The sequence below is a fragment of the Rutidosis leptorrhynchoides genome, chromosome 10 (genome assembly GCF_046630445.1).
Source record: "Rutidosis leptorrhynchoides isolate AG116_Rl617_1_P2 chromosome 10, CSIRO_AGI_Rlap_v1, whole genome shotgun sequence".
NCBI classification, from domain to species: Eukaryota; Viridiplantae; Streptophyta; class Magnoliopsida; order Asterales; family Asteraceae; genus Rutidosis; species Rutidosis leptorrhynchoides.
Genome location: NC_092342.1, coordinates 258,391,073 through 258,463,161, shown reverse-complemented (window position 1 = coordinate 258,463,161; position 72,089 = coordinate 258,391,073). Strand labels below are relative to the sequence as shown.

Genomic DNA, 72,089 nt, shown 5'->3' with positions numbered 1-72,089 from the left:
TGATATAAATTTCGAAGTACTAAAGCATTCGGTACTTTGGATGGGGCTTGTTGGGCCCGATAGATCTATCTTTAGGATTCGCGTCAATTAGGGTGTCTGTTCCCTAATTCTTAGATTACCAGACTTAATCAAAAGGGGCATATTCGATTTCGATAATTCAACCATAGAATATAGTTTCACGTACTTGTGTCTATTTTGCAAATCATTTATAAAACCTGCATGTATTCTCATTCCAAAAATATTAGATTTTAAAAGTGGGACTATAACTCACTTTCACAGATTTTTACTTCGTCGGGAAGTAAGACTTGGCCACTGGTTGATTCACGAACCTATAACAATATATACATATATATCAAAGTATGTTCAAAATATATTTACAACACTTTTAATATATTTTGATGTTTTAAGTTTATTAAGTCAGCTGTCCTCGTTAGTAACCTACAACTAGTTGTCCACAGTTAGATGTACAGAAATAAATCGATAAATATTATCTTGAATCAATCCATGACCCAGTGTATACGTATCTCAGTATTGATCACAACTCAAACTATATATATTTTGGAATCAACCTCAACCCTGTATAGCTAACTCCAACATTCACATATAGAGTGTCTATGGTTGTTCCGAAATATATATAGATGTGTCGACATGATAGGTCGAAACATTGTATACGTGTCTATGGTATCTCAAGATTACATAATATACAATACAAGTTGATTAAGTTATGGTTGGAATAGATTTGTTACCAATTTTCACGTAGCTAAAATGAGAAAAATTATCCAATCTTGTTTTACCCATAACTTCTTCATTTTAAATCCGTTTTGAGTGAATCAAATTGCTATGGTTTCATATTGAACTCTATTTTATGAATCTAAACAGAAAAAGTATAGGTTTATAGTCGGAAAAATAAGTTACAAGTCGTTTTTGTAAAGGTAGTCATTTAAGTCGAAAGAACGACGTCTAGATGACCATTTTAGAAAACATACTTCCACTTTGAGTTTAACCATAATTTTTGGATATAGTTTCATGTTCATAATAAAAATAATTTTCTCAGAATAACAACTTTTAAATCAAAGTTTATCATAGTTTTTAATTAACTAACCCAAAACAGCCCGCGGTGTTACTACGACGGCGTAAATCCGGTTTTACGGTGTTTTTCGTGTTTCCAGGTTTTAAATCATTAAGTTAGCATATCATATAGATATAGAACATGTGTTTAGTTGATTTTAAAAGTCAAGTTAGAAGGATTAACTTTTGTTTGCGAACAAGTTTAGAATTAACTAAACTATGTTCTAGTGATTACGAGTTTAAACCTTCGAATAAGATAGTTTTATATATATGAATCGAATGATGTTATGAACATCATTACTACCTCAAGTTTAGTAGGTAAACCTACTGGAAGTGACAAGAAATGATCTAGCTTCAAAGGATCTTGGATGGCTTGAAAGTTCTTGAAGTAGGATCATGACACAAAAACAAGTTCAAGTAAGATTTTTACTCGAATTAAGATAGTTTATAGTTATAGAAATTGAATCAAAGTTTGAATATGAATATTACCTTGAATAAGAAAGATAACCTACTGTATATAACAAAGGTTTCTTGATCGTAGATGATTACTTGGAATGGATTAGAAAGCTTGGAAGTAAATTAGTAAACTTGAAGGGATTTTTGAAGTGTTCTTGAAGTGTTCTTCCTATGATGATTATAGCTTGATTCTTGAAGTGATTTTTGATGAAGAAGATGATTAACTACTGGAAAAGTACGTTCATAATAGTGTGTGTGTGTTGAGAGAGAATTAGAAAGAGAATTGGAAGTGAAATGGAGTGAATGATGAGTGGTAATTTGTGAGTGGTGAGTGGGGTTAAAAGGAGTTCTAGTTAGTTGACTAGCTCATGGTAGAAGTTAAAATTGATTAGTCATACATGATATAATCAAGAGTGGAATTCCATGCTAGTTCCTATTGGTATATACCCATAGTAAGTACGTTTTGAAGCTATGTATAATACGGGTAAGAATACGACTAGAATTCTTGATGAAAGAAAAGAATGAGAAAGTAACTGTAACCATTTTCGTTAAGTATGAGTGTTTTGATATATGTCTTGAAATCTTCCAAAAGTATTTTAATACATCTAAATACACTACATGTATATACATTTTAACTGAGTCGTAAAGTCATCGTTAGTCGTTACATGTAAGTGTTGTTTTGAAACCTTTAAGTTAACGATCTCAATTAATGTTGTTAACCCATTGTTCATTATATCTAATGAGATGTTAAATTATTATATTATTATGATATATTAATGTATCTTAATATGATATATATACATTTAAATGTCGTTACAACGATAATCGTTACATATATGTCTCGTTTCGAAATCCTTAAGTTAGTAGTCTTGTTTATATGTATATAACTCATTGTTAATATACTTATGGAGATACTTACTTATCATACTCTCATGTTAACCATATGTATATCCATATATATATCGTCATGTCATTTTTACAAGTTTTAACGTTCGTGAATCGCCGGTCAACTTGGGTGGTCAATTGTCTATATGAAACATATTTCAATTAATCAAGTCTTAACAAGTTTGATTGCTTAACATGTTGGAAACATTTAATCATGTAAATATCAATCTCAATTAATATATATAAACATGGAAAAGTTCGGGTCACTACAGTACCTACCCGTTAAATAAATTTCGTCCCGAAATTTTAAGCTGTTGAAGGTGTTGACGAATCTTCTGGAAATAGATGCGGGTATTTCTTCTTCATCTGATCTTCACGCTCCCAGGTGAACTTGGGTCCTCTACGAGCATTTAATCGAACCTAAACAATTGGTATCTTGTTTTGCTTAAGTCTTTTAACCTCACGATCCATTATTTCGACGGGTTCTTCGATGAATTGGAGTTTTTCGTTGATTTGGATTTCATCTAACGGAATAGTGAGATCTTCTTTAGCAAAACATTTCTTCAAATTCGAGACGTGGAAAGTGTTATGTACAGCCGCGAGTTGTTGAGGTAACTCAAGTCGGTAAGCTACTGGTCCGACACGATCAATAATCTTGAATGGTCCAATATACCTTGGATTTAATTTTCCTCGTTTACCAAATCGAACAACGCCTTTCCAAGGTGCAACTTTAAGCATGACCATCTCTCCAATTTCAAATTCTATATCTTTTCTTTTAATGTCAGCGTATCTCTTTTGTCGACTTTGGGCGGTTTTCAACCGTTGTTGAATTTGGATGATCTTCTCGGTAGTTTCTTGTATAATATCCGGACCCGTAATCTGTCTATCCCCCACTTCACTCCAACAAATTGGAGACCTGTACTTTCTACCATAAAGTGCTTCAAACGGCGCCATCTCAATGCTTGAATGGTAGCTGTTGTTGTAGGAAAATTCTGCTAATGGTAGATGTAGATCCCAACTGTTTCCGAAATCAATAACACATGCTCGTAGCATGTCTTCAAGCGTTTGTATTGTTCTTTCGCTCTGCCCATCAGTTTGTGGATGATAGGCAGTACTCATATCTAGACGAGTTCCTAATGCTTGCTGTAATGTCTGCCAGAATCTTGAAATAAATCTGTCATCCCTATCAGAGATAATAGAGATTGGTATTCCATGTCTGGAGACGACTTCCTTCAAATACAGTCGTGCTAACTTCTCCATCTTGTCATCTTCTCTTATTGGCAGGAAATGTGCTGATTTGGTGAGACGATCAACTATTACCCAAATAGTATCAAAACCACTTGCAGTCCTTGGCAATTTAGTGATGAAATCCATGGTAATGTTTTTCCATTTCCATTCCGGGATTTTGGGTTGTTGAAGTAGACCTGATGGTTTCTGATGCTCAGCTTTGACCTTAGAACACGTCAAACATTCTCCTACGTATTTAGCAACATCGGCTTTCATACCCGGCCACCAAAAATATTTCCTGAGATCCTTGTACATCTTCCCCGTTCCAGGATGTATTGAGTATCTGGTTTTATGAGCTTCTCTAAGTACCATTTCTCTCATATCTCCAAATTTCGGTACCCAAATCCTTTCAGCCCTATACCGGGTTCCGTCTTCCTGAATATTAAGATGTTTCTCCGATCCTTTGGGTATTTCATCCTTTAAATTTCCCTCTTTTAAAACTCCTTGTTGCGCCTCCTTTATTTGAGTATTAAGGTTATTATGAATCATTATATTCATAGATTTTACTCGAATGGGTTCTCTGTCCTTCCTGCTCAAGGCATCGGCTACCACATTTGCCTTCCCCGGATGGTAACGAATCTCAAAGTCGTAATCATTCAATAATTCAATCCACCTACGCTGCCTCATATTCAGTTGTTTCTGATTAAATATGTGTTGAAGACTTTTGTGGTCGGTATATATAATACTTTTGACCCCATATAAGTAGTGCCTCCAAGTCTTTAATGCGAAAACAACCGCGCCTAATTCCAAATCATGCGTCGTATAATTTTGTTCGTGAATCTTCAATTGTCTAGACGCATAAGCAATCACCTTCGTTCGTTGCATTAATACACAACCGAGACCTTGCTTTGATGCGTCACAATAAATCACAAAATCATCATTCCCTTCAGACAATGACAATATAGGTGCCGTAGTTAGCATTTTCTTCAATAACTGAAACGCTTTCTCTTGTTCATCATTCCATTCAAATTTCTTCCCTTTATGCGTTAATGCAGTCAAGGGTTTTGCTATTCTGGAAAAGTCTTGGATGAACCTTCTGTAGTAACCAGCTAGTCCTAAAAACTGGCGTATGTGTTTCGGAGTTTTCGGGGTTTCCCACTTTTCAACAGTTTCTATCTTTGCCGGATCCACCTTAATACCTTCTTTGTTCACTATGTGACCGAGGAATTGAACTTCTTCCAACCAAAATGCACACTTTGAAAACTTAGCGTACAATTCTTCCTTCCTCAATACTTCTAACACCTTTCTCAAATGTTCACCGTGTTCTTGGTCATTCTTTGAGTAAATAAGTATGTCATCAATGAAAACAATGACAAACTTGTCAAGGTATGGTCCATACACTCTGTTCATAAGGTCCATGAACACAGCTGGTGCATTAGTTAAACCAAACGGCATGACCATAAACTCGTAATGACCGTAACGTGTTCTGAAAGCAGTCTTTGGAATATCATCTTCTTTCACCCGCATTTGATGATACCCGGAACGTAAGTCAATCTTTGAATAAACAGACGAGCCTTGTAGTTGATCAAATAAGTCATCGATTCTCGGTAGTGGGTAGCGGTTCTTGATAGTAAGTTTGTTCAACTCTCGGTAGTCGATACACAACCTGAATGTACCATCTTTCTTCTTGACAAACAAAACAGGAGCTCCCCACGGTGATGTGCTTGGTCGAATGAAACCATGCTCTAAAAGTTCTTGTAATTGGCTTTGCAGTTCTTTCATCTCGCTGGGTGCGAGTCTGTAAGGAGCACGAGCTATTGGTGCAGCTCCTGGTACAAGATCTATTTGAAATTCAACGGATCTATGTGGGGGTAATCCCGGTAATTCTTTCTGAAATACATCAGGAAATTCTTTTGCGACGGGAACATCATTGATGCTCTTTTCTTCAGTTTGTACTTTCTCGACGTGTGCTAGAACAGCATAGCAACCTTTTCTTATTAGTTTTTGTGCCTTCAAATTACTAATAAGATGTAGCTTCGTGTTGCCCTTTTCTCCGTACACCATTAAGGGTTTTCCTTTTTCTCGTATAATGCGAATTGCATTTTTGTAACAAATGATCTCTGCTTTCACTTCTTTCAACCAGTCCATACCGATTATCACATCAAAACTCCCTAACTCTACTGGTATCAAGTCAATCTTAAATGTTTCGCTAAGCAGTTTAATTTCTCGATTCCGACATATATTATCTGCTGAAATTAATTTACCATTTGCTAATTCGAGTAAAAATTTACTATCCAAAGGCGTCAATGGACAACTTAATTTAGCACAAAAATCTCTACTCATATAGCTTCTATCCGCACCCGAATCAAATAAAACGTAAGCAGATTTATTGTCAATAAGAAACGTACCCGTAACAAGCTCCGGGTCTTCCTGTGCCTCTGCCGCATTAATATTGAAAACTCTTCCGCGGCCTTGTCCATTCGTGTTCTCCTGGTTCGGGCAATTTCTAATAATGTGGCCCAGTTTTCCACATTTATAACAAACTATATTGGCATAACTTGCTCCGACATTACTTGCTCCGCCATTACTCGTTCTGACACCATTTGTTCCTTTCGTTCTATTAACCCCTGGTCCGTAAACCTCACACTTCGCCGCGCTATTACCATTTCTTTTACACTTGTTGCAAAATTTGGTGCAGAACCCCGAGTGATACTTTTCACACCTTTGGCATAGCTGCTTCTGATTGTTGTTGTTGTTGCGGTTATTATTGTTGTTGGGATGATTGTTGTAGTTGCTGTTGTTGTTGTTGTTGTTGTTGGGTCATTTGTTGTAGTTGCGATTGATGTTGCGATTGTTGGGATAATTGTTGCGATTATTGTTGTAATTGCTGTTGTTGTTGTATTGGTGATTCTTATCACCGTTTTCCTCCCACTTTCTTTTGACTTGCTTCACATTGGCCTCTTCAGCAGTCTGTTCTTTAATTCTTTCTTCAATCTGGTTCACTAGTTTGTGAGCCATTCTACATGCCTGTTGTATGGAGGCGGGCTCGTGTGAACTTATATCTTCTTGGATTCTTTCCGGTAATCCTTTCACAAACGCGTCGATCTTCTCTTCCTCATCTTCGAATGCTCCCGGACACAATAGGCACAATTCTGTAAATCGTCTTTCGTACGTGGTAATATCAAATCCTTGGGTTCGTAACCCTCTAAGTTCTGTCTTGAGCTTATTGACCTCGGTTCTGGGACGGTACTTCTCGTTCATCAAGTGCTTGAATGCTGACCACGGTAGTGCGTACGCATCATCTTGTCCCACTTGCTCTAGATAGGTATTCCACCATGTTAACGCAGAACCTGTGAAGGTATGCGTAGCGTACTTCACTTTGTCCTCTTCAGTACACTTACTTATGGCAAACACCGATTCGACCTTCTCGGTCCACCGTTTCAATCCGATCGGTCCTTCGGTTCCATCAAATTCCAAAGGTTTGCAGGCAGTGAATTCTTTGTAGGTGCATCCTACACGATTTCCTGTACTGCTAGATCCAAGGTTATTGTTGGTATGTAGCGCAGCCTGTACTGCGGCTATGTTTGAAGCTAGAAAAGTACGGAATTCCTCTTCATTCATATTCACGGTGTGTCGAGTAGTCGGTGCCATTTCCTTCAAAATAGTCAAATGGAACAAGTTAATCATACAGAATATTAAGAGTAGTTAATAGTATTTCGTAGCATAATATGAACTCATTTATAAAAGCTTTTTCTTCATATTAGCGTTTTATAAGTTTAAATTCGGGTAGTATAATACTACAATTCTATATGAAAAACTGATTGTAATAATATTTCACGTTCAAACTTTTATACAATATTTTACAAACTTACAATACCGCTTATTTTACATAAAGCATGAAATATAGCACACAATAACTTTGATACAAGATAGTTGTGAAGATAATTCTAGCTAGTACACAAGTCGTTCAGCAAAGGCAATAAAGACACGTAATTCATACGTCCAGAAACAAGTCATGCATTCTGGTTTTACTAGGACTACTTCCCATCCTTGGTCTTGTGGAACATAACCGTTATGGCCGTTGATAAGACAGCGTGTTGTAATGTCGTCAAAGGGACGAGGGTTACGTAATGACCAACAGTCTCGTAATAACCTAAAAACCTCATTTCTTACCTCAATTACCGACTCCGTCACTTGTGGGAATGTTTCGTTTAATAGTTGTAGCCCGATGTTCTTGTTCTCACTTTGGTGAGAAGCGAACATTACTAACCCGTAAGCATAACATGCTTCTTTATGTTGCATGTTAGCCGCTTTTTCTAAATCACGAAGTCCTATATTCGGATATACTGAGTCAAAATAATTTCTTAACCCGTTGCGTAAAATAGCATTTGGGTTCCCCACAATATATGCGTCAAAGTAAACACATCGTAACTTATGGATTTCCCAATGTGATATCCCCCATCTTTCGAACGAAAGCCTTTTATAAACCAAGGCATTCTTGGAACGTTCTTCGAATGTCTTACAAACTGATCTCGCCTTAAATAGTTGTGCCGAGGAATTCTGACCGACTCTAGACAAGATTTCATCAATCATGTCTCCGGGTAGGTCTCTTAAAATATTGGGTTGTCTAACCATTTTGTGTTTTTATACTGTAAAATAGACAAGAGTTAGATTCATAAAAAAAAATACTTATTAATACAAGCAATTTTTACATATATCATAAAGCATAAGCACACTATATTACATATATTACACCACACGAATACAACTATCTTATTCTGACTCGCTCGTTTCTTCTTGTTCAGTTTTGGTTCGTTTTGCCAAGTTTCTAGGGATATATGATGTTCCCCTAATACGAGCCGTCGTTGTCCACATTGGTTTAGAAAAACCTGGTGGTTTAGAGGTTCCCGGGTCATTGTTACAACTTAAGGACTTCAGGGGTTGACGATACATATAAAGTTCATCGGGGTTGGAATTAGATTTCTCTATTTTTACGCCTTTTCCCTTATTATTTTCTTTTGCCTTTTTAAATTCAGTTAGGGTAATTTCTATAACATCATCGGAATTCTCGTCGAAATCCGATTCATCGGAGAATTGGTAATCCTCCCAATATTTTGCTTCCTTGGCGGAAACACCATTGACCATAATTAACCCTAGTCGGTTGGTTGAGGATTCTCTTTTACTTAATCGTTTTATTATTTCCCCCACCGGTTCTATTTCTTCTTCCGGTTCCGATTCTTCTTTCGGTTCCGATTCTTCTTCCGGTTCCTCTTCGGGAACTTGTGAATCAGTCCACGAATCATTCCAATTTACATTTGACTCTTCATTATTATTAGGTGAGTCAATAGGACTTGTTCTAGAGGTAGACATCTATCACATAATATCAAACACGTTAAGAGATTAATATATCACATAATATTCATATGTTAAAAATATATAGTTTCCAACAAAAATGTTAAGCAATCATTTTTAAAGAAAACACGGTCGAAGTCCAGACTCACTAATGCATCCTAACAAACTCGATAAGACACACTAATGCAATTTTTCTGGTTCTCTAAGACCAACGCTCGGATACCAACTGAAATGTCCCGTTCTTATTGATTAAAAACGTTCCATATTAATTGATTTCGTTGCGAGGTTTTGACCTCTATATGAGACGTTTTTCAAAGACTGCATTCATTTTAAAACAAACCATAACCTTTATTTCATCAATAAAGGTTTAAAAAACTTTACGTAGATTATCAAATAATGATAATCTAAAATATCCTGTTTACACACGACCATTACATAATGGTTTACAATACAAATATGTTACAACAAAATAAGTTTCTTGAATGCAGTTTTTACACAATATCATACAAGCATGGACTCCAAATCTTGTCCTCATTTAAGTCTGCGACAGCGGAAGCTCTTAATAATCACCTGAGAATAAACATGCTTAAAACGTCAACAAAAATGTTGGTGAGTTATAGGTTTAACCTATATATATCAAATCATAATAATAGACCACAAGATTTCATATTTCAATACACATCCCATACATAGAGATAAAAATCATTCATATGGTGAACACCTGGTAACCGACATTAACAAGATGCATATATAAGAATATCCCCATCATTCCGGGACACCCTTCGGATATGATATAAATTTCGAAGTACTAAAACATCCGGTACTTTGGTGGGGTTTGTTAGGCCCAATAGATCTATCTTTAGGATTCGCGTCAATTAGGGTGTCTGTTCCCTAATTATTAGATTACCAGACTTAATAAAAAGGGGCATATTCGATTTCGATAATTCAACCATAGAATGTAGTTTCACGTACTTGTGTCTATTTTGTAAATCATTTATAAAACCTGCATGTATTCTCATCCCAAAATATTAGATTTTAAAAGTGGGACTATAACTCACTTTCACAGATTTTTACTTCATCGGGAAGTAAGACTTGGCCACTGGTTGATTCACGAACCTATAACAATATATACATATATATCAAAGTATGTTTAAAATATATTTACAACACTTTTAATATATTTTGATGTTTTAAGTTTATTAAGTCAGCTGTCCTCGTTAGTAACCTACAACTAGTTGTCCACAGTTAGATGTACAGAAATAAATCGATAAATATTATCTTGAATCAATCCACGACCCAGTGTATACGTATCTCATTATTGATCACAACTCAAACTATATATATTTTGGAATCAACCTCAACCCTGTATAGCTAACTCCAACATTCACATATAGAGTGTCTATGGTTGTTCCGAAATATATATAGATGTGTCGACATGATAGGTCGAAACATTGTATACGTGTATATGGTATCTCAAGATTACATAATATACAATACAAGTTGATTAAGTTATGGTTGGAATAGATTTGTTACCAATTTTCACGTAGCTAAAATGAGAAAAATTATCCAATCTTGTTTTACCCATAACTTCTTCATTTTAAATCCGTTTTGAGTGAATCAAATTGCTATGGTTTCATATTGAACTCTATTTTATGAATCTAAACAGAAAAAGTATAGGTTTATAGTCGGAAAAATAAGTTACAAGTCGTTTTTGTAAAGGTAGTCATTTCAGTCGAAAGAATGACGTCTAGATGACCATTTTAGAAAACATACTTCCACTTTGAGTTTAACCATAATTTTTGGATATAGTTTCATGTTCATAATTAAAATCATTTTCTCAGAATAACAACTTTTAAATCAAAGTTTATCATAGTTTTTAATTAACTAACCCAAAACAGCCCGCGGTGTTACTACGACGGCGTAAATCCGGTTTTACGGTGTTTTTCGTGTTTCCAGGTTTTAAATCATTAAGTTAGCATATCATATAGATATAGAACATGTGTTTAGTTGATTTTAAAAGTCAAGTTAGAAGGATTAACTTTTGTTTGCGAACAAGTTTAGAATTAACTAAACTATGTTCTAGTGATTACGAGTTTAAACCTTCGAATAAGATATTTTTATATATATGAATCGAATGATGTTATGAATATCATTACTACCTCAAGTTTAGTAGGTAAACCTACTGGAAGTGACAATAAATGATCTAGCTTCAAAGGATCTTGGATGGCTTGAAAGTTCTTGAAGTAGGATCATGACACAAAAACAAGTTCAAGTAAGATTTTTACTCGAATTAAGATAGTTTATAGTTATAGAAATTGAATCAAAGTTTGAATATGAATATTACCTTGAATAAGAAAGATAACCTACTGTATATAACAAAGGTTTCTTGATCTTAGATGATTACTTGGAATGGATTAGAAAGCTTGGAAGTAAATTAGTAAACTTGAAGGGATTTTTGAAGTGTTCTTGAAGTGTTCTTCCTATGATGATTATAGCTTGATTCTTGAAGTGATTTTTGATGAAGATGATGATTAACTACTGAAAAAATACGTTCATAATAGTGTGTGTGTGTGTGTTGAGAGAGAATTAGAAAGAGAATTGGAAGTGAAATGGAGTGAATGATGAGTGGTAATTTGTGAGTGGTGAGTGGGGTTAAAAGGAGTTCTAGTTAGTTGACTAGCTCATGGTAGAAGTTAAAATTGATTAGTCATACATGACATAATCAAGAGTGGAATCCCATGCTAGTTCCTATTGGTATATACCCATAGTAAGTACGTTTTGAAGCTGTGTATAATACGGGTAAGAATACGACTAGAATTCTTGATGAAAGAAAAGAATGGGAAAGTAACTGTAACCATTTTCGTTAAGTATGAGCGTTTTGATATATGTCTTCAAGTCTTCCAAAAGTATTTTAATACATCTAAATACACTACATGTATATACATTTTAACTGAGTCGTTAAGTCATCGTTAGTCATTACATGTAAGTGTTGTTTTGAAACCTTTAAGTTAACGATCTCAATTAATGTTGTTAACCCATTGTTTATTATATCTAATGAGATGTTAAATTATTATATTATCATGATATTATGATATATTAATGTATCTTAATATGATATATATACATTTAAATGTCGTTACAACGATAATCGTTACATATATGTCTCGTTTCGAAATCCTTAAGTTAGTAGTCTTGTTTATATGTATATAACTCATTGTTAATATACTTATGGAGATACTTACTTATCATAATCTCATGTTAACCATATGTATATCCATATATATATCGTCATGTCGTTTTTACAAGTTTTAACGTTCGTGAATCGCCGGTCAACTTGGGTGGTCAATTGTCTATATGAAACATATTTCAATTAATCAAGTCTTAACAAGTTTGATTGCTTAACATGTTGGAAACATTTAATCATGTAAATATCAATCTCAATTAATATATATAAACATGGAAAAGTTCGGGTCACTACACTTGAACTAGTTGAGGGGTTCATCTTGTACGATTTAGGGGACTGAATTTTGAAATGAATTAGATTATAGGACCTAGTTTGGTATTCTTCAATACACATTTCACATATGTATATATAATACCAAGATCCATAAGTCACGGAGAAATTTTCGAAAGATGTCAGACAGAATTTACTGTAATAGATATGCAAAGATATGAAATTGTCTATACACTATCTATGCAATGAATGCAGTAAGATGCGTTTAGACTTAAGATGATAAGCATGGTTTCCGACAAGATATGATAAGCAAAACTTTTTTACATGCAACTAAGGTCGAAGTACAGACTCACTAATGCATCCTAACGACTATCAGTTAGACACACTAATGCAGACCTGGTTCGCTAAGACCACCGCTCTGATACCAAATGAAATGCCCCGTCCTAATCCATCTGGACGAATACATTACATTTTGTTACATCGCGAGGTACTTGATCTCTATATGTTACATTTTACAAACATTGCATTCATTTTTAAAAGACAAACTTTCATTTCATCGAAAGTTGACGGCATGCATACCATTTCATAATACATCCAACTATAATTGACTTAATAATAATCTTGATGAACTCGACGACTTGAATGCAATCTTTTGAAATATGTCATGAATGACTCCAAGTAATATCTCTAAAATGAGAAAATGTACAGCGGAAGATTTCTTTCATACCTGAGAATAAACATGCTTTAAAGTGTCAACCAAAAGGTTGGTGAGTTCATAAGTTTATCGTAAACAATAAAATTCATTATTTTGATAGACCACAAGATTCAAATACAGTACACCTATATCGTGTACGAAACCATTTTTCATAATGCTTAGCAGAGTAGGTTCGTATCCTTTTCTCCCCCGTAGGTTGCCTCGCGATTTTTAAATAATCGTGCACATATCTCGTGCATAAAACTAATACACATAACCTGTGTATAAAAATTATTCTCTCGATACATAACATTCATTTCGATTTTATTGCTCAACATGGTAACCGACCTTAACATATAATGCGCATCAATAATATCCCCAAAACAGAACATCTCGTCTATATAATATATAAACTTCGAAGTACTAAACACCACGTCCACTAGCTCTTCCGTCTAGTGAACATTCTGGGTGGGGGTGTTAAACCTGGTAGCTACCTTTAGGATTCGCGTGAATTAGGGCCATACCCGTTTCTAATTCTTAGGTTACCAAGCAATAATAATCAGGGGAAAATATTCACAACAATTAGTGGCAATTATCACGTCCAACTAATTCAATAATAATCCACAGAACTTCTGTCTGCATAATAATTCATTCGAGGAATGTTTTGCTTGTGTCTATCTCGTCAAACATTTATAAAAGCATCTCAGTCCAAAAATATAGATTTCAAAGGCATTTAATAAAGCAGTTGTAAAACAGTTATAAAAACAGCGCATGTATTCTCAGTCCCAAAAATGTAAAGAGTAAAAGGGAGTAAATGAACTCACTTTACGATATTTTGAAGTAAAAATATGCATACGACGATATTGAACAATGCATGGTTGACCTCGAATTCACGAACCTATATCATTAATATATATTAAAACATATAATTGTAATCAAATAAAATTATATAATAATATTTGTAATATACTTGTTATATTAATAAATTATATGTTATATTAATAATTGAAATATATTTAGTTTATATATCTATACTTATCTTTATAACTTATAAACTTTGTAAAAGTAGTTAAAATCTTGCATTATATTTATTTTAATATCATAGTTTATATTATTTTCATAAGACAATCATAATTTTATTAATATCTAGTTTAATACCTTTAAATTCTAAGATTATCATATTAATATTAAAACTAAATAATAATAATAATAATAATAATAATAATAATAATAATAATAATAATAATAATAATAATAATAATAATAATACAAATAAAAATGATAACAATAATAATAATAATAATACTTAATAATAATAATAATAATAATTATGATAATAGAAATTATAATAATGATAATACTAATAATAATATTTATGATAATATTAATAATAATATTCATGATAATACTAATACTAATATTAATATTATATTAATAATGATAATAATAATTATATTAATAATGATAATAATACTAATAATAATAATAATAGTAATCATAATATAAATTATATAATAATATTATGTTATTAAATCATAATCATCATTAATTATCAAAGTGTTATAGTAAAAGATTGGATCAAAGTTATACCCTCGGTGTACACGATCAAGAGAACGATTAGCAGCAACAACGAAGACTCAAATGGTTATGATAATCTTATCGAACAATAGCAACAACATAATTGTTCATTTGTGGTTGGTAATCGAGCAGGAGCATCAGCGTAACCCGAATAGGAAACAGAATTAAGCCGAAAACAGCATTATTATTTTGTTGGTCTTGAGACTTATTACTTCAAACCAATATGGGCTTACACTGGATCGATATATAAAAAAATATGTTTTGATGTTGGGCTTTAGTTCATTAATGGGCTGATCAAAAACGGTAACGATGGAAGTAACAATAGCAAGTCGTCGTTTCTATCTCTCTTTTTCAAAGTAACCGACAACAACAACAAAAGTTGATGATGGTGTTCGGTGGTCTTTCAACAGAAAAAAAAGCAACGACTAACGAGTAGTTGCAAACAGTAACGAATAGTAACTCTTCGATTGGGCTGATGTTTTGTCGAGTAGAAACAGCATTAGAGCGAGAGCAGGTTAGCAGCAATTAATTCGATTATGGTTGTCTTGGTGGTGGTTTTGTTCGACTCTAAACCAGGACGAAAATAGTAGCAGCAGGTCTATAAGTGCTCGTGTAATATGATGCTCCTTACTTAGCAGCCTGCGAATTATGGTTGTTGTCCTATTGTACAGTTTTATGTTTCCTGTTATATATAATTGATGCCGTTCTAAATAAAAAGTTTTAACTGTAGTGTATAACAGATGGGCTAGTTGGTGGAGTTTGGTCATTGAAGTGGAAACGACTAAACAAGATATTGTGGGAAGACGTAACTTGGATGCTTTGAATGAGCTTAATGTTCTTGTAGCCCCTATTGTTCTCTCCGATGAAAATGATGGTAGGAAATGGACTACTAGCAGTAATGGTGTTTTTTCGGTTTGAGAAACTAGGAGTTTTATTGATTGCTTGCTTCTGCCGATTTCTAGTACCATCACAAGGTGGTGTAAAGTGCTTCCGAGAAAGGCTAACATTGATTTATGACGAACATCTCGAGATCGATTACCTATACGGTTAAATCTTTCTCAAAGGAGTGTATACATAAACAATATTGGGTGTCCTAGTTGTTCTTTTGGCACCGAACATATAAATCATATATTTTTCACATGTAGTGTTGCATCAGGGGTTTGGAGGTAATTAAGGGTTTGGACTGATGTTGATATGCCTATTTTCACAACTTGGCAAGAATGGTTATCTTGGTATGATGCGTGAAATGGAGATCATGTTTGTAAGACTCGCTAGTACATTATTGTTGCCGCTACGGTTTGATTGCTATGGAGGTATAGAAATTGCGTGGTGTTTTTTAAATCCAAGATGAAAAAGGGAAATTTATTTGACTAGATTAGTAGTTATTCTTTTTCAATGTTGGATACTAGATTTAAACATGTAATTATGTGGAACAATTGGCTTTTGAAGCCTTTATAACTTTATTTTTGTTTTTCCTCTAGTGTCTTAGCTAGTAGGATAATAAAATTTGGCGTTAAAAAAATTATTGTGTATTATCTCTGTTCATAAAAAGGAATAAAAAAGGAAAAAAGAAAAAAAACTGTAGTGTATTATATATTTATCTCTAAACTATAGAATGGGCTGTGGTCCATCAAAAGCTGCTTTTTATAATTTGTAATATACTACTTTTTTTTGGCAAAAAAAACAGTATATTAAAAACGATCAAAAAAAAACGATCAACAAAGAGCTGATCGAACAAAGAACGATACAGAGCTTGAATAAAGAAATTGACTACACTAAACATTGCAGGGACAAATTTATAAAGCACACTAATCATCTTCTTGATTACTAAGCGTCATTGATCAAAATCTTAGGATTAACATCCATAAGGGAATGCGATTGAGGATGACTTCTTTGAATTTACTCATTATTGAGGTGTGAATACATTGATGATGAGAATGAACGATAAGAGAGATGGTAATCTAAGATGATGCTTCCAATGATCGGTAAGAGCCGAGAGATTGCTTCCAAAGGACCTCCAGCCGAAAAGGAATAGAAATAATAGGAATGCTCATACAAACGGAGTTAGGGCAAATGAAACATACTCGAAAGAATTATGCACGTCAAAAAGGATGCGGCAAAAAAAGGTGGAAATACATATAACAACAATGCACAACATTAAGATATAGCATACAAAAAATAGTGCACCTGGACATATAATTTCAAATAGGCGTGCCAAAATCCAAGACATGTCTATAGCTACCCACAGAAAAATGCATAAAGCCCGTACCACTCATTATAGCTATACCTAATGGAATATTTATCTAGCTAAGGGCTAAGGGCCTTATACTCCTGTATAAGTCTACTCACGTAACTCACGAAATTAATCCAGCGCTACCTAAAACAGATATCTACCTATGGCCTAGAACCGCATGCAAGAACAAGCAGATCACATATAACTTAACTATAACAATAACTATATACTTGTGTATATATATATATATATATATATATATATATATATATATATATATATATATATATATATATATATATATATATATATATATATATATATATATATATATATATATAGTATAACATGAATACAACAAGGCTACATATCGCATAACACATATAAAATAAAGAATAAATAGGAAAAAAAGGCATAAGTAAAATAACCTGTAAAACTATTATATCAACGTAATCACAATACAGCCAAAATTAAGTACAAAGTATATGGAGAGAAATATAATTTACCAATAATATATATATATATATATATATATATATATATATATATATATATATATATATATATATATATATAATAGTAGGCTAGATATATACTACACATTAAAATTAAAATAGACCGGTAAACATAATGAAAATCTACAGACCTTATTCATATATACTCATTTAAAATAAACGTAACAATATATTAATATCTTACTCAATTATTTTAATCTTACTCCTCCACAGATTCCTACCAGAAGTCATATCCTCGGTTAAAAGAAGCTCTTTCATGTCAAGCTTCAGTCTATCCTCCAACCTACGTCTAGGTCTTCCGTTTCGCCTTACGCCGCCAACAGTGAGGGCCTTAACTCTCCTAACTGGAGCTGTAGGTGGTGCCTCAAAACATGCCCAAACCATTTAAGTCGTCCTTCCCTCAACTTGTAGGTGATGTTCTTAACTTCTAAGTTTTTCCTAAAAACACCATTTGGTATTATATCTTTCATGGTCTTACCACACATCCACCTAAGCATTCTCATTTCTACCACCTCCATCTTCCTTTCTTGGGCTTTCGTCATTGGCCAGCACTCAGATCCGTAAAACATAGTTGATCTTATTACCACCTTGAAGAATTTTCCATTCAATTTAAGGGGTACTTTCTTGTCGCACAAAACTCCTTCGCTGCTCTCCACTTCAACCATCCTACTCATATACGGTGAGTCACATCCTCCTCTATCCTTCCCGATTTGTAAAGCATCGAGCCTAAGTATCTAAAAGAATCGTGTGGTGGTAAGATCTGGTCCCAATTTAAATATTCACTATATCGTTGTGTTCTTCTTCGACCGTCTCAAATTCGCATTTAAGGTACTCCGATTTATGTTTGCTAATCTGTAGTCCATTCTGTTCTATGGAGGTCCTCCATTGCTCCATCCTTCTATTTAGCTCATCCCGGGACTCCAAAACTAATACAATATCATCAGCGAATATTAGGCACCATGGGATGCTCTCATGTATCATTTGGACAGCTCGTCCAGGATCAAGGAGAAAAGATATAGGCTAAGGGCAGATCCCTATCAGTAAACCTACTTCTACCGGGAAAAATTCAGTATTTCCCACTGTCGTTCGTACATGAGTCTTTGCATCCCAAATCAAATCGAATATCTGAAACTAAATTGAATATTTTATTTAACACATATAATTTTGTATATATACGTGGACCACAAATCAAATCCAAAATCGATTCAAAATCGAAAGTTTGAAATCAAATCCTACTTGTTGTCTTTGTTTTTATTTATTCTTTCCGTTTTTAGGTTCCAACGAATAGATCAAATTCGATTTTCACTTTTCAAAATTTGAATTTAGTTGTCGCTCGACATTCGCACTTGATTTGAAAAACCTCAAAACTGAAAAAACAATGAAATAAAAAATCAAACTGATGAATATGCCTTGCACTGCCGATCTTGTACATTTTGATGCCCTGTGCGAGTTAACTAAAAAAATGCCCTACTAAATTGCCTGAATAACACACTATTACTTAATGTTGACTCGGTACTTAATTGAACTTAATCTGCACACACACACACACACACACACACACACACACATATATATATATATATATATATATATATATATATATATATATATAATATAATATAATAGTTTTTAATGATAGGCCTTATAGCCATCATTAATGTGCTTAAACATCTTCTATCTTCTGTATCTTACTAAATCAGTAAGCTATCTCCACGTAGCGCCTCCATATTTATCCTCAGCAAATTCTTTTTTCTCATAATTTTAAATTAAAAAAATTCTTAATTTTCTACATCTGACTAACTGCATCTCCCGTTTCATCCTCTCCAATACTTCATTTTAGGGGTTTTCAAATGCTGCCTAATTAGGGTTTCTAATTCATTCATCAGTTTATTGAGCAACTCAACAAAATCACACACATATTCACGCGAATTACTCAGATTCATCTATTCATCTATTCAACGTCATCTAATAGAGATATATGGATCCGATTTCTATCTTTTTCTCACAGCTATACCCGTCACCATTAACGGTATGAGTCAAGTGTTTTCTGTTTTTACACAATCAGTCGATTTCTTCTTCTTTTAGTGTTTATTAGTTTGAATTTATCGATTGTGAATCAGAGAATCAATCGTGGATAGAAACTCGGAAGATTAAAGCGGTTAAACGACAACATGACTTTCTCCTTCACCCACCAGCAAGTTACTCAAGTGAACCAGAGAATTAATCTTTAATCAAGTATGTAATTTCGCAATAATCTTTATTTTTCTTTTGAAATTGTTGGTTAAACTGTAATCAACACATTCCTGTATATGTTCTGATGTAAAATTTTGCTTTTGATTTTTCTCATTCTGTGATTGGACTTCTAGGGTTCATTACTAAGTATAATACCCTTTCGCCTTAGGGTTCATGAGTTAATTTTAACTTTTAAATTAATCAGTGTATTTTTAAAAACTGATTATTCCCATGAATCTGTATAAATGGCTGTTGAAAAAATTGAAAATTAGTTAGCATCGAGATCTTGGTTTTAAACATCTAAATACTTCGATGGCCTCAAAGAGTATGAAAATTGGACTTCCTTTTTATTACTTTTGAAAGTAACTATATTGGAATTACGAGTATGATGGTTATTGCGTTTTAAGATTTGAATATCATTTGGTTGCGTAATAAAACAGATGGTGATGATGAGGTATTGGTTCTAAATTGCACAACAAAAAATTTTGAACATATTTTGTTTATGTTTGATTAGAATTCTGAAACTTTGTCTGCTAATTATAGTGAAATAGTTATTGATTGATCGTTTTTCGTTGAAGTACAAAAGAACATTGCAGTCGTTTAATAATATCATTTGTGACTTTTAGGTGTTGAAGATCAAAGCTCCGGAAATCAATCTACATATAGAAAGTTTCATGGAATTTTTGGGAAAGGTGGTGGAAGGGTCTTCAAGAACAATGATGTATGCGAACAGAAAGTGGCGATAGGTGCGACGATAGGCCTATAAGCGACAAGGCTTCAAGTGGCGATAGGTGCGGCGAGAGGCTTAGCTTTCCTTGATGACACTAACGACCAACTTATATATTGCGATTTTATGGCTTCTAACATCCTTCTTTGAGGTAAAATAGAAAATATTTTAAATGGTAAAGTACATATTTTTTTGCTTACAATATGACAAGTGATAACATGCTCAAATTAGTTGCATGATGATTCAGGAATTCAATGCAGTGATCTCGGATTTTGATTTAGCTAAGGCGTGCCCAACTGGTGATAGGGCTCAAGCCTCAACGCGAGTAACAAGTACCCATGGGTATGCGACACTTGAATACCTTGCTACATGTTTGTAATCTTATAATACAAGACCTTCTTTAATGAAGAAAACTGAGTGGGTCAGTCAGTTTGGGTAAAAATTTAAATGGAGTTACAATCAGTCAATCGTTTAGGTCATAACGGGTCAGCTTAAGTTTACCCAAAACACTTTTACCAAACTGTTTTACACCTAATCAGTGTATCAAATTTGATGACAAAAATAATCTATCAATTGATCCGATTGTGCCAAATTGTGACAAACCCGATTAATCCAGTTCTACTCGCAGAGGGAAATGGCACTGATGTCGGAGTCCTAGGGGGCAAGTAACGAATCTGCATCAGATTCATGGGCCTGGAGATTGTCTTCAAATGGTAAATTTACGACTCAAAAAATTAACTTACAAATTGTTGATAAGTATATGTTGGTCCCTGCGGGTTGTGCTGGAACTTTTAAGAACCATTTGGTACCCAAAAAATGAGATTAATATTTGGCAAGCTAGAATAGGTCGTATGCCAGCTCGGGTCGAGTTGGATAAACGTGGAATAGTATTTTACAAATGATCCAAAGCAGTTTCTAACTTATATTTTGTCACTTTTAGATTGGTAAATCAATGGAATACAAGTATCGGAGCTTGATCTTTTCACAAATGATGTCTTTTACTCTGAAATAGTATAGCATTTGATTTGATATGACTTCTTTGAACCAATAACTTCTTCCTATGGTTCCACTCTTTTGGTAAGATGACACTGTTTAAACTAATTGTATAGTTTATTGAGATGTGCGTTATGACTAAACTTTATGGGACATGTATTGACATAAAGTTACAGGAACATTCACTATAAAACATATATTTTTCCCTAATGTTGTAAAATTTTTAGGTTTCTACCATTAAAGTAGCATGTATTGCAGCATGATTTGAATCTTATAGATGTTTTGCTATCCTACTGTGCTTACTACTTCTTAATCAGTGATATATCATTTGCAGTAGAATTGTATCTTATAGATGTTTTGTAGGCACATTCAAGTATGTTCTCATTTGGAGCTACAGTGGTCGAGATAATACAGTGCAGTAAAAATAAAAAAGTTGGCTGGTCATTGGTTTATCAATGTTTATGAGTTTTATTAATTTAAATTACTTTAATTCTCTTACACTTATGTATATTAATGATTCGGGATTTTTTTGTGCTTCGTATTTAATGAATCATTTTGCAAATACGGTTCTTATTATCCGCCTGAATCAATTTAAAGGACCAATTTTTTTACAGGTTTGTAATTAATTCTCTTATCTTACGTCTTGCGATAATACTTAGTCTTAAATACTTATTTCATTAGATTACTTGTCAAATTGTATATCACTATTTTGATCTGGATATAGAGATTTATATTTATAATGTTTATGTAGACTAACAAATTTCCTTATATTTGAATTGCAAATGCCTGTTTGAGTTGTTTACTATATGATATTTGAGGAAGAACATTACAATGAACTTAGGGCTGTTTACTTTTTTTCTTATTAAGTCTTGAATGGATATAGATAGCAGTATGGATATAGATGGCAGTATAAAATAATCAATGAAATAATAATGTTGTTTATTTTTACACCGAACAAACCGGCTGAATGTTAAAAATGTCTATTTTACCCTGCAATTATTTTCAAAATTAGATTAAGTTTAATACTCTAATTATTTTTAATACCAACTATTTACTACTACTGTGAATTATAAATGACAATATCACCGATTAGCACCGATACATAATTTTAATAAATATCAATTCTTTTGGAACAAACTATACCAATTCTTACGCCAATTCATTTCTTAAATCAACAACCTAATTCTCTTTACTCTTTATATTCACTATCTTGATTCATTTCCACCTTAACCAAATCATTACATTCCATTCCGAAAAAAAATCAGTTCAACCCCTATCCTTGATTCATTGAAAAAACATCAATTATCCCTATATATATATATATATATATATATATATATATATATATATATATATATATATATATATATATATATATATATATATATCCATTGCCGCCAGAGGATCTTTCTCTTCTTTCATACAATTAGTGATTTTTTGTGTATAATTTGTGCTGATTTGAATTATGAAAACCTAGGGCAAATAGAGATTTAGAAATGATATAAGGATTTGTGTTGTTGTTACCCATGACTTTAGGATAAAGTTCATGGCTACGAAATCAGTTGAAATATAGAAGAAAAGATTATGATATTAGTTTTTGAGGATTAATAGAGGGGGATATGTAAAGTAAAGAAATAATAGAAGAGAGATGAAGAGGGTAGTATTGAGAAAAAAACAGTCCATATGGGGACAACTGCTATTTTTCATCTAACCGAATAATGCGTTCACTCATCCATTTCATTAATATAAGTCAAAAAGTAAACAGCATTTAGGGTGACCGAATAATTCATTTATTCACCACAGCCCATTAATTCAAAAGTAAACAGGTACATGCAAGATGTATTTATGGGCGCTGTTGTTGCTGCTATTGGAAATTGGGTTGGAGTTTCTCATGTTTATGCATATACAATATGGGCTTTATGCATATACAATATGGGTCTTAATGGCCTTGTCATGTTTGGTCCTGAGGTTTTGGTTAAATATAGTAATATGGATTGTGTAGTTAGGTTGATTAATGGATTGTATATTTGAGTTACTTATGTAATGCTTTCAGATTTTGGTTACATAAGTAACTCAAATATTCACCTTAGTTGGGTTGATTTTGGATAATACTCTTTACAGGTTTGACTTTTTTGTAGGCAATGTTTCTTTTTTATGATGTCTTGAATATTGAGTACGCATTAGCTTAGGATACTTGGGATGGTATGTATTCACTTATGTTAGTGATTAACATGTCTTCACATTATACTCGACTTTTTTTTAGTCAATCATTTGACTTTGTGGTGGCTCAAATTATTGGTTAGGGTCACATTGGAATTGTGTATTTCATGTAAAACGTATGTCAAACGAAGTATTTTTTATTAATAATTACATATGTTTCTCCATCTATTAAAATACCATCCAACGGACTGGCTAATAACCGTTCCAAGATATGCACCTTATAATTTATAAAACATCATTTCAGTTTCAATGTTGTAATATGTAAAGTCTAAATGGTTGTCCCTTTTGACCCTTTGACCCATTTGGCCTAATTTTTTGTTAAATTGGAAAACTATCACATAGGACACGACCATTAACATGTAGAAAACTGCAACAATAGGTCTATTACAGTCTAACCTACACATCATGTACTAAATTTTTCTTGGTACCGTCCCCATTTCCACACAAAAAAAATTCAGTTATGTTCAATAATGATGAGTTTTGTCATTATAAATCTATCATACAAGTAATTGATATCAATACTAACGTTTTCGAATGCTACTTTTTAGAGTTGTCGTGCAACGCACATGCTCTTAAATATAGAGCCATTGTAATATGCGGTATGGTTTACGATCCACAGGTTACAACGCACGGGCTCTTAAACAATTATCATGTCCCATGTATTTTCATGAATCTATGTGTTATGACTAAAACAAAGTTTAAGTTATCAAACTCTTAATGGTGTGTTTTGTGTAAAAAAAATACTTAACGAATTCATCCACAAAAATAATTGTGATACTGTCAGTATAATATCGTTAATTGATATATCACTTAAAGATTCAATTATGTTTTTGACTACATTTAGGTAATTTTGTCTAATATGTTTATCTATCTATATTATAGTTTAATTTAGTTTTCTTGAATTAGAAAGATTACAAGTTCATAAGTTAACTATACTCTTGAAAGCTCACATATTTTCTATTTATGATCACGTTTTGTTACCCCCGTGATGTACTATTTTTTACCACATATGAATAAATATGAGTGGATAAAATTTTTGTATACACGAAAGAGCTAAAATTTTAAAGGTGACTTAATACTTTAAATTATATTCATGTTTTAGTGACATGGAACAAGTATATGATGACTTTTTACCTAGAAATAATTCATTGTTACATTGTAATTTTATTTATTAACAACGTTTACATCATTAATCAGTATCAATATTAAGTTTTTCACATAATACTTTGTTTATTTGATGCACAACAACAGTACTTGTGACATTGTCCGTATAATATCGTTAATTCATATACAATTTTTAAATTCAATATATTGTTTGCGGATGAGTACCCGTGCAACGCACGGGCTCATAAATCTAGTATTGTATAAATCGGTTACAAATTGATTTTATAGAGGCGCTTATCGAATCGTAAAAAACTTTAATACACGTTAATGAAAACTTTAAAAGGTGCCCATTAGAAAAATTAGAGAAAATGAATCTACTATATTAACAAACTAATATGAACCTAGTTTAGTTGTCATGTGAAATTTGAACATTATTATTACCGACATATACGTATTAAACACTAATGTATAGGCTCATAAAGACATAAAATTAAAAAATTGATACTTTTCGTAATCAGATTTCATGCTAGAACTAAACAATAGTTATAACTGTATTTAGGTGCGAGTATGCGTCATTTGCACTAGACTATATGAAAAGGCATAGAAGTTAAGGGGTTATAATCAAATAATTATAGTCGGATATTGAAGAGTACCCAAACTATTCTTGCTCATCAAGCTAAAGAAAATATTATCATTAATATATCTTAAATGCAATTATAAAAATATAAAATGTACATATTATTATAAAACTCTACTTGGTATAAAAAGATACGAGAATTTGTTGTCGTTTACAAATAAATCATTCGGAAAGAAAGAAATAAATGAAAGATAGAGTTAAAAGTGTAACTTTAAATAAAATAAAAGGTCTATTTTGAAAAAATAAAAGTCTAAATGTGTATATTCAACTAGAATAAGAGGTTATTTTTAGAAATAGAAACCTAATACTTGTGTTATCTTGTCGTCTTCTTCAATATCAAAAAAAAAAAAAAAAAAAAAAAAAAGAAAAAAAAAAGACCAGATCCTACCATAAAAAAGTTTTTTAGCTTCTTAATCTGAACTTCCTTTTTGAATCCACCATAAAACAGACCGTAGATATTTCAAATCTTGATTTAAAACACCTATATATTTTGAACGATCGATGCCCGATTGATGCCCCATATCCGTTGATGCCTAGTGCGGGCGCACGACCTGCCTACCCCTAGATCTGGCTCTGAATCCTTGTTGAAGATGATAGATTTGGAAACAAGTAGAAAAATATATTGTTACTCTCACATATTTTGCACATAGCTAGATTTGTTGTGCTTTTAACGAAAATCAAAAGTAGAGACAATAGACGAACACTTCTAGTATGTTAGGGATATTTTTTGTAAAATAAGAATCTTAGTCTAATTTCGTTGAAGTACATAAACCATCTACTGTATATAAATTGCTCTAATAATGATTAATGATAAATACCTAGTAATAAATTAATAAATACGGAGTACTAATAAAAACTGATACTATAGCTACACAAAATTTCATGGCAACATCTTTGATGAGTGAGTTGACTTTCTCACTTCATAAATTTCATGTCTTTACGAGTCCATTAATATAAAAATAAAACGTATGAAAATTAATTTGTCAAATATAAAAAGAATCCTTAATCCATACAACTCTAATTAACGATCATATTACCGACCACGAGTGATTGCTACATGTACCTAGTTTATAAAATGCTATCACAACTCATTATCAGAAAACAACTGGAGTAAGTTATAACATTTTCATACTTCTTTCTCAGCTTTCAAATTCAAATAAATACTAAAAATTGCGTCAATGGAAGCTGCATTAGTCCCAGGAGCAATGTCAGTTCCAAATCCTCTAGATAAAGGGATCACCACAAAGCTTGTGGTAGCTAACACCTTATTTATTTTCCTACTTATATTTCATTTCATTTTATTTCATATTTTTTGGTGTTAGTGTGTTGAAAAAGTTCGAAATTTTGAAGGATTGTTGATTATAAATAATGTAAATTGCAGGGGAAGAAAACTGCGATGTTTGTTTGTTGGCTTCTTGGAATTGGGTGCTTATTTCCTTGGAACAGTATGTTGACAATTGAAGACTACTATGTTAATTTGTTTCGGGTAATTTTTTGAACTAATTATTTCTTGGATTTGCTAAACGTAACTACGTTTAAGCTTATCATTTTTTAAGTTTACAAACTTTGTTGAATTAATTACAGAGTATAAATATTCTTTTTTATATCAACTTTCTTTATATAATTTTAGTATTAATATTATTCATGACATGATTGAGTTATAAATATGATATTAAATTATATTTGATATGATTAAGCTTAGCCCATGGGCTACTTTTATCATTTTCCTTATTTCTTTGTTGTGGGTTGGATGTAAATATTAGAGATGGGTTATGTCTGTGTTAATAATTTGTTATGTTCAATTTTCTATCTGTATAGTAAGTTCAATATTAAAACTTAAAAAGAAAAAAGTGTCATAACTGGTTGGGATCCAAATATTGTGAGTTTCATTGGAGACGGCTTTGTGATTGTTGGTAAAATGAAAGATAATAATGTCAAGGCTGTTAAGTTTAAGGAAGGTTATGTTGTTGGAAGACCCAAACAAAAATTGATCTATCGACCAATTGGAAAGAAATCAGCTGATATGAATAAAAAAGTAAGTACTAGTGAACCTTCAATGCCTATTGTAAAAGATAATGTCTTTGGTGTACTGCATGATTTAGAAGATGACAACAATCTGGAGGACCATGGAAAAGCGAGTATAATAGGTGATGATAATCTTGTTGATGACATAAGTGATGTTGAGTGTAATGATGATGAAACATCTAGATTCATGGAACAAACGGTTGAGGGGGCAAGCACTCCCGGTTTACGTGTTTTCGATGTTTAGCTTTTCAACATGGAATATTCGGGGTTTGAACCAATCCCCGAAACAGAAAGAGGTTCAAGGTATTGTTGCTGAAAATAATCTATGCATGTGTGCAGTGCTGGAGTCTCATGTAGGGATTCAGATGCTTAGTAATATATGTAGTCGTGTTTTTCATAATTGGCAATGGCTGTCTAATCAGTCGTTATGTAATGGAGGCACTAGGATCATTCTTGGTTGGGATCCAAATATTGTGAGTTTCATTCTTATCTCGATGACTGATCAGGTGGTTCACGGGTTGGTGCGCATGTTATCGACACGAAAACAATTCTTTATATCGATTGTATATGCTCATAATTACTACATTACTCGTCGTGAATTGTGGATGAATCTTGACATGCATAAAAATATTGTGGGTGAGTATCCCTGGGTATTAATGGGTGATTTTAACGTGTCTCTAGATCTTCATGAATCAACCACAGGTGGTTCTCGGGTTACTATTGCTATGCGCGAATTTCGTGAGTGTGTAGACATGATTCAGGTTACGGATCTTAATCATACAGGTTTCGAGTTTACTTGGAATCAACGTCCTCAAACTTCCGATGGTGTTTTGAAGAAGATTGATAGAGTGCTAGTGAATGATGCATTCTTGAATGAATATGGTACCGCCTATGCTATCTTTCAACCATATCGTATCTCCGATCATTGTCCGGCAATTCTTAAGATCCCTTCAAATATAGTGAAGCGCCACAAGTCGTTTAAATTCTGTAATTTTATTGCTTATAAGGAGGGTTTTACTGATATCGTTTCGAAAGGCTGGAAGTGTGTTATAGTTGGTCATCGAATGTTTCAAGTTGTCAAGAAACTTCGCTCACTTAAGAAGCCTCTGCGTAAATTGCTACGAGAGAATGGTCACTTACATAAAAAAGTTCAAAGTCTAAAATTAGAACTTGATGAAATTCAAGCTGCTCTAGATCGAAATCCGCATTCTGTCGATCTCAGAGAAGAGGAAGGTTGTATATTACGTGCTTACACGGCTGCTATCCTTGATGAGGAGCGATTCCTAAAACAAAAAGCCAAAACTGAATGGTTGAAGGTTGGAGATTGCAACTCGCGATACTTCCATAAAGTCGTCAAGGGTAAAGCTAACAGAAATCGCATCTCGGCTATCATTGATTCTCAAAATAACGTGCTAGAAGGGAATGATATTCCGGAGGTGTTTCTAAATTATTACAAGGAATTTATTGGCACTAGTTCCCCAGTCTCGGCAATTGCTAATCCAGAGGGGTTGTTTACAAGGAAAATAAGTTCGAATAAAGCTTTGGATATGATCAGACCGATCTCAAATAATGAGGTAAAAAAAGCTATGTTTAATATTGGCAATAATAAATCGCCTGGCCCCGATGGTTATACTGCTGAGTTCTTCAAGTCTACCTGGGATATTGTGGGCGACGAGATTACGGTAGCGATTCAAGAATTTTTCAAGAATGGCCAATTATTGAATGAACTGAACCATACTGTCATTTCATTGATTCCTAAAGTTCAATCCCCGAGTCATGTTACCGACTACCGGCCGATTGCGTGTTGTAATGTCCTCTATAAATGTATTAGCAAAATCATTACGAATCGTATAAAAGACAGTTTGGAGGATATTGTAAGTATAAATCAATCAGCTTTTATCCCGGGCCGTCTTATATCTGATAATGTCTTACTTACTCAGGAGCTAATGAAGAATTATCACTTGTCGAAAGGAATTCCTAGGTGTGCCTTTAAAGTTGATATTCAGAAGGCGTATGATACAGTGGATTGGGATTTTTTGGAATGTATTTTATTCAGGTTTGGATTCCATAGGATGATGGTCAAGTGGATTATGAAGTGTGTTTCATCTGTATCGTATTCTATTAATATTAATGGGGAGCTTCACGGATACTTCAAAGGTAAACGTGGTCTCCGTCAGGGTGATCCACTGTCCCCATACCTGTTTACATTGGTGATGGAGGTGTTATCTCTTATGCTTGTTCGTAATTCGCTAACAATGAAAGGATTTAGATTTCACCCAAAATGTGAAGAGCAAAAGATTATTAACTTGTGTTTTGCAGATGATCTCTTTTTGTTCTCATATGCAGATGCTAACTCTGTCTCAGTTATTAGCGAGGCTTTGGAGGAATTTAAACAGGTGTCTGGGTTGGTTCCAAGTCTTCCGAAAAGCACGGTTTTCTTTGCTAATGTTACTCAAGCGGTTCAGAACCAGATTCTTACTTTGCTGCCTTTCGATGTTGGATCTCTTCCGGCAAAATACCTGGGTGTTCCTCTGGTCTCTACACGCTTGTATTATCAGGATTGCAAAGTTCTTGTGGATCGTGTCAGGATTAAAATTGGTGACTGGAAGAATAAGTTCTTGTCCTTTGCTGGGCGAGTTCAATTAATTACTTCTGTGATCTCTTCTATGCAGAGTTATTGGCAGTCCGTCTTCATTCTCCCTTGTGCTATTATTAAAGAAATAGAAGGTTTAATGCGGGGATTTTTATGGTGTCAAGGTGCTATGAAAAAAGGTAAAGCGAAAGTTAAATGGGATGATGTTTGTCTTCCGAAAGATGAAGGCGGTTTGGGGATCAAGAGATTGAAATATTGGAATTCTACGCTAATGATTAAGCATATTTGGAGAATTCTTACTCATAAAGAGTCTCTTTGGGTGCGTTGGATCCATTCTTATAGGCTTCGTGGTCGAAACTTTTGGGATATTCAAATCCCTCAGGATTCGAGCTGGAGTTGGCGCAAGTTACTCTCCATTCGTGAGAATATTCATGACCGGTTTATTCACAAGATCGAAGATGGTAGCATCACATCTGTCTGGTTCGATATTTGGTCTGATTTTGGACCTTTAATTTCTGTCATTTCTCGTCGTGATCTGTTCCATGCAGGTTTGCGAAGTGACTTATGTGTGCGCGATTTTCGGGGTCAAAATGGGTGGAGGTGGCCAAATGGTTGGTTAGTGAGGTTCCCTATCTTGGCAGCCATTCCTTATTCTCCTAGCTCTAATTGCCCAGATATTGTTCAATGGAGGGATAATGATGGTTCTCTTCGTGATTTTTCGGTTAATGTAGTATGGGAATCGATAAGACCTCATTCAGTTTTGGCGGATTGGTTCTCGATTGTTTGGCATGCATTCTGCATTCCAAAACATGCTTTTATTCTATGGTTATTGATGGGTCAACGATTGAAGACTCAGGATCGACTGAAGCATTGGGAGACTCATGGTACAGATCCTATTTTGTGTCCTCTATGCAAGCAGGTACCCGACACTCATGACCATTTATTTTTCTCTTGTGTGTACTCATATGTTGTTTGGGATTTGGTAAAAAGACACATTGATCTTCCATTTATGTGTAATGGCTGGAAGGATATTTCGGGTTTAATTGGTCCGTTTTCATCTCGTCGTCAGGCAAGATTTGTGATTACTAAGTTGTTGTTTGCAAGCTCCGTTTACTTTGTTTGGCAAGAACGAAATGCTAGATTATTCAACAAGCGACCACGGACGAGTGAGCAACTATATCATATCATTGTCTCTACAGTGCGCTTGAAATTAATGTCGCTAAAGTGGAAAAGGACGGCCTATGTGCTTCGAATGAAAGAAAATTGGAAAATTCCGTAATTTTTCCTTTGTTGTTTTTCGAGCTGATGATGCTCTTGGTGCGTTAGTTGTAATTTTGTTCAACTTTGTTGGATGTTCGAGGGGCTATAGGGCATGTCCTATAGTCGTTGTGCTCTTTTGTTCATATTTATTTTAATAAATTTCACCGGGTGAAAACCCTTTTACCCAAAAAAAAAGTGTCATAACTTTTGACTAATTAGAGAAAAATGTTGACTTGATAATAAAACTAAAATGGTTGGTCTTTTGTGGTGATGAATGGACTGTATGATTTAGATTCCATGAAAAGTTTATATTGTTTCATTATACTGTAGTTTTTGGCTATCATATTATGCTAGCCGTTATAATTCAGTAGGCTTATAACTACCTTTAGTGGTTTAATTCTTGATGTTATAATTCAGTAGGCTTATAACTACCTTTAGTGGTTTGATTCTTGATTAAGAATGCTAATAATGAATTGTAAGAACAAAGATGATAATGGAGAGAAAGAAAGAAACACTTTGTAAGTGTGAGAAAATGGTGCAAGTTTAATGCTTGCATTCATGGCTATTTATAGCAAAAATATCACAAGTTTAGGTAATACAATAATATTACTTTTGTGTATCAATAATTGACTATCCATTTATATATATATTTATATATTATAACACTCCCCCTTGGATAACAATTTTGTTTGTTGAAGATCAACTGTAAGTTACTGCCTCGTTAAAAACCTTGCTAAAGAAAATCCAGTGGGAAAAAAAACTTTAGCTAAGGGAAAAAGAGTGCAGCATGGAGTTGACTCCCCCTCAAGTAGACATCGCTTCAGTTGTTACATCTTTTGAACATGTCTCATACCAATGTTATGAACGTGTGTTCTGAAAATAGCAGTTGGAAGTGCTTTCGTGAAAAGATCAGCAGAGTTTTTGCTGGATTGAACATATCTCATTTCAATCTCGTTGTCCTTAATGAGATTTTGAGTGTATGAGAAGAATCTAGGAGGTATGTGTTTGGTTCGGTCACTTTTGATATACCCTTCTTTCATCTGTGATATGCAAGCTGCATTATCTTCATAGATAATTGTTGGACTTTTATCGCGTTCTAGTCCACAAGAATCAGTAATGATTTGTGTCATTGATCTCAACCAAAAACATTCCCGAGTAGCTTCATGTAATGCAATCACTTCGGCATGATTTGATGATGTAGCAACAAGTGTTTGTTTTTGAGAACGCCATGATATTGCAGTACCTCCATTTAGGAATACATATCCAGTTTGAGATTTAGCTTTATGTGGATCAGATAAATAACCTGCATCAGCATAACCAACCAAATCTTGTTTTGATTCGTTAGAATAAAATAATCCTAAATCAGTAGTTCCTCGAAGGTATCGAAATATGTGTTTGATCCCATTTCAGTGTCTTTTGGTAGGAGCAGAGCTGAACCTTGCCAACAAATTAACTGCAAAAGAAATGTCAAGTCTTGTACAATTTGTAAGATACATAAGAGCTCCAATTGCACTAAGATATGGTACTTCTGGTCCAAGAATATCTTCATGATCTTCACATGGACGAAATGGATCAGTTTCAACATTGAGTGATCTAACAACCATAGGAGTACTTAATGGTTTTGCCTTGTCCATATTGAAACGTTTCAGAATCTTTTCAGTATATGTTGTTTGATGTATAAGTAAACCATTAGGCATATGCTCAATTTGTAAACCAAGGCAATACTTGGTTTTTCCGAGATCTTTCATTTCAAATTCTTTCTTTAGAAGTTGAATGGCTTCATGGATCTCTTTATTTGTACCTATGATGTTAAGATCATCAACATAAACAGCTATGATCACATATCCGGATGTTGTTTTCGTAATGAAAACACAAGGACAAGTAAGGTTATTTGTATACCCTTTGCTTATCAAGTAATCACTTAATCGGTTATACCACATACGTCCCGATTATTTTAACCCATATAAAGATCTTTGTAATTTAATTGAATACATTTCTTTGGGTTTTGCATTTGATGCTTCTGGTACCTTAAATCCTTCAGGTATCTTCATATATATATCACTATCAAGTGATCCATATAGATAAGCAGTCACAACATCCATGAGATGCATTTCTAAATTTTTAGAAACTGCCAGGCTGATTAAGTATCTAAAAGTAATTGCATCCATAACAAGGGAATAAGTTTCTTCATAATCAATTCCCGATCTTTGAGAAAAACCTTGAGCTACAAGTCTAGCTTTATACCTTGTAACTTCATTTTTCTCATTTCTTTTTCGGACAAAAATCCATCTGTATCCTACAGGTATCACATCTTTAGGAGTGAGAATGATGGATCCGAAAACTTTTCTTTTATTGAGTGATTCTAATTCAGCTCGTATTGCTTCTTTCCATTGAGCCCAATCATGTCTATTTTGACATTCAACCATAGATGTTGGTTCTGGATTATCATCATTATTCACGATGTCATATGCAACATTAAATGAAAATTTCTCATCAAGATTTTTCATTTCATTTCGGTTCCATAATATTTTTGAATGTGCATAATTGATTGCAATTTCTGTATTGACATCATCAATCTCCTCTGCAGTAGGAGTACTGATTTGTGGTTCTTCTTGAACACTTTCTTTTACCTTATTATCAGCTGATTTTCTTTTTCGAGGATTTTTATCTTTGGAACCAACTGGTCTCCCACGTTTCAGACGTGGCATAGATTCTTGAGTGACTACATTATCAGTTTTCCGATTTGGAATCTCAACTCGAGCTGGAGTATTAACTGCTGGTATATATGATTTAGTCACCCTTTTTGTATCTGTGAATGCATCAGGCAATTGATTTGCAAGTTCTTGTATATGCATTATCTTTTGAACTTCTATCTCGCATTCTTTTGTGCGAGGATCAAGATACTTTAATTGAGGTTCACACCATGAAACATCATTTTCTTTATTTTTTATTTCTCCCCCTAATCTAGGAAATAATGTTTCATTAAAATGACAATCAGCAAAACGTGCTGTAAAAACATCACCTGTCATAGGTTCAATATACCTTATGATTGAAGATGTTTCATATCCAACATATATTCCCAACCTCCTTTGAGGACCCATTTTTGTACGTTGTGGTGGCGCAATTGGAACATATACTGCACAACCAAATGTTCTAAGGTGGGAAATATTTGGCTCTTGACCAAAAGCAAGTTGTAGGGGGGAATATTTATGACTTGCACTTGGTCTGATGCGAATCAATGCAGCAGCATGTAAAATTGCATGACCCCATATAGATACAGGGAGTTTTGTTCTCATTATCAATGGTCTAGCGATTAACTGTAAACGTTTAATCAGTGACTCGGCTAAACCATTTTGTGTATGCACAATGGCAACAGAATGTTCAACAACAATTCCTATAGACATGCAATAGTTATTAAATGCTTGAGATGTAAACTCACCAGCATTATCAAGTCTCACCTTTTTAATGATGTAATCAGGAAAATGTGCTCTCAATTTAATAATTTCGGCAAGAAATTTTGCAAATGCCACATTACGGCTTGATAACAGAAAAACATGAGACCATCTACTAGATGCGTCAATTAGGACCATGAAATATCTAAATGGTCCACATGGTGGATGAATTGGTCCACAAATATCACCTTGAATTCTTTCAAGAAACATTGGTGATTCTTTCTCAACCTTAAGTGGTGAGGGTCTAGTTATCAATTTTCCAAGAGAGCAAGATATACATGGAACCATTGTATCATGAAGGATTTTTCTATCCTTCAGTGGATGTCCATGTGTACATTCAATAATTCTTTTCATCATTGTTGATCCTGGATGGCCCAATCTGTTATGCCATAAATTAAATACACCAGGATCAATATACTTTTCTTTAATCACCATATGTGCTTCTGGTACATTTATATGTGTATAATGTAATCCAGAATTAAGTCTTGGCAGTTTTTCAATAACGTGATTCTTGTTAGTGATACTTAAATATTTCTCATTTTCTGCCGTTACTGACTGATAATCATATCCATTAAGGTATATGTCAGAAAAACTCAATAAATTTCTGCTTGACTTAGGAGAGAATAAGGCATTATTAATTAAAAATGTTGTACCGTTTGGTAATATGAATTTTGCATTTCCTATCCATTCTATCAAGTTAGCAGCACCTGATATTGTATGTATAGTTCCTTTCGTTGGTTTCAAATCAATGAAATATTTTTCAGATTTAAGTATAGTGTGTGTAGTACCACTATCTGCTATACAGATATCTCCACTACTTGATTGATGTTGTGTTCCAGCAGAATTCATATTAAACTTCATATATAAGAAACAAACAGTAAGTATATAAATGTTACACAAAATGTTTATTACACACAAATAGATAAAACTGAAACATTTGACATACATAGAATTGAAACATCAAACATAGAACTGGAACATTTGATAAAACATATAGAACTGAAACATTTGAGAAAACATGATGACAAAGGTTAAATCGTTTTATTTATAAAAGAAACATATTAATTTAATTCAAGAAATCTTCATATAAATCAGATGGTTGCTCAGTGACTGTTGGATCAATATTATCCACAAAATTTACTTCATTTTCTTTACCTTTCAGCGAATCCTGATACATCTTAACAAGATGTTTAGATGTTAGGCAAGTATTAGCCCAGTGGCCCATTCTACCACATCTGTAACAAGATTCTTCAGAATTTTTAGAAGAATTTTCTTCAACATCTTGTTTAGTGGGCTTGTTTTGTGGTTGATATTTATATTTTCGTGGATTATTATTTCTTTGACCACCACGGCCACTTCCACGCCCATTCCCATTACCATAAGGATGGTTTCTACCATAGTTATGGCTTTTGGCATGATGATGGCGATGGTTATTATAACCACGACTTTGCCCGCGTCCTTGTCCCTGTTTATAATTATTTGCAGTATTTGCTTCAGGGATTGCAAGTGTACCAGTAGGACGGGATTGCTGATTTTTCATTAATAGCTCATCATTTTGCTCTGCAACCAAGAGATATGAATTAAGTTCAGGATATGTGTTGAACTTTAGCATTCTCAAATTTCTTTGCACTGTGATGTTGGCAGCATTCATTGTGGAGAAAGTTTTCTCCAACATGTCTGCATCACTTATTTCATGTCCACAGAATTTAAGTTGTGAGACTGTATTATACAGAGCTGAGCTGTATTCATTTACTTTCTTAAAGTCTTGGAACCTTAATGTTCTCCATTGATCCATAGTAGCTGGAAGTAAAATTTCTCTTTGATTATTGAATCTGCTTTTGAGACCTTCCCATAAAACATGGGGATCTTCTACAGTCACATAATTATTTTGTAAGCATTCATCAATATGTTGATGAATAAAGCAACATGCCGTTGCTTGTTCTTTTTCAGAACAAGTGTTGTTTTCATTTATGGTTTCAAGAATGCCCATTGATTTAAGATGCATTTTTACTTTTATAACCCATGGCATGTAGTTGTTTCCCGTTGATTCTAAAGGAGTAAATTTAAGCTTTTTCAGATTCGACATTTTCTATTATCAAAAATTAAAACAAACAACATGATAAATTAGAGTCAATTTATATTCATAAGTATATAAACATTAAACATAAATTTAATATAACATAAATGATAAGTAGGCGACAGTGTCGACCATATGTAAGCAATCATAAATAAATGTTATATAACATAAATGATAATTAGGCGACAGTGTCGACCATATATTATTCAGGTGGTATAACCGACCATATATCATTTAGGTGGCAGAGCCAACCATAATTAGTATTAAGATTATCGTGCTGATAACGTGTTATAATTCAGTAGGCTTATAACTACCTTTAGTGGTTTGATTCTTGATGTTATAATTCAGTAGGCTTATAACTACCTTTAGTGGTTTGATTCTTGATTAAGAATGTTAATAATGAAGTGTAAGAACAAAGATGATAATGGAGAGAAAGAAAGAAACACTTTGTAAGTGTGAGAAAATGGTGCAAGTTTAATGTTTGCATTCATGGCTATTTATAGCAAAAATATCACAAGTTTAGGTAATACAATAATATTACTTTTGTGTATTAATAATTGACTATCCATTTATATATATATATTTATATATTATAACACTAGCCTGTTTGTGCATTGTTTATTACTCTATATGTTTATGTTACTATATATTACATGGACTATTGTAAGCAGTGTTGTAAATCTCGTTATTTCTTCTCGAGATCTCGTTTTTGAAAGCTAGCCTAGACGAGATGTCCATCTCCCGAGATTTCTCGGTCAACTGGGTCAAATTTGGTCAAAGATACGATTTTTCAGATTTTTACGCTAATTTCTCGAATTTTCTCGTAAAATTCCGGATTTTCTCGCTCATTTTTCGGATTTTCTTGTAAAATCTCATAAAATGTATATAAATATCAATATACTTATTTATTTTTATATATTTATATTAAAAAAATAAAAAGTCAACGTAAGTAAACGTTCGAGATCTCTCCGAAATTCTTCCGAGATTACGAGATTTCCCCAAAAATGTCCAAACGAGATCTCCCGAAATTTTTCCAAGATGCCGAAATCTCCCCAAAAAAGTCCAAAGGAGATCTCCCCGAGATCCGAGTTCTCCAACCTTGATAGTAAGGGTGGAAATTTCGGTCAGATCGGATCCCTCATTTACAAACGGGTTGAAGGGTTTGTGGTCCGAACATACACAGCCCGAATAGACCCTCATAACTAGTTTAGGATAACGGGTCAAACATGTTTGTCTTGGCTCAGCATGTTGATTCAAGGTCAAACGGGTTAATTTTTTTGTTAGGTATATGTTGAGTAAATAAATACAACCCGGTCGGGGTCAACCGGATTCGGGTGTTGATTAATTTTAATAGTTTAGATAATTATTTAGTACCTAGTGGTAGTATTATATAATTATTGTTAGTGTGAGTTTTAGTTAATGTTAGAGCTCTCCCAACGGTCCTGACTTGCTTCTCGTCCAGCCAATCGCCCACCTGGGCGCTCTTGGCAGTGATCTGCCCAGCCAATCGCCTGCACCTGGGTGCTCTTGGCAGTGATCTGCCCAGGAGGCCGCCCAGGCCACCGCCCTCCACTTCGTCCATTTTACCGTGCTTTTGTGAAATATTTGAGGACGTGAGCACTGAGATTAATTCACTTTTATTTTCATTTTTGTATTTTACTTTTAGTTTTATAGCAGATCTGAAAATGAAATAGAGGTTAGAAATTAAAATGGAGGTTGGAAATTAAAATGGAGGTTGAAACATGTTGAAGAAGATGAGTAGGTAGAATGGTGGGTCTCAGAATTTGTGAAATATCTGAGGACGTGAGCACTGAGATTAATTCACTTTTATTTTCATTTTTGTATTTTACTTTTAGTTTTATAGCAGATCTGAAAATGAAATAGAGGTTAGAAATTAAAATGGAGGTTGGAAATTAAAATGGAGGTTGAAACATGTTGAAGAAGATGAGTAGGTAGAATGGTGGGTCTCAGAATTTGTGTGGTTACATTTACACTACGTATATCATATAGATTTCATTTATTTTTATTTAATTTTTTTAATACTAACCAAACAAATTTGTTAGTTTAAAATTAGAATTGATTTAATAATTATATTTATATATAATATATAATAATTACGGAGTAATTTACATTTGATTTTAGAAAAAAATAAAAGTAATTAAAAAATATAGAAGAAAGGTGTAACTGTTGGGAGTGTTTAGTCCTGAGAAGAAAGTGTTGATGTGGCGCTGATGTAGCGTCTAATTTTGGAGGACTAAGAAGAAACCATTGGGAACACTCTTGTAGTATGTTTGAATAGGTAGTATGAGATGACCAAGTTTAAAGGCTTACGATTGGGTAGTAGGGTAAGTGCTCCAAGTCTTTAGGTAGAAAGAAAGTGGTAGAAGTTAATTTGTACGTGTGTGCTGTGCATGAGTTTTTTTTTTTTTTTTTTTTAATCTGGGTATCCAAACGGTCAACTTGATTAATCCAAGGGCGACTACTCGCTATGCGAGCAGCCCGGAGTCATTGCAGGCGAACCTCTGTGGGCATGAGTGGATAACTGTGCATGAGTTTGATGGCTATTTATAAAGCCTTACTGAATGTAAATAAAATAAGTGCAAGCAAGCAAGATGTAGTCTCTTGGTGTTTCTAGTTCTTAATGTAAAGAAAGTAGGAAGTTATATTTCAATATTTGAGTGTATCTTTAAGTATATTTTAAAGTAAGAAGTGTGAATGTAAGCAAGAAGGACATGTATGTTTCAACATCGAGAACTAAATGTTGGAATGAAAATCAGAAGTTTCCTATTAAGAAAAATTAGCTGTAACTTATGGAAACTAAGTTGCCGATTAAAGACCTTTTTTTTTTTTCATTTCAATTTAATCAATAATCATTACGTATTAATTTACTTCTTGCAGGATTACCACCCTTCAAGAGTACTCACACTCGTATATCAACCGTTCGCCTTTATAGCACTTGCAGTACTTACATACTATGAAGCAAAAGTCAATACTAGAAACCGAAACTTATCCGGATACATTCTTTTCTTCGTCGGCACTGTTGCTGTTCTGGTGGTAAATTCTAATATTCCATCACTTGTCCTTTTATAATCCATGTATTATCATTTGCATTCAATACTCACTTAATCAATACAATATTTTTTATTCGGCGCAAAAACGTATAAACTTCTATAACAAAAGGAGATTCATCAAAGAATGAAAACTCCTTGAACTTACAAAAACGATAACCGAGCATAACTAAAACAAAACCTATCCAAAGCTCGAAACCACAAACAACGACAATATTCCTATGAAACTAAACAAGAATTACACGAGAAAGATGAGAACCAATCAACCCAAGGACCGGGAGATTAAGAATCATCTAAAGACAACCATAACACGAAACAAGGACGCTCAAGCGTCTTTGATGAAAACGCCAAAAGCCTTCACCTCCTCTTCATGAGTCAATTTTTTTTTCTTTCTAATCTCGGCTTCTTAACTTGGACCGATTCGAACGGGAGATCAACGGAATTAACGACGGAACCAATTGCTACACCCTCCATATTATCCATCACTTTGCAAAAAGTCGCCATGGAACCGACCTCATCAACACCGCTAGAAACCGAGGCGATAGGTTTTTTACCGATAGATTTGTCAAATTTAGACGCCACCGAATCAAAACGAGAGGGGTCTTTGATCGGATTGAGGTTCGAATCATTGGAGTCCACAATAATAGGATTCGATGGGCACAATGGAGAGCAGAAACCGGCCCGTTAGCGCCATCAGAACCGAGACCGGCCCTTCCTCAAAAACTCGAACGTCAGGAGCGGATAACCCTTGAATCGAAACATTACCAGTATTAGAGCTCGTACCTTCGACAACCTTTTTCTTCCAGTTTGATTTATCAAATTTAGACGCGAGAGAATCCAAAGATTTGGGCCCAATAACATGACAACCATAAGATCCATTAACACAATTAATGGGTTGTACTTCCCCTGATCCAGAAGCAACATGCGACCTAACCTTTGAAACAAAACAGTTCTGCCCGATTGTATTATCAAATGGAACTTCACCAACTACAACTGGTTGATGAGGTAACGTATCTTTTTTCAGGCACCAGATTAGAAACAGAAGCTCCATCGAAATTCCCTTCTTCAAGGACGTCAACTGAGCCAAACACCGGCAATGAAGAAGACACGGTGCCGACTAATATGTCCTTGTAAAGAGGTCTAGGGCTCGACTACACCACGGGAGATCCAACTGGTTGAATAGAAATGTTGTCGGGCAATTTTACGTTAAAACCAAGCCCGTCACAAACCCCCTTACACCCCGAGCCACATTCACAAAACATAGATGCAGGAGGACCAAAGGTGACCCCCGAATTGATAACAACAGCAGGTAACGAACCCTTTGCCACACCAACATCGTTAACTGACCTAACCGGATGTAGCTCAGTATACGCCGCTTGTACTCTAGAGTTGACCAAATGAAAATGGTTGTGGTATTCAATACAATATTTACCATTTTTATGTGTGCCTCAATTACAAATTTTAATTCATATTCATAAAAATTATATGTTCATTTAATGCACCTTAAAGTAAGGCATAGTAGCATATATGTTACCAAAATCTAAATTATATACTCCGTTACAGTATATGTTTATGAGCAAAAGCTGCAGTATTATGCTACTTTGAATATTGTAGTTGGATTTAGCGACAGATGGTAGAGGAGGAATGGGAACATTCGTCGGCTTATGTGTAATAAGTGCAGCATTTGGATTAGCAGACGCCAATGTGCAAGGTGGAATGGTCGGAGACTTGTCGTACATGCTGCCTGAATTCATTCAAGTTAGTACCTTTTCCATCGTTTTTTGAAACTCGGACTAATGAAAAAGATGAGACATCATATAATTCTTTTGTCTTGTAATCCGTTTAGTCGTTTCTAGCCGGTCTTTCTGCATCAGGGGCCATTACCTCCGGTTTAAGACTGTTCACAAAAGGCATGTTTGATAGTTCACAAAACGGTCTACGAAAAGGAGCCAGTAAGTCTGTTACATTTATATTTGTGACCCATTCAATTAAGATATATTGGAGTTTAAACGATTTATATTTAAACAGGACAAAATGTTTTTAACTATACAACATTTATGTAAATCAACGTTGCTTTTGCAGTTTTATTCTTCGCGATATGCACAGTATATGAGCTGCTCTGTGTTGTTCTTTACGCATTTGTTTTCCCAAAGCTTCCAATTATGAAATACTATCGCTCAAAAGCGGTTTCTGAAGGGTGTAAAACGGTTTCAGCTAATCTTGTAGCTGGTGACATACATAATGAGAAGGTACTATATATTTCTTGTTTTTCAAACAGGTAAAAATGTGAAACCTGATAAGAGTTTTTATCTTTAAAGATTTGTTAATTTGTCGTTCGGGTTTTGCAGGGCGGAATTGATTCTAATAACCCAGAAAGATTAACTATTAATCAATTGCTAACAGAAAACGCAGATTACGCACTGGATATGTTTCTAATTTACCTTTTATCATTGTCTATATTCCCGGGGTTCTTATCAGAAGACACTGGAAAACACAATTTGGGTTCATGGTAAGATCAACACAAACTCGAAACTATGTACAACCACAAATTTCTGAATATTATAACTCTTTGCTTAAAAAGACTAATTCTTTTTTATCAGGTACACGATTGTTCTGATTGCTATGTACAATGTATGGGATCTTGTGGGACGATATGTCCCACTGATCAACTGTCTGAAACTCGAGTCAAGAAAAGGACTTGTGATTGCAGTTCTATCAAGATTCTTGCTCATTCCGTCTTTCTATTTTACGGCTAAGTATGCTGATCAGGGTTGGATGATATTTTTGACCTCCTTTTTGGGGTTATCTAACGGATACCTAACCGTTTGCGTGCTTACTTCTGCTCCAAAAGGCTACAAGGTTAGTTAGGTGTTAAGAGGCAGAGCTACTCGAGCTTGACTCATTAAAACCTCGCTTAAACGAGCTCAAGCCCGAACTTGAACATATTTTGAAGCTCGTTAAGTTAAAGAGATCGAGCTTCAGCTTCTTACATCGAGCTCGAACAAGCTTTGACCTAAACAAGCATTTCATTTATATACATTAATTATAATAATTATTGATTAAAATATAATATAATTATAAAATATTAACTATTATATGTAAATGAGGCGAGCTCAAGCTTGTATAATTTCAAAAGAACCGAGTTCGAGCTTAATATCTTAATCTTTGAAGTTTGAACGACCCGAGCTCGAGAACGAGATTAATGTATTAAGCTCGCAACGAACCAATCTCTTTTTAACCGTGCTCAGCTTGTCTCATTTACACCCTAGTATTCCTTGTGTGAAACAAATACTTATATGCCAATGATCAGATCATTTCGCACTTTTTTCCTTCTTCGAAACAAAAACTTACATGTCAATGATCAGATCATTTGGCACTTTTTTCTTTAGAGATAAAAATACTAGTACGAGTCACTACATTTTTACATATTATGTAGTCAAGTAATAAGGTCCAGGGGGTTGTTATTATTGTTTTTGTAGGGGCCAGAACAAAATGCATTAGGGAATATACTTGTGTTGTTTCAAACGGGAGGTATTTTCGCCGGAGTAACGTCGGACTGGTTATGGCTAATCGGCAAAGGTTGGTAATTAAGTACTTTAAACTTGTATTATGTTATACATAAAGTATGTATGTAGGTTTTATATACACTCTTTAGGTGTTGAATGCAAAGAACATGACATTATAATGAAGTGGTTGTTATTTACACTGTTCATCGTGTCGACATATGTGATATTGTTATTATTATTTTTTTTTGAACGGCGATTTTTTAGCATCAGTAGATCATTTATTTCAAAGACCCTCATCATTGACATATGTGATATTGTTATTATTATTTTTTTGAACGGCGATTTTTTGGAATCAGTAGATCATTTATTTCAAAGACCCTCATCATTTGCACGTAACACACACGTTTGGGCGGAAACCCGAACCCGGTCAACGGTACCTGGGAACACATCCATTCGGGCAGTGGTAGGGGTAGAGGTCCGTGAACAGTAAAACCTCCATATAGGGTCAATATATACCACCATTATTGGTGTTCAATTGGTTCTAAAGAAAATCATGTCATCCCTAAGGATCGAACCCATGACCTCTCCCTACCCATGACACAAAGTACATGGGGAGAACCGTTGAGCTATGCCCGCAAGTTCGTGATATTGTTATTATTATTAGTACTAAATTAGGGGCAAAAGATGCACTTGGCTGCAAGCGAAAGGCAAATAACTGTGATTAAATTTTCAAAATTCTAATGAGCCAATACTATATTGCCTCAATTTTATATTTATAAACCTCAATATAGCAAAAGTACTATTTTAGGATGAGCCAATACACCCATATTATAGATGCTGCGTATTATATTTTTAGATTGTATATAACCCAAGTCACTCGCGTAAACTATACGCTATTTTTTTAGAGAGGTTTGCAAACATAAAAAATATGAAAATTGCATACCATTTTTGGACATCAGTTCACTAGCATCCATTATGAACCTTCATTGCTTTACTACCACTCTTACTCCTTACTTCCAACACCACCACCAACCCCTTTATGTCCAGGCCTTTTTCTCCACAATAGGGCACCACATTTTACTGCCAATACCCGTATTTACGAACCCGTATTTCAAACCGGACCATTATTAGTGGATAAACGATCACACGCTTCCTGTATTAACAAAGTTGGAAAACGCTTATGCTAGAATACTGTGTTGCTTATAAAGCAGAGAAAAAGACCTCAAAATAAATATATAAAATGTTTCCAACCATCTCGATTATGTTATTATTATTAGGCATTAAAGTATTGATTATACTTCAACATATTTTCCTTTGACTACACAATTCTTATATCTACAACAACATATGTTTAAAGTACAATTGGCTGTACCCTTGGGACAATTCTTAAAATCAAAGTCTGTATTATGTGGGACACTTTTAGATTGAGATATGAAACAACATGGTAGCTGCTGCCTGCTAATAAGCAGATTGAAACAAAACACTCATATATAATCATAACATTAGAGGTAATGTTAACATTAGGTTGGCATTCTTCTGATAGTTACCATCCATATAAGAATTTTATTATTAAAAGTCGGAATGAGGAACATAACCTTAATAGGGAAAAGCAGCAGCTTTATCACATAGTAACAAGTGTATCTACTTTATTATTGCTAGCTAATATTATGCAAGTCGTTGTATATTGTGTTCATGATGTGAAACATCAAATTGAAACAAAATAGCACTTTAACAACTACTATTTTCCACTACCCATTACTCCTAAATAAGAGTTTGACCACTCCCCTCAACCCATGAAAATCTATCAACAGAAAATACCAATTCTAATCAGCTATAATAATGTAATTATTTTTACTTAAAAATAAAACCTAAACTTAGCATAAAACCTAAACTAACCGATTACACCAATAACATACATTGTAATTTGCTTTTGTTTTAGCAAACGTTACATTCGGATGTGATCAAGTTTTCACAGGTAAAAGATTTCGCGGGTGATAATGTAATCATGAAACCTTGACCAATACAAAATCAATAGCACAGACAAAAAATTAATTCACACTTATTCAAAGTACTATATCCCCTTCAAATCTTCAGCGCAACATATCAACATTACCGTTACCAAGACGCTTAAACTTTCAACCGTACCAAAATAAAATGACTTAAAATTATGAGTTTTCACAACAAATTTCAGTTTGGTTACACTAAATCATCTAACCCAATGAGTATAAAGCAACTACCTTTAGTTTGAGTCAAAAGCCACTACAAAGAAGCACAAAAAACTAGGTTCCTTGCAGCTACTAACCAACACTTGTGTCGTTCTTACATTTACGCATTTATTATCTTTCGTTCATTAAGTGGGTTTGAGTGATCTTGATAGAATCACTACTCGGCTAGTAGTCTTGTAGAATTACTAGCGTTGTTTGGGTCCCAATATCCTAACAAATTTAACACCAATTCTAGCATAAAAGTCATTGAACCCCAAATCGCCCTAAACTCTGAACTAAAGCTTAGTCTGGTAAAAGAGTAGAGCTGTATAGAGAAGAAGATTGGAAAACGCTTCTAAGTACAAGCAGCGTCTCCAAGATGACTCCATGAAACTGTATATTGTGGAGGCTAATGACGAATAGAGGTAATTCTTATAGTTTGATTATGTATGCGTAATTTTTAATGTTGATGTTTACTTTATGTTGTTACTTGTGCTCAATAATTAATTTACTTTTTATTAATTTATTTAGTGTTTGACATCATTTTATAGGACCCGGTATTGGCAAGGACTAAGATAAAATGGTTGGTTAGTAGCTGTAAAGGTAAAGAACCTGGTTTTTTGTGCTCCTTTATATAGGCTTTTGATTCAAATTTAGAGACGGTTGCTTTATACTCCTTGGGTTGGATGATTCTGTGTAACTAAACTGAATTGTGTCGTGAAAACTCATACCGTTAAGTCCTTTTATTTTGGCATGAGTGGAAGTTTAAGTGTCTTGGTAATGATAATGTTGTGGTTGAAGATTCGAAGGAGGTATGATACTTTGAATAAGTGTGAATTAATTTTTTAAACTGTGATATTTATATTTATTTTGTTAATGCTACGTATTATAATAATCGCAAATCAAGTCCTAAAGTGAGATCAATTTGCTTGCCTTTATGTATCCTAAATACTTACGATGTTTTTAGGCCTTGACATGGTGAACATTAACAAAGGTAATGTGGTCATGGGGCTAGCAGTTCCCTAATACTTGCCAGCCTTCTACAAAATTTCCTGAATTTTAACATCAATAAACATCCACTAACAATTCCTCTAATTATAGAAACAAAAAGCACCACAATTCGAAAGCCAAAATGAAACACATAACCTCAATAAGATAAGCAAAGAATTCGCTGAACAAATCAAATAAATAGGGAGAATAAAGTGTAAGAAACCTAACTTTGAGTGGAGCGGGATAGCAGAGCTTGAATTAGGGTATGAAATATCTGCAAGATGGTTTCAGAATTTTTTGGAAAAAAAACAGAAAACATAATATAAATAAAGCCCAACCAACAAAAAGTTGGTTAGGCCCAAATACAAAACTGGACACCCTCGTGATTAAATCATAGGGCCCAAAACTAAAATTCAAGATCAACTCCTTTACATGCCGAGCATTAAACGAAGTACGTAGCTGAAAATAAGCCTATCATCATCAGGAGGTAGTTTGTGTTTACAAAAGGTAACCAAGGATTTGAGACGTAAATGTAAAATCGTAGTGAATGACAAAATTTTGCTCCCATAACCCATAAGAACCTAGTAAACTTAATCTTTTTACCCATGTTCATCTAACACGAGAATTCTTCATTACACAAGGCATTATTTCTAGCTAGCCAAATACTTCATACGTAGTTGTACCGAACTACCTAAAACACCAACTTGTACCCAACGATATACGTGATTTTCCAAACTTCGTTCATCACCAGGGTCCAAACTTCACAAACTTTCATTATTTGAATTGTCACGTAGTGAATTTGGTACTTATATGCCATTCGACCCACCATTCGACCATTTCCCTTATAACCTAGGTCCCATGTATATTCTATCTGGCTAAACAAGTGATCAGTTCTTATTAGGGTGAGTGGATGGCTCACCGTATTTACTCATCTCTCTTATAAGTCATCGTAGTTCTTCATTTCAATAGAGTGTGTGTTTGGGTTTACCAATTTTTCTACTGGTTTTGACATCTTACGAGTGTATAAGACATCAGTAAAACCGTCAAACCCATCATCTTCGGATTCGACTTGTAGAGAGGAGTCAAACATCTCTTTGTTGATATTAACATCTTTAGACTAGCTTGAACTTGCTTTTCTTAGCAATTTTAGAAGAATTTTAGTGTGGATCATTTTTAATGAATTTATTATTAAAATATTAAACCATTTGCACTAGTGTTTTGAACGTGGCACTATTGTGAAATAGAGGGTGCATTGTGTTATATGTTTTGTTGTGGTGTTTTATTGTGGGAAGGAAAATATGCTCATATGACATTTCATGTTTAATTTTTTTAATTTGATTAAATAAAAGATATTTTAATTAAACATATAGTACTTATTGAATAAAAATTACAAAAACACTCGAATTATATAAATTAAAATCCTAAGACAAAAAAATATACTTAAGTTAAAATTTAAAAACTAAAAAGTAAAAAATTACATAAAAAGTTGGTAAAATTAATGTGATGACCCGGAAATTTCGACTAAATTTAAACTTAATCTTAAATGATTAATGATTTCGACACGATAAGCAAAGCCTATGAAGTTGAATCTCAAAATTTTGAACTATTCAATTACCCTTCGGTTGTTCTCAACGATTCGCGAACCATTATATGTAAATAGATACATATATATACTATAACTTGAAAACGTAACAAAGTTTTAATTGCATGATACCATACATTAAACTTATTGGTTTATATATCTATTTGAATATATATGATTTCAAGTTATTTAGTAAACGATAGTAACATTCGTTTATTGATTCGATTGATATTTAGATAAGTTAACTAAAGCGTTTAAGATGAACCAGTAAAACACTAATTTGCTACAGTGTTTTCAAATTGCCACATTACTCAAAATGTAACAGTGTTTTCGAAAATCACTATTTGCTACAGTGAAATTGACTTTGCTACAGTAAATTGCTACATTAAAAATTGACTTTGCTACAGTAACTTTGCTACAGTAAAACACTATTTTAAAATGTATTTTAACAAATAGCGAGACGATGATTTATAGAAGTAAATGACCAAAACACTTAAATGTATAAGTTATAATTTGAGTGATATAATTTAGGAATAATTTAAGTTTATATTGTGACAAAGGTACGAGTCACAAAACGAAAAGTACTAGTTTTCTAAGCGTACGAAAATGCGTTCGAGAAACCGGAACCGGGACATAAGTCGAGTGATGACGTACGACTTATCGGAACGAAAATTTCAAATTAACTATGCACGTGAATTTAATATAATATATAATTAATTATATAAATTATATATATTATATTAATATTTAATTATGTCGACGAACTACAAAACAAATCAAATTTGAGCTGTCATTTAAGCTCATGCGATCGCATGAGCATACCAAAGAAACTCCATGCGATCGCATGGAGGCTGGATCCAGAAAACATCTATAAATTCAGTCGAATTCGTTCCATTTTTTTTTCACATATATTACTCCGTATAATATTTATTATTATTATTATTATTATTATTATTATTATTATTATTATTATTATTATTATTATTATTATTATTATTATTATTATTATTATTATTAATCTTATTATTTTTATTATTAGTGTTATTATTTTTGCGATACAAAAATAATAATGTACATAAAATATTACGACGGAGTGCTGTCCAAGTAATTTTCAAAACGAGTTTCCAAGCGAGCTAGAGCTAGGGAAAATATGGGTTATTACCAAGGAGGTTATGGGTAATGTTCGGGGGTATTTTTGTGAAGCAAACCTCGTGTTTATCATCTCCGATGCGTCTACGTGCTTTCCTACAATATTGTATATCAATATTAAAGTGTGAGTTTCATATGATCCCTTTTACCCTTTACATTTTTGGGCTGAGAATACATGCAAATGCTTTAATAACTGTTTTACAATAATTATAAAGTGTGAGTTTCATTTGCTCACTTTTTAATTGCTTTTGCAATATATATTTTTGGGCTGAGAATACATGCACTTTATTTTAAACGCAATGGATACAAGTACATACTTAATTCTACACTGAGTTTGAACCGAAAATCCCTTAGCTTTGGTAACTAGTAGCTGCCAGTACATAGGACTGATGGGCGCGAATAACAGTATATGGATCCATAGGGCTTGACATCCCCGTCCGAGCTAGAGCGCTAGCCTTTTAACGGACGTGTGTTATTTGAGTTTAGGACACGTTGGTTGCGTGTATTAAAACGAATGGGGTATTTATCATTATAACGTTAAAGTTTAGTTACCAGGGTGCTCTGTTATGTAGAATCTATTGATAAATGTTTCTGGATGAAACAACTGAAATCTTGTTATCCACTTTTATATGCAGATTATGCGAAACACTAAAACTATGAACTCACCAACCTTTGTGTTGACACTTGTTAGCATGTTTATTCTCAGGTTCCCTAGAAGTCTTCCGCTGTTTGCTTATATGATAGACAAGCTATGTGCATGGAGTCTTACATGGCATATTTTTTAAGAAAACGTTGCATTCACCAATTCATCACCATGTACCTTATTTAGACTGCATTGTCAACGGAAGTACTGTTGTAAACTATTATATAAGGTGATTGTTTATATGTAGAAATCATCAGATGTCGAAAACCTTTGATTTAATATTCATTTATGGTGTGCCTTTTCAAAAGAATGCAATGTTTATAAAACGTATCATATAGAGGTCAAATACCTTGCAATGAAATCAATGAATGACGTATTCGGCCAAATGGATTTGGAGCGATCGTCACAGTTGGTATCAGAGCGTTGGTCCTAGCGAACCAGGTCTTACATGAATGTGTCTAACTGATAGTTGTTAAGATGCATTAGTAAGTCTGGACTTCGACCGTGTCTGCATGTTAAAAGTTTTGATTATCATTTTTTGTCGAAAATTACATGCTTATCATTCTTAAGTCTAGACACATTTTGCTGCATTGATTGCATAAATAGTGTATAGACAAAAATTCATATCTTAGCGTATCTGTTACTGTAAACTTTTCCTGACATCTTCCGAAAATTTCTCCGTGATTTATGGAATTTGGTATTATATATACATATGTAAATTATGTATTGAAGAATACCAAACTAAATTCTATAATATATTTCATATCAAAAATCATCTATCTAATTATACAAGATGGATCCCGTATCTAGTTCAAATTCCTTAAATTTCGACAGCTATTCCGATATGGATATTCTCCTGAACTCTGAAGAAAGTGTAACTGGAATGGATCAACCAACTAGCCATCATCTATTCTGGATGAATTGGGGATGGGTTCGTAGCCTACTTAATTATTGGAGACAAGAAGAAGGCGATCCCTTCCATCCACCACATTGCCCTCTTGGCGAAGAACCTGAAGCACTTACCGGCGAACCTGTTCGTAATACCATTTTCTCTCTCATTTCCAGAGTATCTAGTCATGATTATATACTATCTCACATTCTAAATCTTATTCGTCCGCTCGTCCGAATCGACAATCATCCCGGTGTAGTAGAAGAAGTCAACGAGCTTCGCGCTCGGGTAGTGGCTTTGGAGAATATGGTGCAAAGGTTACAAGCACCAGCAGCATCACCGGCATCAACAGTACCACCGACAACAACACCAACAGTACCATTACCACCACCAATAACATCCGCATCGCAAACCTCAACTTCACAATCTGTTCCACGAGCATCAACGTCATACGCACCGTAGTTACCAAGAAATACCAGCAACAATAACCGATGAAGTATTAACTCATTTCCCCTGAAGAAATTTTATGTATATTTAATATATATGATTTTTGAAATCAAAATAAATCTTTTCGTACCAAGTTATTACGTGTGAATCTTAACTGGTAGGTACTACTCGGTTAATTCATATTACTAATATGCTATGATGTACATACTTCGTTAATGACTTAACCATCGTTAACTACAATCTCTGTTTCCAACTCAATGAATTCCATTTCATAATAAACTAAGTATATTATTCAAATATATGGTTGATTTTATACTTTCATCTTCGATGTATTCGAAACTTTCTAGAAAACATCATTCGTACCTTGCGAAGTTAGCAAGAGTTCCATGAGCACCAACATGATTCACTGAGAAAATATCAATAAAACTGAGTATTGATTACATTAGTGAAATACTCCGTAAAGATTATTAAATCTTTAATGTTTTATTCATTTCTAATTCAAATCAAAAATCAAATGAGCTTAATATGATATTAACTCATCAAATCTGTATTACATCTGAAGAAAATATACATACATATATTTTCATAAAGACGGTAATAAAAATTCTTTTGTACAAAATATTACTTGTGAAATCTTTAACGGGTAGGTAATTCCCGGTAAATATTTAAGTTCACAATTAATATGTTACACTGTACATTCTTCAACTTTGATTCAAAAATTATTAATTATGCTCACAGCGATATACAATCGTTTCCATACAAATTCAATTACATATTCTGGTATTGACGGATCAGAATCCAAGTCAAGATTTAACGGGTGACATCATTCTTAGATCTCTACATCTTTCAAAGCTATACTTTGACTTCAAAAATGTGAAAGATCCTTTAGCATTGTTATTACTGAAAATAACCTTGCAATTCCTTTCCAAAAGTATCCAGTATTATCAACCGTTCAACCAGTCAACGATGACCTTTCAGACTTGTAACTTTGGCATATACGTTTTTGTTACTGGGGAACCTTTCATGTTCCACCACATTAGCAGTAAATTTATCAACAACTTCATTGATCTTTGACCTTCCGAAAAATCCTTATACTCATTGAAACCGTATCATGTACTCATCCACATCTTGTAACGGCAATTGCCATACCAACTATCAGGAATTAGCAATCAGTATTTTGAAATCTTGTAGCACGTCTACGCCAACAGTTATATGTGTACATATAACGTCTACCTCTTGGACTTACATACTTCGAATGTGAAGTTTCCGAAAAACAACCCAAACTACTAAACTAGTTCTCCGAATTTTGGAAAAATGTTGATGAAGCAGCAAAAACTGTAAACGACCTTAACAGTCAAAAGTTTGATGATAAAGAATAGTATGGTGGTAAAGCTGAGAAAAAGAGAAAGTTTGGAACTGGAAAACGGATTGAGCAAAGTATGAAAGAGGCTGTGGATAAATCACAAGGACAAAACCTGTCTTCAAAGAATCCAAATGATTCAGTATCTGTTGAAGCCATTAATGAATACCTTGCTTCCGAATCTAAACCCTTGCGGACAATATTCTTCATCATCCTCTGATATTAGAAATTCTAAGATATCATCGTATCTTTCATTATAAATATCCTCCATATTTCTGGAGATAATTTCATAATCATTCTTATCGAAAATCAATTTTCTCTTTACGATATCTGTGTTACACCATAAAAGAAACTATTTTAGTTTCTAAATTCTAAAACTTTCAAGTTTAAAATATAAATGTTTTGAAGTAATGTTGGGAATTGAAGCATGAGTTAGTATAATATAATGACACTTGATCAACGTGATTATATTACAGTAAGTCATGCTGAGTTTCTAATGGAACGTGATAAAGGTTCACAGATCCCACCCTCATCATGAACCATGTTACATAACTCTTTCATTCTATATAATCTCTAAATATATCAAGAATATATATTTCTTGATGATTCGGTCTTTTCCGGATATTCTGGTAATTTGATAAATCAAGATCGTGCCATTACGATTACCTTCTCGGAACATTAACTATGTTCATCCAAAACTCCATACCTACGAATTCTGGACCATTACAAGAGATGCCTAATCGCAAGAAGAAGAAACGAAGGGACAAAGCTCAGAAATAGAAATTGGAGTATAAATCGCAGCAAATAGGAGGGAGTATTAACTGTGAATGACAATGATTATAGAAGACAAAAGTAGGGACATTGAAATATAACGGAGAATAAAAAGCCTATAAAAACAAATAATTTTACAAACCGTGTATATCAATGCGTATAGCAATATAAAGACACGGGAGAATGATAAATACAACAATCCCTAGAGCATAATAGAAATAAACAGATTCTTCTGGTGGGAGCTGGAAAAGAAGGATGATTGTGGCAAACATCAATATTAGGTCAAGAACCAGAACTGGATTGAGCATTTTCATAATCTTTTGAGTGTATTAATTGGGAAAGAAAGTAGGAGTGGTAAAAATAAATGAAACGGAAGAGGTCAATTTATAGCGAAATATCTGACATAGAAATCGAGGCAGATTACGCATTTAATCAAAGGAAATCCTAATTTCCGCAAATTCCGAAGAATCAAATCTTATTTAGATTATGAAGATTTTCTATTCCTTAAATTCCGGAAATCAAACGTTACTACGTCAAGAGATAAGACGAATCTCTATTCTCCATTTCACTCTATTACGATAACTTCTCTCATACGCTTCGAGTAATTGGATTGTTTTGTCCATATTATTCAACGGTGATAAAATTCTAATTATCAATTCATATTCGTCATGAAAACATTTTTATTGTTAGCCATGACGACCTCACTCAAATTTTGGGACGAAATTTCTTTAACGGGTAGGTACTGTGATGACCCGGAAATTTCGACTAAATTTAAACTTAATCTTAAATGATTAATGATTTCGACACGATAAGCAAAGCCTATGAAGTTGAATCTCAAAATTTTGAACTATTCAATTACCCTTCGGTTGTTCTCAACGATTCGCGAACCATTATATGTAAATAGATACATATATATACTATAACTTGAAAACGTAACAAAGTTTTAATTGCATGATACCATACATTAAACTTATTGGTTTATATATCTATTTGAATATATATGATTTCAAGTTATTTAGTAAACGATAGTAACATTCGTTTATTGATTCGATTGATATTTAGATAAGTTAACTAAAGCGTTTAAGATGAACCAGTAAAACACTAATTTGCTACAGTGTTTTCAAATTGCCACATTACTCAAAATGTAACAGTGTTTTCGAAAATCACTATTTGCTACAGTGAAATTGACTTTGCTACAGTAAATTGCTACAGTAAAAATTGGCTTTGCTACAGTAACTTTGCTACAGTAAAACACTGTTTTAAAATGTATTTTAACAAATAGCGAGACGATGATTTATAGAAGTAAATGACCAAAACACTTAAATGTATAAGTTATAATTTGAGTGATATAATTTAGGGATAATTTAAGTTTATATTGTGACAAAGGTACGAGTCACAAAACGAAAAGTACTAGTTTTCTAAGCGTACGAAAATGTGTTCGAGAAACCGGAACCGGGACATAAGTCGAGTGATGACGTACGACTTATCGGAACAAAAATTTCAAATTAACTATGCACGTGAATTTAATATAATATATAATTAATTATATAAATTATATATATTATATTAATATTTAATTATATAGACGAACTACAAAACAAATCAAATTTGAGCTGTCATTTAAGCTCATGCGATCGCATGAGCATACCAAAGAAACTCCATGCGATCGCATGGAGGCTGGATCCAGAAAACATCTATAAATTCAGTCGAATTCGTTCCATTTTTTTTCACATATATTACTCCGTATAATATTTATTATTATTATTATTATTATTATTATTATTATTATTATTATTATTATTATTAATCTTATTATTTTTATTATTAGTATTATTATTTTTGCGATACAAAAATAATAATGTACATAAAATATTACGACGGAGTGCTGTCCAAGTAATTTTCAAAACGAGTTTCCAAGCGAGCTAGAGCTAGGGAAAATATGGGTTATTACCAAGGAGGTTATGGGTAATGTTCGGGGGTATTTTTGTGAAGCAAACTTCGTGTTTATCATCTCCGATGCGTCTACGTGCTTTCCTACAATATTGTATATCAATATTAAAGTGTGAGTTTCATATGATCCCTTTTACCCTTTACATTTTTGGGCTGAGAATACATGCAAATGCTTTAATAACTGTTTTACAATAATTATAAAGTGTGAGTTTCATTTGCTCACTTTTTAATTGCTTTTGCAATATATATTTTTGGGCTGAGAATACATGCACTTTATTTTAAACGCAATGGATACAAGTACATACTTAATTCTACACTGAGTTTGAACCGAAAATCCCTTAGCTTTGGTAACTAGTAGCTGCCAGTACATAGGATATGGACTGATGGGCGCGAATAACAGTATATGGATCCATAGGGCTTGACATCCCCGTCCGAGCTAGAGCGCTAGCCTTTTAACGGACGTGTGTTATTTGAGTTTAGGACACGTTGGTTGCGTGTATTAAAACGAATGGGGTATTTATCATTATAACGTTAAAGTTTAGTTACCAGGGTGCTCTGTTATGTAGAATCTATTGATAAACGTTTCTGGATGAAACAACTGAAATCTTGTTATCCACTTTTATATGCAGATTATGCGAAACACTAAAACTATGAACTCACCAACCTTTGTGTTGACACTTGTTAGCATGTTTATTCTCAGGTTCCCTAGAAGTCTTCCGCTGTTTGCTTATATGATAGACAAGCTATGTGCATGGAGTCTTACATGGCATATTTTTTAAGAAAACGTTGCATTCACCAATTCATCACCATGTACCTTATTTAGACTGCATTGTCAACGGAAGTACTGTTGTAAACTATTATATAAGGTGATTGTTTATATGTAGAAATCATCAGATGTCGAAAACCTTTGATTTAATATTCATTTATGGTGTGCCTTTTCAAAAGAATGCAATGTTTATAAAACGTATCATATAGAGGTCAAATACCTCGCAATGAAATCAATGAATGACGTATTCGGCCAAATGGATTTGGAGCGATCGTCACAGAAATTACATAAAATAAAGAGTATTACTCGTCATCTTCATTCCTTGTACCTTCATTCCCCGCATCTTCATTCTCGTCATCCGATATCTCAATGTACTCCCTAAACTTGCGTCGTAAAAACTGTTTAAACTTATTCCCGCGTTTGACATCTTTTTTGTTCTTCATGTTCTCAGTTGATGTGGTCAAGAAACCGATACCCAATATAGTTTATTGTAGCGCAACGTACTCTTTGAACTCAACTGACGCTTCTTCCTTCCTCGACATTAGAGATGAATTTCGTTTTTTGTAATCATTCATAAAGTCATCCAATTGTGGATGAATTTGACCGACGCGAAGACGTTCCGCGTCAGAAGACGCAGAGCTCCTAGCTGCTTTCCTAGATTGCTCAAGTCTAGGTGGTCGAGGAAGTATGTCTTCCCCGAACATATCGTCATATTGGGTTTGTGAAAGATCAACTGGATCAGATGGATCATCACCTTCATCTTCCCTTATTTTATTACTTTTGGGTAAAAGTGAGTAACTTTGATTTGGAAGTCGAAATCCAATATTTATAGGCTTTGACAACCGACCCATACGGATATGTTTGTTATCTGCACGGTTGTGTATAGTATTCGTATGGGAGGTGATTCTCACACTCCAATGTTTTATCCATGCACACTTTTGTATCATAAACTCACAATTATACTCCTAGATTAATCTAGGGAGCTAACTTATATTATTATTCTAAGTATAAATAAGGCTATAATAGTAAGTTAGGTGTGTATGAATTAAAAAATGGTGTATGAGAATCTCCTCTCTATTCTTATCCTTTGAATTGTTTTCTACGGATGTGTCACACATTCGTACAGATGCATACGTTTTAACAATTAAGAACATATGTTTGATTACATAACGATATAATAACTTAATAACTTAATAAGCAATAAAGCAAACAAATTTAGATTTGTTTAGGGTTTATGAAGTATACATGTAAAGATGAAGATATAGCAGAAAATGACATATTTACCCTCACATGCCTTGCACATGACCTGATTTATCTGAAGTATTTAACATTCGTTAGAAAAAAGGACTATCTCATCAACTTTTATAAACTACAAGGACTATATAGATCAAAAACATACCCTAAGGACCATTTCAGCAATTTATTTGGAATCCCAGGGACTATCTCTGTATTTAAGTCAAAAATCTACAAACGTAGTATCACAAATCCCAAGATGATTGACCAATTAAATTTAGGTTTTTATTTCTCTCGTGACTCTCTTCTGTCACTGCAACCTTATTTTGTATACAAATGTTTGTATACTTATGTCGACATATCCTATCCTGTGGTTATGAATGTATCACTTGTCTTGTTTGCATTGATTTCGGCATGTATAAAATGAATTTACTTCATTCATTTATTTGCGACAGAATTTTTCTATGAAGAATTTTTGAATCAAGGATCGGAGAACTTGAAAAAATGGCCAACAAAACAGTTGAAAAACAAGAGAAAAAGCCTCTACTGACTCCCTATAAAATGGGTCCATTTGAGCTGTCTCACAGGTACTAATTGAAGGTATTTCATATGCCCGAGAGACATATTAAATTAACGTGGCTAATATGTTTTGATCCAAGTCGGGTCATACCCAATAACAAACTTACCGACACCTTATTCGTATTTGATCTTAGTGATTGAATCATTGATTAAATACGCGACACTTGAATTCAAGAAAATGGTTTCTAAAATAATAACACTTGATATGTAAATATAAATTATGGGATAATTTATATGATATGGTTTTAATTATTTATAGGCTAAATAATTAATCATGTTATGTTACATTTTATAAATGCATTTATAAATAATGTACACATACATAATTAAATAAAATGGAAGTTTTATAAAATTTAATTTTATAAAATAAAACCAATTTTATTTAAAAGACATAGTAGTGGCATTGGGAGGGTAATGACACATGTTCAAAGATTCCATCTTTTGGTCAATACTTCCCATTTCCACAAGTATATGTCTAGCACTCTTGGAGACTACAATGCATGCAATTTACATATCAAAAATAAGCAAAAAAAGCTCCCAAAAACTGCTGCTGTTGCCGTGAGCTTAGGGAGGGAGAAAAGGCTTCTTCAAGTTTTTTTTTAGCTTATTTTCAAGTGTCAATTAAATCCTAACCAAAGTACAAGGTGTTGGTGCAAAGTTTGGGGTATAACAACTTGAGGTTTCATAGTTTTGGAGCTCCATTCAACATCATCATCTTCATCATTTACTAGCAAGCTTGGAGTAGGTATAATTCTTACTAGCTTCTTTTACATTTAAGTGTATTTTCAAGACTAGATCTTTTAATGGAATTCTTGTTTTAAAAGGTTAAAACTTTGCATGCATAAACTTGAAAATTGCTTCCGCTTATACATATATATATACACGAAAATATATACATACAAAATGGATTTTGTGACTTGTTTATTTGAAGAATTCCATCAATGGTATCTAGAGCCAAAGTCTTGTTAATATGCTTCTTGTTTTGGCTAGTAAACTCATTTATTTTGCAATCTACCAACATGCATGAAAGTAGATTAAAAAATTTTGAGCTTTGGTGGGTATTTTGGTCATGGCCGAATTATTTGGGTCCCAAAATGGGTTTGGGATTTCAAGTTTGGCCATGTTTGATGTTATGTTGTTGTTCACAATCGAGCCTAGACCGTGTGGTTGAATGTTTGGATGATTTGGTGATTATTCTTGATTTGTAATATTCATTCATATGGTTGTAATAATTTTGTAATTTTTTGATTTGGAAAGTTGTAATTAATCTTGTAATTTGTTGATGTAATTTGTTCTATTTGGTTTGTAAAATAGAATAGGTTGTTATTTCATTTTCTAGAAAGATTGTATTAGGATATAACTTTGTAAAGAGAAAATGAAGATCCATAAAGAAGGTTACAAGATGAAGCATTTGAAGATTACAAGATTAAGTGGGAGATTTTGGTAAAAATCTCTTACTTTGGTTTAACCCCTTAGGTGACATTTGTTTATTGGCTAAACAAATGTCTACCAAAATGGCTCTTGATTGTGAACACTTTGTTATGCATGTTTGTGTATGTTTGTATGTTTGGTTGCTACAAGATCATCACATGTTAACACTTGCATAATACATTATAAAATGGTTATAATAAAAACATAACAATATGACACTAATAATTGGTTATTAGACTTGAATAAAATGGTTTATTTAAAAGTAATGAAATGGTTAAAACTAGTAATTGGTTTACTAAAGAGGACATGAAAATGGGTTTTTCATAAACATACTACACACCAAATGCATGTTGGTGTATAGCACCTTGTTTTCTAAACTAGAATGTAGAAAACCTAAAATCCCTTTACTAAAACAAGGTAAACAAGTTAAACGCCATCCTTTTGTGGAAACACTTAGACATATTAGGAATCTCTTGATGGGATAAAGGTCACCTAACCGTCATGAGTGAACTAATATGAATAAGGTACACTTCGCATACATGTGGGATAAAGGTCACCTAACCACTTGTATGTTAAGTCTACATGTCTACACAAGTAGGACGACTTGATTTGGGAATCATGAACTTAGGGTCACCGAAGCATGAGGAACAAATAGGCGTTGATGGGATTAATATGCCATGCATAAGGATTGCATGATCCCATAAATTAGAAGTTGCAAAAGGATTGCAATTGTCATTATGACTACCTAGCTAAATCAAATGACGGGATAAAGGTCACCTAACCGAAATTTGATTTACCGTTGGATTCTAATATTTAATAAAACAAATTAAAAGGGTATTGTTTATTAAATTTGAATTCAATACTTAAATGAACTTTGTTGAATTTTGTAGATGGCCGCTAATAACAACAACAACATGAACAACGCACCACTTAACTTTAACAACCTATCGTTACGGTCTCTCCTCGAGAAAGACAAACTCAACCATACAAACTTTATGGATTGGTTCCGCAATCTTCGGATTGTCCTCAAACAAGAGGATAAAATGTATGTGCTTGAGGACCCCATTCCCGATCAACCGGATGAGAGTGATGTGGAGGCAATGGCCTCTTACGACAAGTATTGCCACGACTCCCTTCAAGTCTCATGCTTAATGCTTGGGACTATGATACCCGAACTCCAAAAGGATTTCGAGCATCATAGCGCATACGACATGATAACACAATTGAAGGAGATGTTTCTCCAATAAGCACGTGTTGAGCGTTTCGAAACGGTTCGGGCGCTTCATGCTTGTCGTATGGACGATACCCAATCGGTTTCATCTTATGTACTTAAGATGAAGAGCCTTATCGATCGAGCTAACCGTCTTAACCTTAACATATCTAATGAGTTAGCCACCGATCTTATCCTTAACTCCCTATCAAAGAGGTTTGATCAATTTGTAATTAATTACAACATGAATGGGATGGATAAGAGCATAGGTGAGCTTCATGGTATGCTTAGGACGGCGGAAACAAGCATGGGTAAAAGGACTTTACCCGTGTTAGCAATCGATCAAGGTGGGTCTAAAGGTAACACCTCTAAGCCAAAGGTGGCTAAGAGAAAAGGACCCGCCCATCAAGGCAAAGGGAAGGGGAAGATGGTTACCCCAACCATCAACAAGGCCAAGAAGCAAAAGGTCACCGAGAAGGCAAACCCCAAGGAAGACCCATGTTTCGGTTGCGGTGAGATGGGTCATTGGAAACGAAACTGTCCGGTCTACCTTAAGGAGTTGAAGGACAAGAGGGATGCAGGGCAAACCTCAGGTAATATATATATGGTATATATAGAGCTAAGTATTACTTCTTCTAATACATGGGTATTAGACACTGGATGTGGAACTCATATTTGCAATTCTTTGCAGGGGTTCAAAAGAAGTGATCATAAGGCGGGAACATCAAGTCTCTATATGGGCAATGGTGCAAAGGTGCATGTTAAAGCTCAAGGAGATTTTATATTAAAGCTTCCAAGCGGATTGGAACTTATTTTAGAAAATGTTTTGTATGCTCCGGATTTGTGTAGAAACATTATTTCTATTTCTCGCTTAAAACAATGTGGTTACGTTGTTAATTTTATTGATGATGATATTCATGTTTCTAAAGATAATGTATTCTATTTCAAGGCTTCGCCTTCAAATGGAATTTATGAATTGGTTCATGATGACACATCATCTAGTAGCTCAATGTACCATACAAGCACCAAGAAACTCAAAAGGGATTTGAGTGATTCCTACTTATGGCATTGTCGCCTTGGTCACATAAACAAGAACCAAATACATACACTTCAAAAGAATGGACTTTTGAAATCAATTGAAATGGATTCGTTTGAAGTATGTGAATCTTGTTTACAAGGCAAGATGACTAAAGCACCTTTCAAAGGGACCTATGAAAAGGCTAAAGATTTATTGGGATTAATACATTCGGATGTATGTGGACCCTTTAAACCCATGACTAGGAAAGGTGAAAGATACTTTGTTACTTTCATTGATGACTTTAGTCGTTTCGGATATGTCTACTTATTAAGACACAAGGACGAAACGTTTGAAGCATTCAAAGAATATCAAAACGAAGTACAAAATCAACTCAATAGGACAATTAAGGTACTTCGTACCGATAGAGGAGGTGAATACCTAAGCGATGCCTTCCAAGATCATCTTAGGAGTTGTGGGATTATCTCACAACTTACTCCACCCGGAACACCCCAACTTAATGGAGTTTCCGAAAGGAGGAACCGAACCCTAATGGATATGGTTCGATCTATGATGGCAAGAAGCTCGCTGCCTCTATCATTTTGGGGTTATTGTCTAAGCTCCGCGGCTCGTATTTTAAATATGGCCCCAACCAAGAAGGTGGAACGAACTCCTCATGAGATGTGGTTTGGAAAACCTCCTTCTCTTTCATACTTGAAAGTATGGGGATGTGAAGCTTATCCTAAGCGTTATGTAGCAAATAAGCTACATGCTCGATCCACAAAGTGTATCTTCATAGGATATCCCAAAGATGACATGGGATATTACTTCTATGATCCATCCGAGCAAACCGTATTTGTTGCTCGGAAAGCGGAATTCCTTGAAACCAAGTTCCTTATGGAAGGTGATGGTGAAAGGAAGATAGATCTTGTAGAGGTACAAGATCAAGCCGATGATACACAATTGGTTGACACTAGTACTCAACATGAGGATGTTGAAAATGATCAAGTGGATGATCAAGGTACACAAGACGTTCGAAGATCTAGTAGGATTAGTAATCCTCCCGAGAGATATGGGTTTCTCATAGATGGTTGCTATACGGTTGATTTGGATGAACCGACAAACTACGAAGATGCTTTATCAAGGATCGATAAAGATAAATGGCAGGAAGCCATGAACGCTGAGATGCAATCCATGTATGAAAACCAAGTTTGGGAACTTGTTGTGCAACCTCCTAGCTCCAAGCTAGTTGATTGAAAATGGCTTTTCAAGAAGAAAACCGACATACATGGAAACTTGGATACATATAAAGCTAGACTTGTTGCAAAAGGTTTCACTCAAACTCAAGGGGTTGATTATGATGAAACTTTCTCGCCAGTGGCAATGCTAAAGTCTATTAGGATATTATTTGCCATTGCTGCTCACTACGACTATGAAATATGGCAAATGGATGTCAAAACCGCTTTCCTGAATGGATATCTTGAGGAAGATGTCTATATGGTACAGCCCGAAGGTTTTGTTGATCCGAAAAATCCTAAAATGGTATGCAAGTTAAAGAAATCAATCTACGGATTGAAACAAGCATCTAGAATGTGGAATCATCGTTTTAATGAAGAGGCAAAGAAATTTGGCTTTATTAAAAATGGTGATGAAGCTTGTGTATATAAGAAAGCTAGTGGGAGCACTATCATGTTCCTTGTACTATATGTGGATGATATATTATTATTTGGGAATGATATTACCACAATGCAAGAAGTCAAAACTTGGCTAAAGAGTTGCTTCTCCATTAAGGATCTTGGAGACGCACAATACATATTGGGGATAGGGATCTATAGGAATAGATCCAAGAGATTGATAGGTTTAAGTCAAAGTACATACATTGATAAAATCTTGAAAAGGTTCAAGATGGAAAACTCTAAGAAAGGTTTGGTACCTATTCAAAGAGGAACCGTTCTCAGTTCATCTCAGTGTCCTACCACGAAAGATGAACAAGAGAGAATGAAGAAAGTCCCATATGCATCCGCTATTGGGTCTATCATGTATGCAATGATATGTACTAGACCGGATGTGTCATGCGCTCTAAGCTTGACAAGTAGATACCAGAACAACCCAGGAAACAGTCATTGGATTGCTGTTAAAAGTATATTGAAATACCTTAGGAGAACTAAGGATATGTTTCTAATATACGGGTCTGGTGAGGAGGAACTCGCCGTAAAAGGTTACGTGGACGCGAGTTTCCAAACTGATCGAGATGACTCTCGATCACAATCCGGTTATGTCTTCATGTTAAATGGTGGTGCGGTCTCTTGGAAGAGTTCGAAACAGGAAGTTGTTGCGTTATCCACTACAGAGTCGGAGTACATTGCCGCCTCACTGGCAGCTCAGGAAGCTGCATGGATGAAGAAATTCATCGACGACTTAGGAGTGGTCCCTTCCATTCAGGACCCTCTTGAGATCTTTTGTGACAACGAGGGTGCGATTGCTCAAATCAAGGAACCTCGTGCTCATCAAAAGACTCGTCACATTGAGCGGAGATTCAACTACATCAGGGATGAGGTTGAAAAGGGAAAGATATGTATTCACAAAGTTCACACAGATCATAATGTTGCGGATCCACTCACGAAGCTTTTACATGGGCCAAAACATGAGGGACATGTTTGTGCGTTAGGGCTTCGATATTCTAGTGATTGGAAATGATCTATTTTATGTATTGTACCAGAACGAAATTATTCAAACTCATTAATATAACTATGGTGTTAATTTATTTGAGTTATGTTCCTATTTTGCATATTTCATCCATGAATAAGCAATTATTCTAAATTTCCGTAGTCGATCACATTTGTGGGAACAAGTGTGAGGTTTAGACTATTATGAACTCGGATTGGTATACATTCATAGGTTGAATGTGGGGCAAGGTTGCAACCAAGGTTCATAGATATTTGTGGGAAACAAATATTGGAAGACCCGCTCTCAAGAATTACTGTATAGAGCCTTTGTGGTTAATCACATGTAATCTTGAGTAAAGGCGAATATCATTGTATCCTCTGACCTGAGATACATATTGGGTTCGGATATTCACCTAGTACTGTGCCTTGATTCTTTTCTTCACTATTCTGAAACATGGTAGTACATAAGGAAGAACTCAGGTATATTACAAAGTGTATATCTAGGACGTATGTAGTCAAGATGGGATTTTTCCCTCTTATTTGTTGAGAGTAAGATGTCTAAGGCCTGAAAAGTTAAATCTATAAGAGAGTGATCACTCTGTATCTCTTGGATTTAACATGACATCTAGGACGAAAGGATATAATGAAAGATTCACCTACATATATCAGTTCGAGTAGGGAGCTCGAAAGGGATGATGTTATTGAATGGCACAAAGTCATAACATATTAAGGGTGATGGACGGTGTGTTAGGCTGTATCCATCACTTGCATTAATTTCTTATGTTTCTCGTGCAAGTGGGAGATTGAAGGTATTTCATATGCCCGAGAGACATATTAAATTAACGTGGCTAATATGTTTTGATCCAAGTCGGGTCATACCCAATAACAAACTTACCGACACCTTATTCGTATTTGATCTTAGTGATTGAATCATTGATTAAATACGCGACACTTGAATTCAAGAAAATGGTTTCTAAAATAATAACACTTGATATGTAAATATAAATTATGGGATAATTTATATGATATGGTTTTAATTATTTATAGGCTAAATAATTAATCATGTTATGTTACATTTTATAAATGCATTTATAAATAATGTACACATACATAATTAAATAAAATGGAAGTTTTATAAAATTTAATTTTATAAAATAAAACCAATTTTATTTAAAAGACATAGTAGTGGCATTGGGAGGGTAATGACACATGTTCAAAGATTCCATCTTTTGGTCAATACTTCCCATTTCCACAAGTATATGTCTAGCACTCTTGGAGACTACAATGCATGCAATTTACATATCAAAAATAAGCAAAAAAAGCTCCCAAAAACTGCTGCTGTTGCCGTGAGCTTAGGGAGGGAGAAAAGGCTTCTTCAAGTTTTTTTTTAGCTTATTTTCAAGTGTCAATTAAATCCTAACCAAAGTACAAGGTGTTGGTGCAAAGTTTGGGGTATAACAACTTGAGGTTTCATAGTTTTGGAGCTCCATTCAACATCATCATCTTCATCATTTACTAGCAAGCTTGGAGTAGGTATAATTCTTACTAGCTTCTTTTACATTTAAGTGTATTTTCAAGACTAGATCTTTTAATGGAATTCTTGTTTTAAAAGGTTAAAACTTTGCATGCATAAACTTGAAAATTGCTTCCGCTTATACATATATATATACACGAAAATATATACATACAAAATGGATTTTGTGACTTGTTTATTTGAAGAATTCCATCACTAATATCATATAGAAGGGGTTGGAAACATTAGAAAACTATCAGTCTTTTCATTTTATTTGTATTATGTTATAAAACTTTGAACATACAAAATGCCAACCTTATTTTAGTGAATGGAGTGATTGTATATACCTCTAAAGTGAATTGTGTAGTTCAAGTTGTAACGATGAGTCTAATGCGGTAATTTGGTTCATTTATGGTATTCTAATTAGTTGATGTTAAAAACAACTACATATGAATTGAAGTAACTTGCACTTTTGTGAAAAAAACATCGATTATTATTCCTTTTTAAGAATAATCCATTCTGATTTTTCAAAATCCCCTTGACTAATCAGTAAATGTCCGTTAATGGGTCAAAATCGGATTTTTTGATTAAATTCGGTCAAAATCAAATATTGTCAACATTTTAACATGAATTTAAATTAAAATGTTATAGTTTTTGAACGAAATGATCAATTTGAACAATTATGTTAAAGTTTATGTTTATGCATATGGTTTTCTTCTATATATACACATAATTTTATAATTTACTCCATATTATTTAAATGTATAATAAGCACAAATCGATTAATCTTCGAATTGCATGTTAATCCTTTCAAAGACCCGACCAATTACTCCCCAAATAGCGAGTTTTACAACCTTCGTAACGCGTAGGTATATATTTGGTTTAATACAACTAATGGATTATCTGATAATAATCCTAAATATGATATTCATGATTTCTCTTTGTAAATGCACATCTAAACGTCTTCCAAGGAATATGATATAATGTTGTTTTGGCTAAGTACATTAACAATACAATTTTTACAGAGTTGTTTTAGCACCTCTAACAAGATCAAGATCATACGGCAATGTCCCTCAACCACATGCTATCTTATACTATTCGCAAAGAGCAACGAACGGTGGCCTTCTTATTGCAGAAGCCGCTCCAGTCTCCAACACTGCCAAAGGGTATTATTAGTCGTATATATCTTTATGTAGAACAATTGCTACTTTTATCCTTCATCATTACTTAGTACAACAGCAACAACGTTTTTTATTCATGAATTGTATTTATTATCTCAACTGTTTTGACTTGTGAGACATTTGACATATAGTCAAACAAGCTCACAAAACAAAACATTGCATTCTTGACTAGTGTTCTATTTCACTATTGCGTTGATCATGATCGAGGAACTAGTTTTTGTAATAAAATTGTGTTTGTTATTGTTTAAGTTACCCAGATACGCCAGGTATATGGACGCAGGAACAAGTTGAGGCATGGAAACCGATTGTGGATGCAGTTCATGATAAAGGAGGAATCTTTTTCTGTCAAATTTGGCATGTTGGAAGGGTTTCAAATGCAGGTTTTTCATCATCTTCATTTTTATTTCAAATTTGGAAATGAAATCCTTATAGATTGGTTACAAGATACTATATCTTATTTTGACTCCGCCTACTTTTAAAATAGGCTATCAGCCGGACGGGCAACCGCCAATATCATCTTCAAACAAAGAATTAATACCTCAAATGCGAAACGATATTGTTGATGCTGCATTGTTTACACCCCCGAGGAGGTTAAGTACTGAGGAGGTTCCTCTAGTTGTTAATGATTTTAGACTCGCTGCAAGAAATGCAATTGAAGCTGGTATGAATTATTAACTCAGGCACTCCTTAATTAATTAAGTAATTATTTGATTAGTATCCATAATACTCGTCTGATGAATAATGAAAACCCATAGGATGTTATCTTTTATTGAATGAGAATAATTAACACAACCTATATTTATATACTAAGATAAGGTTACCAAACTAAAAGACTATTGGTTTAGCGGTATCGAGGTGTCCTTCTGACTTTAAGGTCATGGGTACAAGTTCTAAGTTGGACATTAAGTATATATATTCATGTAAAATCATGTTTGAGTGTATACGTTTGCCTTTTGATAAAAGAAGAAGATTGATCTATTAAAGAGGAACATAGTGCTGGTAAAAAAAAAAAAAAAAAACTATTTCATGTAGGTAAAATATATACGAGTAATTAAAACCCTAATAAATTACTCAAATAAAATAATCAGATTATAAACATGAATAATACATAACCTGATGAACCGAGCTTGTGTTTGACACAATTCCCTTAAACAGATTCGACGTCTGTTCTCAGGGTACACCGGTTCGAAGCACCTGATGAACCGAGCTTGTGTTTGACACAATTCCCTTAAACAGATTCGACGTCTGTTCTCAGGGTACACCGGTTCGAAGCAGCGTACTGCCGAACTTGAACACTTGCCTGGAAGGTGACCGGGATGGGGAGACCTTGTTGCGGCTGAGAGGAAAACTCATATTATATAAGAATGCTTATATGATTTTTGGTGTATCTTTCTTCTAAGCCTAAGGCCTTTATTTATAGTGGAGATTATAGCCTTAGGTTTGTTCCCACAACCGATGTGGGATAAAATACTATAACTTCTAAATTTAGCACCAAACTAGCAACTTTGAGATTCGATATCTCATTCACCTTTAATCCGTTTTGGACACTCTTTAACTCATTTTAAAGCCCTCGTCAAGGACTACAAAGCTCACTAAATAGTTACTATTATATATCACTCGAACATATAATTATTTGTGTCCAAAGTTTGGTAAAAACACACGTTTTTATCAAGTTTTTCCAACATATCATTCTAAACAAGATCATATATCAACTATAATAATTACTAAATAATTTTAAAGAATCTAAACATTATCTATATAATATTCTCGAATAATATTATTGAAGTATATTTTGACTTACCAAAAAGGATTGTAACGTGATTGGGATATTTTCTCTTATGAATCATATAGGTTTTGATGGAGTTGAGATTCATGGCGCTTATGGTTATCTAATTGACCAATTTCTAAAGGACGGAGTAAACGACAGGACAGACAAATATGGCGGCTCTCTTGAAAATCGTTGCAGATTCGCTCTAGAAATAGTTGATGCGATTGTAAAGGAAACAGGAGCAGACAAAGTCGGGATAAGATTATCCCCATTTGAAGATTACATGCAATCGGTTGACTCAAATCCTGAAGCTTTAGGTGTATACATGGCCGAATCATTGAATGCATTTAATATTCTTTATTGTCATATGGTAGAACCAAGGATGAAAAATGTACTTGAAAAGGTTGATTGTCCCCATAGTCTTGTGCCAATGAGAAAGGCATTCAGAGGAGCTTTCATATCGACTGGAGGTTATGATATGGAAGATGGCAATAACACTGTGGCCGAAAACCGGACAGATCTTGTTGCTTATGGTCGTATGTTTTTGGCAAATCCAGATTTGTTAAAAAGATTTGAGCTTACTGCTCCTATGAATAATTACAATAGGGACACATTTTATACACCTCATTCTGTTATTGGGTACACTGATTATCCATTTCTTGATACATCAGATTAAATACATTAGACTCGAGATCAAAATTGAAGAATACAAATGTTATCATAAGTCACAATCTTGACATTGCTTGTGAAAGTAAGTTCTTGTTGGTGCATGAATCCCCAGCCGTAGTTTATTCTTACGTTTAGTACATTCGGTTATGTAATAATGTTATTTACTAGTGACTATTGATTATTATGGTGATTGTGCGTTCTTAGTTTATTAAATAATCAATATGTTAAACTGCACACAGTCGACCGAGTGTGTGTACGCACTCGACCGACTGTGTAAGTCAGTCGACCGACTGACAGACACACTCAACCGAGTGTGTCTGACTTGCAGTATATATACTGGTTTAGACTTCTTTGATGAGGTTACTAGTCACATTTGTTCCAAATCGTTGTTTTTCGTCTCTAGAAAACCCTAACACCGAATACCACCGAAATACATCGTCTAGGTGTCGATCTAATCTAGGTTTTACACTAGGTTCGACCAATTCGATCCTGAAGCGACCCGTATCTCGATTTATCTCTATTCTATTGTGTTCCGCCTTTAGTTTAGAGTTCAAGCGACCTAAGATCCATAGATTTATCGTCTACAAAGTGGTATCAGAGCTGGAGTCTCTGGTTTTTGCTTGATCAAATTGTTTTTTGGGTCAAAGTTTGTGTTTTTGGTGTTTTTAGGTTTTTGGTCTATTAATCTGTGTTTACACGTTATTGTTAGTGTTTTTATTGTCAAAAGGTGTTTCTGGAGTGCTTATTTTCGTTATCTACGTGTTGTTTTTGAGTTTTCCATCCATAATCGATTGCAAAATCGATTTTTGTCTAGAAAACCCTAATAGTCGACCAGCTTTTGTCAAGAACACACTCGGCCGTGTGTGTCCTGTCAACCGACCGAGTGAGTCCTAAGATCGACCGTGTGTATTGTTCCACCGATCGTGTGAGTTTTACTAGAGCCGTGCCAGATTCCCTAAGTCAGTCGGCCGTGTGAGTTTGTCACTCGACCGTGTGAGAGTTTCAATCGACCGTGAGAGTTAGACAATCGGCCGTGTGTGTTTGAAATACCCAAGGCTTAGATAGTAACGAAGTGCTGCCAAAATTTTGTTAGACAATCGACCGTGTGATAAGTACAATCGATCGTGTGTCTTATACAGTCGACCGTGTGTCAGAGATAGTCGACCGTGTGACTTAATCAGAATCTTAATTAATCTTATATTTTCAAACTTAATCAGTTAACATGTCGGACACTAATGAACAAGTGACAAATGAATATAGCGCATTAGTAATTGCACCTGGACTACAAAAACTGTTACTTAACGAAAGCGAATCTGGATCGACAAATAAAGTACCTCGACTTGACAATCTTAAAGACTTCTTGGACTGGAAAGTTAGGTTTGTTATTTACTTAAATGGTGTTGACTTTAGACTTTGGGAAGGTATTGAGAATCCATTTGTTTGGCCTTGTGGAGGTGATGGTGAACCCAAAGAAACTCAACAGTTTAGTCCTACAGAGCGTGAACAATATAATCTTGAGTGTAGATGTTATGCTCAGCTAACGCAAGCGTTGTCAAAGGACATTTTCCAGCAGTTCAAAAACTGTAACAAAACCGCGTATACTCTTTGGTTGGCCCTTCAATCTGCAACAGAGGGTACTGCTACTTATCGGGCAACAAAAGGTAAGGTATTGAAGGATGAATGGAGGGCATTTGCTGCTCTTCCATCAGAGTCACTGGGACAAACTTTGGAGAGATATCGTTTACTGGTAGCAGAGATGGCGGATTATGGGATTGATGTACCTGATGATAAGGCAGTCAGGGTGTCGAAAGATGGTCTTCCAGAAAAGTGGGACCATGAGATTGAAAAGATTCAGAACATGTACAGCACATCAGGTCGTACGTTAACATTGACAGCTTTTACTTCTAAGTTGATGGAGAAGGATATTCAGGTAGAAGCTAAGAGGAAGAGACTTGGTTCGGTAGTTGCTTCTGCATCCACTTTAGCTTCATCTTCTGGTCATGCTCCATTACAAACAGCCTATATTACAGCAAATGCTTCTCAAATGTCTGTTCCACAATCTCAGTCTGGCTACTTTAATGCTAAATCACAAGCTCAGACTCAGAATTCTCCTTCTCAACAGACTCAGACTCAGACTCTTGTGTTTCAAACTGAGAATATCAGGAAGAGGCCCATCGAATCAATTCAGGAAGATATGGCTCTGGCATCTATTGTTGTTAACTCATACAACGATATGATTAGTGGACAAGTGATTAATAGTCATCTTGAAAATGAAGACTATGATCAGATTGATGAGGACGATATCAAAAGGATGGATATACTTTATTGCATGGGTAGCATTGTTAGACGGGCTAGGAAGTACTTGAAGAAAAACGGACAGAGGTCTTTGAGTTTGAATCGAGATTCGAAGTTTGGTTTTGATATGTCAAAGGTTAGATGCTTCAATTGTGATGAGCTTGGTCATTTTAAGAAGACTTGCACGAGGCCACCCAAGACTGGTTTTTTTGATCCTTTTCATAATACAACCATTTCAGTTACTCCACAACATGTTATTGTTGAGAAAGAATCTTCAGGGTCTATTCAATCTAAGGCCTTGACGACCACGTATGCTGATGAAGTGTGTGACTGGTCCATCACGTCACATACACATCAAGCTAATGTTGTGTTTGTAGGTAGAACTGAAGCTGAAATTGAAGAAGAAAGAATTGCTAGGAGAA

At 34.1% G+C, this 72,089-nt stretch overlaps 3 protein-coding genes and 1 long non-coding RNA gene across 6 annotated transcripts; 3 read left to right on the top strand and 1 right to left on the bottom strand.

Moving 5' to 3' along the window:
• Nucleotides 1-17,642: 17,642 nt before the first annotated feature.
• Nucleotides 17,643-18,127, bottom strand: LOC139870981 (uncharacterized). The gene is made up of 2 exons (XM_071858739.1): nt 17,941-18,127; nt 17,643-17,812 (listed from the first exon to the last, which is right to left on the bottom strand). Exons 1-2 carry the CDS (start codon nt 18,125-18,127, stop codon nt 17,643-17,645), a joined length of 357 nt encoding a protein of 118 aa, XP_071714840.1.
• A 1,143-nt stretch (nt 18,128-19,270) lies between these two features.
• On the top strand, nt 19,271-22,025 carry LOC139872361 (uncharacterized). 3 transcript variants are annotated; one of them, XR_011767017.1, is made up of 6 exons: nt 19,271-19,491; nt 19,583-19,697; nt 20,321-20,572; nt 20,669-20,763; nt 21,050-21,134; nt 21,362-22,025. It is a non-coding gene; the product is annotated as an uncharacterized lncRNA (long non-coding RNA). The 3 variants fall into 3 exon arrangements; XR_011767016.1 differs by having other exon boundaries at nt 21,050-21,498; nt 21,778-22,025; XR_011767015.1 differs by having other exon boundaries at nt 21,050-22,025.
• A 4,528-nt stretch (nt 22,026-26,553) lies between these two features.
• LOC139870980 (equilibrative nucleotide transporter 3-like) lies at nt 26,554-43,437 on the top strand. Its single transcript, XM_071858738.1, has 9 exons — nt 26,554-26,628; nt 26,748-26,861; nt 39,681-39,836; nt 41,465-41,608; nt 41,697-41,802; nt 41,933-42,099; nt 42,199-42,359; nt 42,451-42,709; nt 43,330-43,437. Exons 1-9 carry the CDS (start codon nt 26,554-26,556, stop codon nt 43,435-43,437), a joined length of 1,290 nt encoding a protein of 429 aa, XP_071714839.1.
• A 14,407-nt stretch (nt 43,438-57,844) lies between these two features.
• LOC139871761 (putative 12-oxophytodienoate reductase 11) lies at nt 57,845-69,379 on the top strand. The gene is made up of 5 exons (XM_071859495.1): nt 57,845-57,927; nt 66,780-66,920; nt 67,185-67,315; nt 67,420-67,596; nt 68,787-69,379. The coding sequence occupies exons 1-5, from the start codon at nt 57,845-57,847 to the stop codon at nt 69,377-69,379; spliced, it is 1,125 nt and encodes a 374-aa protein (XP_071715596.1).
• Nucleotides 69,380-72,089: the final 2,710 nt, after the last annotated feature.

Bases quoted from the DNA above. Each gene is read 5' to 3' on its own strand.
- LOC139870981 (XM_071858739.1), bottom strand. From the start codon at position 18,127: ATGGTTGAAGTGGAGAGCAGCGAAGGAGTTTTGTGCGACAAGAAAGTA. The intron at 17,813-17,940 runs GTAAGACCATGA...CACCACCTACAG, and splicing joins AATGCTTAGGTGGATGTGTG to CTCCAGTTAGGAGAGTTAAG.
- LOC139870980 (XM_071858738.1), top strand. From the start codon at position 26,554: ATGGAAGCTGCATTAGTCCCAGGAGCAATGTCAGTTCCAAATCCTCTA. The intron at 26,862-39,680 runs GTAATTTTTTGA...TACTTCTTGCAG, and splicing joins ACTATGTTAATTTGTTTCGG to GATTACCACCCTTCAAGAGT. The intron at 42,100-42,198 runs GTACTATATATT...CGGGTTTTGCAG, and splicing joins GTGACATACATAATGAGAAG to GGCGGAATTGATTCTAATAA.
- LOC139871761 (XM_071859495.1), top strand. From the start codon at position 57,845: ATGGCCAACAAAACAGTTGAAAAACAAGAGAAAAAGCCTCTACTGACT. The intron at 57,928-66,779 runs GTACTAATTGAA...CAATTTTTACAG, and splicing joins CCATTTGAGCTGTCTCACAG to AGTTGTTTTAGCACCTCTAA. The intron at 66,921-67,184 runs GTATTATTAGTC...TTATTGTTTAAG, and splicing joins GTCTCCAACACTGCCAAAGG to TTACCCAGATACGCCAGGTA.